The sequence below is a fragment of the Hyalella azteca genome, unplaced genomic scaffold (assembly GCF_000764305.2).
Source record: "Hyalella azteca isolate HAZT.00-mixed unplaced genomic scaffold, Hazt_2.0.2 contig12981, whole genome shotgun sequence".
Classification (NCBI taxonomy): Eukaryota; Metazoa; Arthropoda; class Malacostraca; order Amphipoda; family Hyalellidae; genus Hyalella; species Hyalella azteca.
This window is the reverse complement of record NW_025942920.1, coordinates 108,565-180,653: the sequence shown is the minus strand read 5'-3', so window position 1 is coordinate 180,653 and position 72,089 is coordinate 108,565. Positions and strand designations below refer to the sequence as shown.

Genomic DNA, 72,089 nt, shown 5'->3' with positions numbered 1-72,089 from the left:
TCCCATGTCATGAATAGGTTCCTAATTTTCGAGAAATATTGTGCGTGAAAGATTCTTTTAAGTATAATTACCGCTTTGTTTACATAATCAGTATTCAAATATTTTAATGTTGTTTTATATGCTCCACTGTTATAACTCTTATTTGCTTCCATTTTATCAGGAAATTATTTTACAAAAGTTTTTCCGTCTTCTGACAATTTCGTGGATAATTTCGTACTTCATACCGAATTGGATTTGCGCTGCATTTCGAAGTTTATGCATGCATTACGATATTATTTGTTGAAGTATAATTTAACTTTTTCTCATATTTTAGCGTCTCATGATTGCATCGGATCAGCTTCAGAGCGGCAGCAGTCAGAGCATCAGAGCGTCAGAGCATCAGAGCATCAGAGCATCAGAGCATCAGAGCATCAGAGCATCAGAGCATCAGAGCATCAGAGCATCAGAGCGTCAGAGCATCAGAGCATCAGAGTATCAGAGCATCAGAGCATCAGAGCATCAGAGCGTCAGAACATCAGAGCGTCAGAACATCAGAGCATCAGAGCATCAGGGCATCAGAGCAAGCCTCAGAGCGTCACATCAGAGCTTCAGAGCGTCAGAGCATCAGAGCGTCAGAGCATCAGAGCATCAGAGCATCAGAGCATCAGAGCGTCAGAGCATCAGAGCATCAGAGCATCAGAGCATCAGAGCATCAGAGCATCAGAGCGTCAGAGCATCAGAGCATCAGAGCATCAGGGCATCAGAGCAAGCCTCAGAGCGTCACATCAGAGCATCAGAGCGTCAGAGCATCAGAGCCGCGCGCATTGATGTCTGTACGCTTCGCGTTAGTGACAAATCGCGTTCGTGTTGATGATGCGTGTAATTAACGAACACACGGCACTGGGACGGGTAAGAGATAACTCTAGGGACGGGAAGGGACATGCAGAGATGCAGAAATTATCGTTGGAATTAACGGAAGCATGAATGTTTTAATTGAATATTGGTTTATTTAGTTACCCCGCCCCGGCGTAGTGAGGAGACATGGCTGATATGATTACCAGTTACCCCGATGATTACCAGTGACGATATCGTTGTCGAAGAGAATTGTGGTTTGTGGCTTGCTAATAACTCAGAGAAATGAGCGAAACTTTGTCCAAGAAGCGATACACTTTTAACCCTTGTGTGGGTTTTCCTGGCCCAATTCCATTCTCCATTCGTCCCTTCTCTTCTCGAGCTGTGAGGTCAAAACACATTATTTTCATTAATTTTTGTTACTGATAGGAACATTTTGAATACATAAAAAACTAAAAAATATATTTATTAACGTTTCTCTGAAATTACTCAATCGAACTCAGTTGAACTCAGTAGTGTAAATTTTACAATTCCCCCGCCACTAGAGTATAAGGTTGAGATTTTGCTGTGTGTTAAATCTACCTTCCTCGAGTGTTTCATAACTCAACCAACCGCAACTTTTTGGCACGAGTCTCGCTTTACGTGTTCCTCAAGTGCCATAAAGTTCAGGGCGACATCGTAGCTTTATTAATTGTTTAGTATCTCCTGAACGTCGTTGTTAACGATCTATGAAGCGATGCATTCGAGCGAGCCTCCACTCACTGAAATGAGTGAGTCTTTGTCCGAATGGCGATACACTTTTTGATATTGAGAAGGTCACCCGGATTCTGTGTAAATAGTATGTTTCAATTTTACATGTAGAATGTTAGTCACTATTTTGACAATAGGACTTTTTTCTGAGTGCATGTCGGCTTTGCGGTGCTGCGAAACCAACGGGGCTGTAAGCACCAGCATTACAGCTTCATGCTGGGATTAATGCTGTCATTCGATGAAATTTTTAATTCGGAAAAGTAGATCATTAAAAAGTAACAATTTTCTACTTTTTCGTAGTATTAGCGTTACACGTTTCTGGCGCCGGCAATTGGGGCTTGATTGTTATGCATTTTGGGTGCTCCAGTACACCGAAAAAAGTGACTGGGTCATGTTGTCCAAATAGTGACACACTTATACCTACCCACAGCATGAGCAGGCGTAGCACTGATACGCCCTCTTCCCTGGCCAGACTGGGTCAGGATGACTCACACAATGGCGAAAGGTGCATCAATATTTGGACAAATTCTTTTGTTTCGCTGAGTGTATGATTAGCATTATTATTGACCTTCAAATTACCATAATTATTAATATTTACATTACATAATAAATAATTATTAATAGTTACAATACATACACATTTACATAATTTGCAATACCATAATTGCGAGTCAATTAAGACAGTTATACTGTTGCTTGGCAAGTTAACTACGCGTCCTCACTGAGCAAATCTCTAGCTTGACGTGTTGTATTGTAGTGCACTGCAAGTATGAGAATAATATGTGTTATGCACCAAACTGTTGTAAAACAATGTGTTTTATTCCTTAGTGGGGTAATATGTATCAGGGTAATATGTATGATATGTATGATGTATGATGATATGTATCATCATCAGTATGATATGTATGATGTATGATGATATGTATGATGTATCATCATCATATGTATCATCATGTATGTATGATCAGGGTATGATATGTATCAGGGTAATAATACATTTCAGGGTAATATGTTCCGGTTTGTTCTATACATTTGTATATGTATATACCATGATGTTACATCACAGTGTGTTACATACTTAAGCTATATACAAATTTGATGTATACCGAATACCTACTCCTGTATTAATTAACAAGCATATTGTGTAATGCATGATCAGACTCATATATTAAGACAAATTTTTTTGTATCACTACTTATTAAAGGCAATATACTGTGATTTTGTTTTTTATACATGTGCATTCATCTTTATTCGAAATTGTTTCATGAAATTATGTTCGTAACATAAGTTCGATATATTATCGTCCAACTGCATGAGTCTCCTTTCAATGTTTCCCACGTGCTGAACAGCTGTAAGTATTTACCTCATATCAGCTGATCATTTACTGCGCTATTTTCCACCGTTAATTCTAGTGTTTTCTGCATCATTTGTTGCACTGTTTTATACCTGCCACCTCAAAATTTCGTTTCTTACCCTCTTATTAGCTGATCATTCACTGTACTTTTTTATGGTACATTTTTCTTTGTTCAGTACAAACTCTTAATTGTTTTAGCGTGTGAGTGAAGGCGGTGTTGTCCGCAGGGACGCGCCCGTGCCAAGCCTTCATTAGCGCCGCCGACGAATGAATGTTCTGCGCCGACGCAAACTTTGTTGTGTCGACCGCACGCTTAGCTGGTCTTGGCCAGCGCTGACACTTGGCTGAACTGGGACTTCAGCTGAACTGGGACTTGGGCTGAACTGCGTGCGATGAACTGAGACTTGGGCTGAACTGCGTGCGCTGAGCTGGGACTTGGGCAGCGTGCGCTGTAATGAGACTTGAGATTAAATACGTGCGCTGCACTGAGACTGGCTGAACTGCGTGCGCTGAACTGAGACTTGTTGGGCAGCGTGCGCTGAACTGAGACTTGGGCAGCGTGCGCTGAACTGAGACTTGGGCAGCGTGCGCTGAACTGGGATTTGGGCAGCGTGCGCTGAACTGGGACTTGGGCAGCGTGCGCTGAACTGAGACTTGNCGCTGAACTGAAACTTGGGCTTAACTGAGCGCGCTGAACTGAAACTTGGGCTGAACTGCGTGCGCTGAACTGAGACTTGGGCTGAACTGCGAGCGCTGAACTGAAACTTGAGCTGAACTGCGTGCGCTGAACTGAGACTTGGGCTGAACTGCGTGCGCTGAACTGAGACTTGGGCTTAAATACGTGCGCTGAACAGAGACTTGGGCTTAACTGCGTGAGTTGAACTGAGACTGGCTTAACTGCGAGCGCTGAACTGAGACTTGGGCTTAACTGCGTGCGCTGAACTGAGACTATCTTAACTGCGTGCGCTGAACTGCGACTTGGGCTGCGTGCGCTGAACTGACTGCGTTGGTTCAACTGAGCCCTGTACTGCGTCCACTGATCGGATAATTGGAGGCTAGCGCTTCCTGCTCTGCGTTTGGCAGACGCTGCAGATACAAAGTTTACTGCTGTGCAGACAAGGCGTGGTGAGAGGGGGTGTGGTCAGTGAACGCTTCTTAATATACAGTCTTGTAAGCGAAAGCCGAGGTAACTCAACAAGAGCTTTATTCAACAAGAACGCAACATCCTGGAACAAAATACCACTACTATAAAACAGGAAAACGAAAACGTAATGAGAATATATTTATATGTGAAGCTCTTACACATAACGAAACTATTTAAAGAATATTTACAAGGAGAACAGTATAGTCGTGAACAATAGGTCTTGAACGTACGAGAGCCGAGTCAATGCTAACAATGGTCATTAGTTCTAGAGCGAAGTAACTTACTCGTAGGAACTATAGTACGGAATACTAGGTACATGTGGACGCTGCAACAGAAATTTCATGACATAAAGTCGACTATCAGGCCTCTTACGTTTAAAATAACTTTTGATAATTAAACGTTGCTTAATCATCTAATAATCAAAGTTTTTTCAACAAAATCTAGCTCGTAATCAACGTTTATTTGACGAAATTGTCTCGTAATCGATGTTTTTCGATGAAATCGTGACTGCTTTTAACTTGGCGTTTTGCTTTATTTTTCTCCTATGCCGCATTATATTTTTCCTATTGCTAATAATTATTATAAGTAACGTACTGTATGCTCCATTATTCACGGATTCCAGTTATTATTTTAATTTCTTTGAATAAGTTACTATAAAATTATTTCATTTTAAAAACGGTTATTAGGAAATTTTTCGCTCTGGATTTTGTCGTTATATTGCGGAGATCTTCGGCCACTCACAATGAGTGACACGATGTCCAATTAACGATATACTTTTTTGCCACTCACAGTAACTCCTGTTAGCCTCTTGACTCACTACACAACAGCAGCAGTAAACNGAGTTACAATGAAAGTAATTTAACATGTTATTTTCAGGTTGCATTAGAAAATAATTAACCGCAATAATAAAAATGAAATAGTTTAGTTTTCGATTTTTACTTGTGAGATGTGTATAAGAGACAGTCGTTGCACAGTTCGTGATGAGCTCCAATCCCGTGACATGCAGCAACGTACAGCATCTCTATTCGTCAAAGGATCGAGAGCCAGTTTCTCACGTTTGATCGTGTTATCGCCTTTCAGCCTTACACGTTAAGAACAACATAGAATATTGATAATATGCAGGTTTAAATACGAGTACTTAACTGGTTTTGAATGTGAAAAATAATCTATCAATGAGAGTTGGAATTCCGCACCATTGCGTTTACATTTTATTCTTTCATGCTGTAAAAAAAAGTTTAACGATATTGATTGCTAGATGATGATTCTTGTATTCGAATTTTACGGTCATTCTATCCGCCATTTATTGGTGACTATAGATATATTTCGTGTTATAGCTGTCTCTTATACACATCTAGATGTGTATAAGAGACAGACTCTGTTGTTCTCACCACTCTTGTTCTCACCACTCTGTTGTTCTCACCACTCTGTTGTTCTCACCACTCTGTTGTTCTCACCACTCTGTTGTTCTCGCCACTCTGTTGTTCTCGTCACTCTGTTGTTCTCGTCATTCTGTTCTCGTCACTGTTATTATCGCCACTCTGTTACTGCAGTCACTATAATCACACTCTAATTTAACGTTGTATTTTTTTCTTCAGTGGATTTTGAATATTTATTGCGTGTTCATTCTTTATTTTACTTCCTATAAAACTCACATTCGGAAAATTTGATGGGTTATTTTATAGAAAAAGTTACACTCTTTTTTTCACTTAGCACTGATACGCACTTTTGCCGGGCCTAACTAATCCACACAAGGGCAAAAAGTACATCTATATTACGAAAGACTCACTCGTTTCTTTGAGTGTACTGTTTACATGGTCATTAGGAAGCAAGAAAAAGTCTCACTAATTGAGTGTCATTTTAATGGAGGAAAATATGGCTCCTGTGCCATACGAGGCGTGTCGTATCACCACCACTAAAATCTTTCTCTCTGCCAGAACGTTTCAACTTTCCTTATCCTGTTGAACTGCCGTCTAAATGAATAGCTGTTTCCCGCTGCCCCGACCAACAGGATGGGCGCTCGTTTAGCTACGAAGAAACCTCAGCGTTTCTCTACAAACTGTAACGCTGGGCTCCTTTGGGGCACAAAAAAATTGAGATTTTCCTTTGAAGTTCAGAAAGCTTTCGAGTTAACCGTAACGAGCGTTCACTCAAACAAATAAATACGACATATTGTCTAAATAGTGACACACTTTCTTGCCCGCAGCACAAGCAAAGTACAGCACCCGCCTTTTTGCACTCCCAAGCTGAGTCAAGATGACCCGCACAAGCTCACAAAAGTACGTCGATATTTGGACCAAGTCCGCCTCATTTCTTTGAGTGTTGCTATCGTTTGCACGTTGCAAGTACTTGAGTGTTTTGCGTGCACAGTTTTGCTGTGGCGCGCGTATAAGGTTAGCATTGTTTTAACTGGCGCTGCCGAGGCCTGGGGCTTGTCTTGTAAATACGTCGCGATGTTCAGGTCGAACATTCAATTCTTCTGAGTGCTCTTCTCGGGGGAATTTCTAGCGAAAAGTTCACAAAAAGTAAGAAGTTTCGCAAAAAAGTAAGAATTAAGAAAAGAAGTTCGCAAAAGAAGTAAGAAGTAAGAATAAAAGATAAAAGACACATTCAAAAATTTTTGTTGGTATGTGTTCAATACAAATGTGTCTTTATTGTATGTGATTACTGTTTTAATGTCACTATTCAGGTTTAATTTATTGTACGTCTTTCTATTATCAGGTGCAGCCTATTTTTCAAGACACCATTTTCCCCGATTGCACTTTATCTTCTCTCACTTTTCGTTCGGATTTTATCGCGTGATAGAATTCATTAGCACCGTAAATACCGTCGCAACTTGAATTGCAATTAAACTGCGTGTTTACGAAAAGATCTTCAATTTGCTTGAGAGCTTCGACGCATTTCTCCAGTACGCGTTCTATAAACTCACGTCTTCAAGAAAATGATTTTAAAAGAATTTTTGTCTACACTGTTAAAAAAAACGGTGAACAACGGTCCCACTGGCGTTCTAGTGGCCAGTCGCCCCGTGAAAATAAACTGTTTCGCCGTTTTATCAGGTGTTTTACGAATTTCTAGTGTTAAATTAGGATTAAAACGGTGACACGTTTTTTCTTTTTACGTGCCGACCGGCCACTGCAACGCCGGTAATACCGTTAACGGGAATTTTTCTAACAGTGTGCATCTTCGTTGGATTGCATCAGTACAACTATCTATACCTAAAGTCAGTACGATTATATCGTTGTTAAATTATGAAGTCTGACAAGTTTTAATTCGATTTTATTGATATTCAACTCTTAGTCCGAGAAGGAGGAGCGTTTGAGTTGCGACATGTCTTTTTGGGACAGACAATATAACTAATTAATTCTCAATAAATAACATTCAAAAATATTATGGAGATTGCTGAAAAGTAATTCTCAATAGATAATATTAAAAAATATTATAGAGATTGCTGAAAAGAATTCTCAATAGATTATATTAAAAAATATTATGGAAATTGCTGAAAAGTAATTCTCAATAATTAATATTCAAAAATATTATGGAGATTGCTGAAAATTATTTCTTAATAATTAATATTCAAAAATATTATGGAGATTGCAGAAAATTAATCCTCAATAAATATTAAAAAATATTATGGAGATTACTGAAAATTAATTCTCAATAAATATTAAAAAATATTATGGAGATTGCTATTGCTGAAAATTAATTCCCAATAATTAAAATTCAAAAATATTATGGAGAGTGCTGAAAATTAATTGTCAATCATTAATATTAAGAACGTGCTAGAACAGGTGATAGCGAAGCACTAGGCCCGTGACCAATTGTGTCGTTAAGAGCTTCGATTGCATCGTTTAGGTTTACAGCGCAACGAGACAGTCGAGTATACGACCGTGACACGATGTTGTAACCTGGCTTGTTGCGCTCTCCTGCTCTACGCTATGGCTTTGGTATCTTAGACGTCTCGTGGTGTTATCTTAGGCGTCTCGTGTTATGTTAGACGTCTCATGTTATCTTAGACGTCTCGGTTTATTTTAGACGTTTAGTGTTATCTTAGGCGTCTCGTGTTATGGTAGACGTTTAGTGTTATATTGAACGTTTAGTGTTATCTTAGGCGTCTCGTGTTATATTAGACGTCTCGTGTTATATTAGGCGTCTCGTGTTATATTAGACGTCTCGTGTTATATTAGACGTCTCGTGTTATATTGGACGTCTCGTGTTATATTAGACGTGTCTTGTTATATTAGACGTGTCTTGTTATATTAGACGTCTCGTGTTACTTTAGACTTTTAGTGTTATTTTGGGCGTCTCGTGTTATATTAGACGTTTCGTGTTATAGTAGACGTCTCGTGTTTTATTAGACGTTTCGTGTTATATTAGACGTCTCGTGTTATGTTAGACGTATCGTGTTATATTAGACGTATCGTGTTATATTAGACGTCTCGTGTTATATGAGACGTCGTGTTATCTTAGACGTCTCGTGTTTTATTAGACGTTTCGTGTTATGTTAGACGTCTCGTGTTATATGAGACGTCTCGTGTTAAATTAGACGTCTCGTGTTATATTAGACGTCTCGTGTTATCTTAGACGTCTCGTTACGTTACGACGTTATAGCCAACGTGCAACTGACCATCGAGACTTGGACGTCTCGCCGCGTCTAGCGCTGCACCGAAATAACGTTGGATTAAGAACTTCGGGTGTAAGTACCATCAGAAGCAATAATTTTCGGAACTAAGGACTATAGAAAGAACAATAAATTGAGAACAACAGATGAAAATGAAAAGTTGGAACTATGCTGAAAGTGCGTGCTAATACAGGCGAAGATCGGCAACGTTAGTGACGAATGAACTTTTCTATCGCGGTTGTTAACAATTTGCTTGGTGTAATTTAGAAAGGGTTAAATATTTCGAACAGGCACGCAACGCAATATATAACAAATAGAACAAATGAAACTTTTCTGGCAATGAAACGTATTGAGAGGTAGAAAAATAACTTGAAGCCTAAACAACTAACATGGGAGGAATTTTTAACGATTATCTGAACTTTTATTTTGAGGAAATGAGGCATTCACCATGCAATCCTGTTAATCGTTTATGGACGAGACTCGTTAACGATATGAATGTAATTCACTGACGTGAATATTGATCAATGTAGTGTAATTAATCCGTCTTTTTTTCGAATAACTCAGTTTCGAAACATCTGTCGTGTGATGTAATGTATTTTTTGTTCAAAGTAACACGCATAAAATTAGATGACGAAAACAAAGAAATTCCAGACCCAGGTCATGCTTTCCCTCTAAGTGCCTGAAAAATTGGTTGAAAAATTCAAAACAGTTTTCAGTTAGAAGTGGAACCAACTTACCTTGGCCCCAGGATAAAAAATGGAAACGTCTTCGAATACGTGACCACTCCTGGAGTAATCAACATATCTCTGTGCGTGTTTTCTTGTTTGTTTGCTACAAGCGGAGAATAATCAAGAGTATTTTTAACCGCGGTTATCTAGAGGTTTTATCTCGCCGGGACTGTATATCACCCTGGGATCAGGATGCAGTGGTCGCCGTAAATGGTTGTAACCGCAATAATGAATTCTTTGATGGCATCCTTAAAAAACTACCAGAGTGTAAATTTTTTATTTCTTGAACCTGATCAGTCATGGACGTCTAATTTGCATGCTTGCTTTTGACAACCTAAATTCAAATTTATAACCTAAATTTGACGAGAAAATTATGTTCAGAAATTTACATTCTAAAATGCTCTATTCATTTATTTCAAAATTCTTTATTATTCCAAAATATTTAGCATCGTGACGTTTATTTTAGTCTTCATTCCAAAATACTTTTTACGGTCTCCTCATAAAACGAACAGAAAATAAATTTTATGCGCGAATTTTACCATTACATTACGTGGTCTTTATTCTAAAATGCGCGGTACAAGTCTATTTTTCGATAAAATTTTGCTCGGGGATTTATGGCGTCAAATAAAGACTACATCGTATCAATCTACATCAAAGTACATCGTATTTTGATGTAATTTTTCACCCCCAAAGTTGAAGTTGAATTGTTCGCCAAGCTTCAGAATGACATACTAAGGCGACGTCTTGATTAATTTACTATTTCTTTCTGCAAAATGTTGGGATGAGAAATCGATGGCATGCTCACAAATTCATTGTTAATGATGCGTCTCTAATGAACATTCAGAGTAATAATGTTGACGTTCTTGGTACTGATGTTTATATAGCCAAGCGAAATACGTTATCTCTGTTGCTTGCTCATGCACAAATTCCAAGAGAAACTCGATTCGAAGTTTAATTGCACTTATATTTTATTGACACATGCCCGCAGCGTTAAAAATGTGAACTATTTCTGCAACAAACTATAAAATACCAAAGAATAGAGCGGTAACTTTGAAAACACAAGTCGTTGGGACACACGATACGTTATCAGTTCGGAATATACACGTTATTCCGTTTATCTTCGCGGTATCTCAGGATAAATGAGATCCAAGAGAGAGATAAGATGAACACTTTCCTCTCCTTACCTGATCTTGTGCACTCCAGTCTTGTACGAGTCAGCGTACGTGGTGGCCAGGGTAACTTAAAAGTATTGTGTTTACTTACAAGTCAATCAAGCATTTAAAAGCAAATTAAAAGTATTGTGTTTACTTACAAGTCAATCAAGCATTTAAGGGCAATTTAAAAGTATTGTGTTTACTTACAAGTCAATCAAGCATTTAAAGGCAAATTAAAAGTATTGTGTTTATTTACAAGTCAACCAAGTATTTAAAGACAAAAAAAACGCTATGCTACATTTACGATATAATCAATGATAATGTTTAGATTACTGATGCTTTTTTTAATATTTTGCTCTTTTTTAATTTTAGCGAACAAGCGATTTTAAGCAGACTAGCGACATGAATACTTCGAAGTCAAAAACAATTTTCACAAATTTCAGAAAAACGTTGAAGATAATTTGGATTCACACTATAATATTTCAATATCCACCAGTTTTTAATAATTGTGATATTTATTGTGGTGAAATTGATGTGCTTGGCTCATTGATTTCACCACGTTCATACTAGTCAAAATATATATTTTTTTATTTGTGTCTAAATGTTGAATGGAACGTCAGCTTTTATTTAGCAATAATTTTTACTTGTTCAAACAAGATGTCTCTCCATTGAAATTATCACCTGTAACTCCCAACTAATTTCACACACTTTTTTTCATCGACATTGAAATGTTTTCGCCTGGGACTTTCGCACACTTTTTATCAAACGAAATTTTTTGCAGAACTTGTTTTTTTCGTTGTCTTCTTTCTCGACTAGGACATGCAAATGGAATACTATTATTTCCCGCCACCTATGAACTGCTATGTCGGTCCTGCGGTGCCGGACTATGATCCTTCGTACCAGTATAGGTATCATGTATGAGTCACGTGTTCTTAGATGCATGCGTACGGAATAAGCTTCATGTATCAGTTGCGTATTAAAGAGCATGCATATGTACTATGTATCAAGAAGTATCTGCCAAGCGTTAAGGGGAATGCGTATGTACTATGTATCAAGTATCAGCTAAGTATTAAAGAGCATGTGTATGTACTATTGTACTATGTATCAAGAAGTATCTGCCAAGCGCTAAGGGGAATGCGTATTTACTATGTATCAAGTATCAGCTAAGTATTAAAGAGCATGCATATGTACTATGTATCAAGAAGCATCTGCCAAGTGTCAAGGGGAATGCGTATATGTACTATGTATCAAGTATCAGTCTCTTAATAAGGAGCATGCGTATTTATATATAATACTAGAAAATTGGTGCACATTTCATCATGATATTGAACTGTGAACGCCATATCGTTTGGCAAACATTCTGCCTCATACTCAAAATATTTATAATTTGATCTATATAGATATAGATTTTTTGTATATCAAACAATAGTTTTGCTTTATTTCATGATTTGCATTATTTTATTTCTTGCATGTGGATGTGTACTATGGAAACTTTGAAAAGACGGTAGATTTGTGAAGGGTAACTGATACTGACACATTATTTGGCTGGGTGTAAATTATATGTAGTTTGAACACAAAGCTAATTTACTAGCAATTTTCTTCTGGGCATATGCACGTAACTGTGACCAATAACTGAAATAACTTTAAATTGTAGATATCTGAACAAAATTTATTATAATATGCACGAACTGTGAAAACCTTGAGCCAAAGGAATATTGTTCAGTGTAACTTCTCACGGGGAACCTTCGATCCGTTTTTTTATACCCCTTGAAATTAATGAAATTAATTTTAAATAAAAACAATCCTGCATCGGATTATGATAGCACTCACAATTTTTATTTTAAACTTGAGCGATAAATTCTTCCATAGTCGTTAAGTAGTGAAAAGTTATAGTTACAAATTCTTCCATAGTCGTTAAGTAGAGCGAAGTTATGATTACGTTACTTAACAATTTCTTCCATAGTCGTTAAGTAGAGTAAAGTTATAGTTACGTTACTTAACGATTTCTTCCGTAGTCGTTAAGTAGTGAAAAGTTATAGTTACGTTACTTAACAAATGCTTCCATAGTCGTTAAGTAGAGCAAGTTATAGTTACGTTACATAACAATTTCTTCCGTAGTCGTTAAGTAGAGCGAAGTTATGATTACATTATTTAACAAATTCTTCCGTAGTCGTTAAGTAGAGCAAAGTTAAAGTTACGTTACATAACAAATTATTTTATAGTCGTCAAGTAGAGCAAAGTTAAAGTTACGTCACATAACAAATTCTTCTATAGTCGTTAAGTAGAGCGAAGTTATGATTGCGTTATTTAACAAATTCTTCCAAATTCGTTAATTAAGTAGAGCAAAGTTATAGTTACGGTACTTAACAAATTAGGAGTAAATGACCGCAGTTCGCATGTGATAGCTGGAAGCCGCGGAGTGAGGTAAACACTATGTATATTATCNCATAGTTACGTTACTTAACAAATTAGGAGTAAATGACCGCAGTTCGCATGTGATAGCTGGAAGCCGCGGAGTGAGGTAAACACTATGGACATTATCGTAGGAAAATACGCCTTGCGGTAGATTATGTGCTGTGGGGTCTCTCCATGGGGGAGGTCTACCAAAGCTAGACCAGATTTCCAGCTTTTAGGCCTCACTTTTTGTTATCATCAAGGCCGATCAAACTGCCTGCTAAAAGTTCCATTATTTCCCAGCCTCTCTAAGTCTCGAGGAAAAAATTACGACTTTTAATACGATTGAATGCTACTCTCGAGGTCGAATGTAGATTTAAATAATTTATTACGGGATTTAGGCCACAAGCGAATCTAAAACTAACAAGTCTAAAAATTTGTTTTTCATAGCTTAGGGATTGGCAAATGTTGTGAATGTCCCAAGTGTTTCTCATCTTGTAATAACCTATTAGTTTTTGTGTAGTTTGTAGAGCCAGTAGATAAATCGTTATTCTCCTTCACATCGAATTATACTCACCAATCTCGCCATTGGACTGCCACTGTCATGGACCAATTAGAAATATCGTAAGTGCTTGTCACGTCCTCGTGACACTCCATGTATTATGTAGACCTTATTAGGCTGCCTTATTTCCATGATTATTTCCATGTTTTGTCTGGAGAATAAATAGGAACACAAAGCTAGGGCTAAGCGTAGCTTAGGTGGAGCTGGCACAGAATAATGAATCTGTCTTATTGTCCAAATGGTGACGTACTTTTTTTGCCTAAAGCACGAGTAGAGAGCGGACGTAGCATTGATACGCCAGGTCAATTACTTGGTGAGAATGACCCAAACACGGCCAAAAAAAATATAACTCAGTACTCACTGCAGTGAGTGACAGAGAGCGCATTTTCTCGTCGACGAAAACGTGGTCACGGACGGACAGACAGACGGACAGACGGACATGGCGAGCACAATAGTGTATTTTTTTCATAAATGAGAAAATGCATCGCTTTTTCGCTTTCATTGCTAAAAAGGCATCGCTTTTTAGACAAAGTCTCACTGATTTTTTTATAATAAAAACAGATTAAATATAGCAGTTCATTGTCGCTCTCAAACAATCTATACAAAATGCGTAAATGGCGCTAAAACAACGTTGATTACGAGCTTATTTCATGGAAAAAAGTTTATTCAACATTATTCAAAGATTAGGTGACTTAATGGACAGACTTTATAGCGGTGCTCCATCATAGACCGGAAATAATGATGAAATTATACCAGAGGAAGCAACGATAAAACTCTTAGACAAGAAATTTTTTACCTATAATCAATTGGTTTGCAGTTGAGTTTTAGGGAATTTTCGTCCGTGAATGACGTATCTTTTCGGGTCTTGGTTTTATTATGGTTAGAACCTACAGTGAAATTTTCTTTATCTTCTGCATATATGTCGTGAATTTCATAGGCTTTCATACATGTAACATGAATTATTTTTTAACTGTTGTGAATTTTTACACTGAGCGTGTGCTATGAACTTCTAGATCTCCTATACACATGTGCCGTGAATTTCTTTTTCATCTATGATTGTGTTATGAATTTATGCATCTTCAATACGTTTGTCTTGAATTTCTTTATCTGCTACGCATGTGTCATAAATTATCGAATGATCATAAATTATCGAATTCTAACTAAAACGCGTCATGATTGTTGTAATATATTCAATTACTAGTTTGTTCTTAATTTCAACATCCAATAAAGAAGCGGATTTATATTCATCTTCTTATGCTTTTCGAGAGTATTCTTTTATTCATTCTGTGCAGTAAATTTTCTAACTCGCTGCAGCAACTGAAAAACAAGTTTTTATGCATGCATTTTTTGCGTCATGTCGACAAAACTGCTCGGATGACCATGAGAAAAAATGCCTGTTGTGTTTCTATATGCCAGGGCCAAAACAAACTAAGTCATTGTGTTACAGATTCTTACATTTTTTGAAACTCAAGACATTTGTTAACTTTCATACATTGATTGTTTGTCTGTAGAGTGTAGAGTGAAGAACATTCTAGCTAGGAAAATGTTCGAAGAGTTCGGTGACGTGTATCAAATCAACGTGCTTCGTGACAAGATGACCGGCACTAGTAAAGGTGATCATTTATTAGGGGAATTGGGTACCATATGAAAAGGCCACAATTGGGGGATTGCTGTGTGTAGTAGGAAATGTGTGGCAAGAAGAAGGAGAGAGAAAAAGAAAGGGTAAAAAATGAGTATGGCGGCTGATCTCCCTGCGGGTTCGAGCCCTCGATTCTCTGTTCTAATCTTGTTGATCTTAATCACTTCGCCACCTGCATATTCAGAGCACTATTATAGTAGATGGTTAGGTAATTTTCCAATTCTCCTTTGGGAACGGGGCTCTAAATGTCGTCTGAACCGAACTATTTATGCAAATCAGAGGCGTTCGTCACTGCCAGCATTTATCACATGTTTGGTTGAAGACAATCCATATCTTCCTTTACTTATCGTTGTGCGCATTTCATCTTTCGTGAAAAGTATCTAAAGAATAAGCTATAATTGTATTTCGGAGCCTGGACCTTTCCTTCAAAATATAATGTCATTCGACGGATCTAAAAGAACGTAATAGGCTTTATACAATTCCAAGGTCACGAAGTACTTCGTATTCAATAAGTGATACAAACCTCGTTCGTAGAATAAATTGAATCAGACTGGTATATTTTCTAGATAAAGCACGCTTGTCCATTTGAGGTTACACGTTCAACTTGGTAAATTTGAGGAAGCAAAATTTCAATTGTTCTGAATGTATGTTTGGATGTCAGTCTGGCATACTGTATTACCAAAGAATCAAATTTCGTTGAATTTATTGTTAGAATATGATAGAATTCGTGTAGCAATTTCTTAATTTGGCCAATATTTACCTTTCCTCGAAAATTTTAACCTTCTGATTTTAAACTGGTGAAATTGTGAAAGATGGGGTAACTATAGAAGTGATTGGGGTAAAATTTCTCGTGGCCGCCTATCAGTGGCATTCAGTGCCTCCTGCCCGCGAACATTATTGCGTGATGCAAGTGAGTTCCGTTTCCCTTGGTCTACTTATCTTTATGTTCGATATGAATTATCGTAAATGAACAGAGTTAAACTTGAATTAGTTGCCATAATATGTTTTGGTAATCCTCAGGTTGCTGTTTTGTGACGTTTTACACCCGCAAGTCTGCCCTGGAGGCCCAAAATCTTCTCCACAATATCAAAACTCTTCCTGGAGTGAGTACCTAACTATTTCGATTGAATGAATCGACAAATGACGTTTTTTATTGCATTTCTTCATGTGTCCCCACACTTTTATTAGAATATCTTGTTTGTCTTTATAATCTCAATGTTTTAGTGCTATTTGTAGAATCTTATTGTTCTCAAAGAAAGTGACTAAATTTGAATTTTAAACTTGATTCAGAAAAGTTATCAAGTCAAGTTACTGTTAAAAGTTTAAGTTACTGGATGCCACTATTGATAAATGAAATCAAAATTGATAGCTTCTCAAACTGAGCAATATTTTAGCATCATAAATCCAACTTTATGTGAAAAATGCAGCTTTGCAGTCAGAAAATTTTTATATATAGTTATGTAAGTACCTATGACTGTTTCAATCTAGGTAGGTAGTGCTGGTCTGCTGGAGTGGGCCTGCTGGTCAAAATTTAACTTTAAAAATTTTAGTTATTTATTTAGGCTAGGCCTATGAGATCATTGAGATGAGCCTATGACCTGATTTTTGAAGCCATAATAGCCTAAACATTGTTTGTACAGCTGTACCAAGTCACTACCAACTGAATTGCCAAGCTTTTAGCACAAATTTTGTAAAAGTTGAACTTTTTAATAAATAGGCTATGTAGGTTTCTTCATTTTTGAGTCATGCATTTTTGGTTTATTTAAAACTTTGTTCATGAAATTAGCTAGAAATGCTGTTAAATAAACAAGGGTGGATTTTGGTAGGGGTAATATATAAACATGTGCACCTATCATATTGGATCTTTTCATTTAAAAATGTTCTATTCAATTTTACTTTATACTAATATTTGGAACTGATTATTATGCAACTAGGCTGAAACGGCTGAATTGATCTTGAATATGTGAACCCACGTCCCATCATCCCATGTTCCCAGAATTCCACCTTGATTAATTTATTCTAGCAGTCTTGATCTAGCAGAATAATCTTGCAGTCTGGTAGATCATATAAATGAATATTTCAGTTTCATTCATAACTATTTTTAATTTTATTCATCAATCATAAATGTAAATCTTGCCTGTTATGATCACAGTCCAATTTGTAAAATTTTCTGCAAGTTTCCAAAAATCACTGGTAAACTGATCATTTTATCAGCAATTTTCAAAAAATATTAGGTAGAAACTGGCTATTGTTTGTACTTTTATAAAAAAAAAACAATTGGGAAGGGCCATAGGAATAGTTTAAATTTGACCTATTCATGGGCATTTATGTCCAATTCATGAGTGGCTGCTGCCCAATCTTCTTCTTTTGATCCCAGAACTATTTGCTCTGTTCCAATATAAGGTTCCCACATGTTGCTAAAATACTGCAGCTTCAAAGTCACCCATTGTTAAAATCTTGGAATCTTGTGGCCCAATCCAATTTGGTAAAATTTGGCAGAAGCCACCTATAAATGACTCAGAAATGCCCCTGTTTTCAGTCAATTTCATTATGCCAATTTTTAGGGCCCTTGCCAAATTTCTTTCAGAAAGAACTTGAAAAGATGGAAGATGGCACATGTCACCTATCATTTTTAATATTAAAGATTGACCTCATTGTGCACTTTTGTTAACAATTACATAGGAGACAATTCATATGGCAGGAATCTTGTCACTTCAAAAATGGTGGGAGAGCTGTAGTTACAGCTGAGACTGGAGAGACTTTCTGAGAATTTGGACAAAAGCCAGGCATGAATGAGATTAAAACGCCTATGCTTATGCTTGTGTTCAATTTCATCCTTTCATATGGCCCATGCATAATTTCTTTCATTGAAAACATGGATAAAAAGAAACATTTTCACTTGGGCACCTGAAGGAAGGAGGAAGAGAGGACGCCCAAAAACAACTTGGAGGCGAATGGTGGAAGAGGAGAGAAACCAAGCAGGCTGGAACTCGTGGAACATAGCACAGCAGGCAGCTGCAAACCGGACCCAGTGGAGGAGTGACGTCCAAGCCTTGTGCGCCTTATGGCGCGGAGAGAACTAAACTAAACTAATAGAGTGTTCAAATTCTGACTCCCATGTGCTCTGTTAAGTGACAAATACCACTTTCCAGCCACAATTTTGTGGTTGAACCCTGCACTACATGCCCCCTACTTGTCTTAGATATTTTTATGAACATCACTCAATTTTGCACAAGTTAAGCTGATTTTTCCATAATTGAGTACCTAAATATAGAGTACCATAATAGAGTACCTAAATCTCAATCATCACTTTTGATCTTATCTACATACAAACTCAAATCTTGATTTGTTAAAAGAATATTTGTATCTTGTTGGCCAAGTACTAAGTATTTGAAACACTTTCCAGCTACAATTCTATGAATTCAAACTTTTACTGATATTTTCTTCAACAAGTATCAACTAATTATTTGCAATAAGTATCTAAATACTTCTTATTATCAGTTATCAATCTATGGCATGAATGGTTGGCTTGTGATATTTGCTTCCTGTTAACCCTATAAATGATGTATTTTTTTAATCCCACTATCATAACCCACTCATCATAATTTTAGTTGGTTGGAAAACTTTTCAGAATTGTAACTTTCTTTTTTCAGATGCATCATCCAATTCAAATGAAGCCTGCTGATACTGAAAACAGATTGGGTGAGTCATGACTGAACAATTTAGTATTGTTATTTGCAAAAATAAGCTACCCACTTACATTTTTGTGAAGCTTCTTTTTAATCCTACTCATTTATTAGACTGATGTGTGACTGATGTATGCATTTTTAGGAAATTGTATGATATATCCTTCACTCTACAGTTTTTAAATCCTACTCATTCATCAGACTTATACTATACATGTGTGACTTATGTAAAAAATTTTTCTGGAAGTTGTATGATGTATCCTTCACTCTACAGATCGCAAGCTGTTTTTGGGGATGCTGTCCAAGCGCTACACAGAGCAGGAAGTGCGCTTGATGTTCTCTCAGTTTGGCACCATCGAGGACTGCTCAGTGTTACGAGACAGCAACGGTCAGAGCAAAGGCTGTGCCTTTGTCACATTCAGTACAAGATCCAGTGCCATCAACGCTATTAAGAAGCTCCATCATTCTACCACCATGGAGGTCTGCATGCAGCTTCACTGCTTTTTATATTTTCTTCATACTCACAATGTTGCTATAGTTATAGATATGCTCATATAGTAGCACTGTTTGATAATTTGATTATCAATAATTTAATAGTGGTATGTACATAACTCTATCATTCTGTTTATCCTGTACATCTTTTATCCTTTTTCTTTCACTGCTCCATATTTATTTTATCAGTAGTAAATGCCTAAGAGGCTAAGTTTTTGTCACTGCACTTAATCCTTTAACAAAAAAGTCAATATCTTGTGTCACCTTAATACATCTCCTTGGTGCCACTTCTTTATGTCTGGCTTCAACAAAAAGCTTTTCTAATCTCAAATGAAACTTGATTATTCATTAGGATCATCTAGCAAGTACATTAATTAAGCCTAAAGTATGTGTTCTCCCAATGGCTTACTTTATTCTGAACACAGTGCTGCAACCTTCTACTGGTTGTAAAGTTTGCTGGTAATAATAATTAGATGTATGTTTTTTTCCCATTAGTTCATTTTACTGACAGCCCCAACATTCCGCTGGTTGTAAATTTTGCCAGAAATAACAATTAGGCATTGCATGATATGTTTGTTCTCCCATTAGTTTATTTTACTGACAGGGCCGCAACCTTCCGCTGGTCGTAAAGTTTGTCAGAAATAAGAATTAGGTGTTGCGTAATATGTTTGTTCTCCCATTCGTTTATTTTATTGACAGGGCCGCAACCTTCCACTGGTTGTACAGTTTGCCAGCTATAAGAATTAGGTATAGCATAATATGTTTGTTCTCCCATTCGTTTATTTTACTGACAGGGCCGCAACCTTCCGCTGGTTGTAAAGTTTGCCAGCAATAACAATTAGGTATTGCGTAATATGTTTGTTCTCCCATCAGTTTATTTTACTGACAGGGCTGCAACCTTCCGCTGGTTGTAAAGTTTGCTGACACTCCCAAGGAGAAAGACCAGAAAAAGATGCAACAACACTCGCACAATTTCTGGAATGCAGCCTCAACCAACACTCTGGCTGCTTTAGGACCCCATTACCTATCAGTGAGTTCACAAGTTAGCCTAAGAGGTTTGTCAGGAATTTATTTCTCACAAGCTTTATGGCGAGTAAATACGGCCGTACTATCAAAAATATCACAGAACTCTATGGTAGGACAACATCAAGTTTATGATACCAGTATTTTTGTATGTAATGGCGAGTAAATACGGCCGTACTATCAAAAAATATAACTCAGTACTCACTGCAGTGAGTGACAGAGAGCACATTTTGTCGTCGACGAAAACATGAAGTCACGGACGGACAGACAGACGGACATGGCGAGCACAATAGTGCATTTATTTCATAAATGATAAAATGCGCTAAGTAGTTTTGTGTTTATTACTCCATCAGACAAGCACTGCTGGATTTACGTATAAGCCAAACCTGCAGATGACGCAACAAACTAGCCCATACATGATCTTAAGCCGCTATGCTTATATAGAGTGTTACATGTAGATTTGATGGTACGGTTACTGGTTACTACCATTACTAATATATGTGGGTGGTTATTCAGGCCAGTATATTATGGTGTTGGATGTAAGTTATGGCATTGAAGTAAGATGAAAGATTGTGATGTCATGTTGGGAAAATTTCTGTAATATTTCCATGTTATGTTGGATTACAATTTCTAATTTCAATATTGTAATATAGTTGGGTGACAATTTCTCTCGTCTGTGTATGTGGATGTCGAAAGTTGTAGAATGGCAAATAGAAATGTTGGTCAAATCCTGTATTCAAGATTAACATCATATGATCTATAAAGCAAGATGTTTCTCATAAGATTAAAGATCAGTTTTGAGCCTTCTATGATACGTGAAAGTCAAACATGGAGTTTTTTTTTGCTGGTGAAACAGATCAATGATAACCTCTTGAGATACGTTTTGATGCCAAGCCTTCAGATAGGCTTATAGTCCAACTAATGTGGGTGTCTTGCATTTTATTTACTTCTCTTACTAGTTTTTTTTTTCTATTTGTGTTTATGAACTTTATCTATTTCAATCCTGAATTGTGGGAGTTGATTGCATTAATTCTGTCATCGTGAGTGAAAGATATTTTAGTTGTAGCAACTTGACCATATTTGCATGTGACTGAAAAATGTTATATGTCTGGTGGCAAACCAGGAACTTTTTAGTTGCCAGTTCATTTTTAATTTATTTCATAGGGTCCGTCAGTAAAAAAGGAGTCAGAGCTCATAAATCCGCAAGCCAATCATTAATGGCTTGTTTAAATTAAACACAATAATCACAGACGAGAAATCGGCGACGCGCGAGTTTTGATTCTACTGGCTTTGATCTCTGCAATATTTTCTACAATATGCTATGGTATTGAAGCACAATGATGGAGAATATGACCCATTAATTTAAATGGTGTTTTCTCCTTAATGATAATGTACGATAATTTATGTACGATAATGCATGCAGCCGTTGTACTTTTCTGGTCCATTTATAGGACTCGAAAGAGAAGAGCAACTAAAAAGTCCCCCGTTTGTCTGTATTTATTAAATTAAATGAACACTAAGATCGACATCGTGGGTTAGAGCGTTGTGTAGTGTGTGTGGGTTGGTGACGTTATGTAGTGTATGTGGGTTGGTGATGTTATGTAGTGTATGTGGGCTGGTGACGTTATGTAGTGTACGGTATGTGGCTTAGTGTGGCATGGTGTTGTTGGGTGTGTAGGTGGCGGTGGCTTGCTTGGTGGTGGCAACGGCGGCGGTGGCGGGGGAGGCTCGGCTGGATCTGGTCAGGACACTTCATCTCTGCAGTCTCTGCTAGCCAGCCTTACCTCCCAGCACTCTGGTGAGTGTCTCTGCAACCTCACACTTGAGTGTCTCTGCAACCTCACACTTGTGTGTCTCTGCAACCTCACACTTGAGTGTCTCTGCAACCTCACACTTGTGTGTCTCTGCAACCTCNGATGTTATTATCACATTTGTTGTGATCCTAAAATGATATTATTCTCAGGTTTAGCCAAGTGATGTTATTATCACGATTTGTTGTGATCCTAAAATGATATTATTCGCAGGTTTAACCAAGTGATGTTATTATCACGATTTGTTATGATCCTAAAATGATATTATTCTCAGGTTTAGCCAAGTGATGTTATTATCACATTTGTTGTGATCCTAAAATGATATTATTCTCAGGTTTAGCCAAGTGATGTTATTATCACGATTTGTTGTGATCCTAAAATGATATTATTCGCAGGTTTAACCAAGTGATGTTATCACAATTGTTGTGATCCTAAAATGATATTATTCGCCAGGTTTAACCAAGTGATGTTATCACAATTTGTTGTGATCCTAAAATGATATTATTCACCAGGTTCAACCAAGTGATGTTATCACAATTGTTGTGATCCTAAAATGATATTATTCGCCAGGTTTAACCAAGTGATGTTATCACAATTGTTGTGATCCTAAAATGATATTATTCGCCAGGTTTGACCAACTTGACGAATGTGACGAACTTAGCAGCGCTTGCAGCTTTGGCTGCTGGCAACCACACAGGACTGCAGGCCCTCACACAGCCCGGTCAGTGCACTCACACAAATAAGTAAGACTTTGTCACAATTAAGATGCACTTTTTGCCTTTGCATGGGTTTTCATTTCCTAGTTTGGCCCGGCGTATCAGTGCTACGTACAGAGTGTGTGTTATTGTTTGGAAAATTTGACCCATTAATTTATCTGAGTGGCATTAACTTCCGCTTTGATGCAGTAGGTTCTTAAATTTGTCTTTGATAAAACATCTCTTTACCAGTTAAAAAAATATTGTTTTTAAGTAAAGTTTTCACAAAACCTTCCATGTTATAACACTTAGCAGATTTTTTTCAGCTCGCATTGGTTTGAAGTGAGATTTTATAGCCTAAATTTCCCAAAAATTCATGACTCAAAATTTGTTGATTATAATTTAATGAGGATTGTTCATATCTTAAGCTTCCATTACCCATGTTTATTAAGCTCGCCCAATAGAACTTATACATGCTGATGCCTTCGTGGTAGTGTTTTGATGTGCAAGTTGTTCAACTTGTAATGCCGTGTGCTTCTGACTTTCTTATTAAACCTTATAAGCAAGTTAGTGTCTTGATTGTGACCTATGATGAATGCTAATAAATGATTATTATTCATACTACTGAAGAATGTATCTCTATTCGTCATGGAAATGAAGATTTATTATGTGCTTCGTGACAAGATGACCGGCACTAGTAAAGGTGATCATTTATTAGGGGACTTAGTTATAGTTTGACTTGAATTATTATTTTGTATGTCATTTATTGATGTCACCTTTGATTAGACCATGTTTACCTACAGCGGATTTGTAATCACCTTGCTGATTTCGATCAAATTTTTACCACTCTTTGAAGGGTTCGAGCCCTCGATTCTCTGCTTCAATCTTGTTGATCTTAATTACTTCGCCGCCTGCATATTCAGAGCACTATTATAGTTGATGGTTAGGGAATTTTCTATTCTCCATTGGGAACGGGGCTCTAAATGTCGTCTGAACTAAACTATTTATACAAGACCGAGGCGTTCGTCACTGCAGCACTTATAATATAATAGCGGTTTCAGCGTTTATTAGGCCATAGGCCTGTCGCCGATTCTTAACATCGCAGAACGTTCACAGCTTGATGCGGTCTCGAACTCGCAACTCCCTGCTCCCATCCTGCTGTATTTAACCGCCCGGCCTCCTCGCCGATTCTGACCAGAAACTGGCGCACAGGTAGCTGGGATCGAACCCGCGCCTCTCTGCGCCAATCTTGATACTCTGAACTTTAACCACTGGGCCACCCTGCCCAGTACCACTGGGCCACCCTACCCAGTACACCCTGCCCCTGGGCCCTTATCACATGTTTGGTTGAAGCCAATCCATAATTTCCTTTACTTATAGTTTGTGCGTATTTCATATTTAGTGGAATATAGCTAAAGAATAAACTATAATTGTATTTTGGAGTCTGGGCATTTCCTTTGAAAGATAAGGTCATTCTATGTATTTCTATGAACGTAAGATGCTCTCTACAATTCCAAGGTCACAAAGTACTTCGAATTCAATACGTGTAACAAACCTCGTTCATAGAATAAAATGAATTAGATTGCAATATTTCTCAGATAAAACATGTTTTCCCATTTGAGGTCATACGTTGAACTTGATTATTTGCTGAAGCAAAATTTGAATTGTTTGAATGTATGGATGTCAGGCTGGCACACTCTATTACCAAAGAATCAAGTTTCGTCGAGTTGATTGTTAGAATATCATAGAATTAGTTTAGCAATTTCTAAATTTGAACAATATTTGCCTTTTTCAAAAATTTTTACTGTCAGATTTTAAACGGATGAAATTTTGGAAGATGGGGTAACTATAGAACTGATTGGGGTAAAATTTCTCGTGGCCGCCTATCAGTGGCATTCAGTGCCTCCTGCCCGCGAACATTATTGCGTGTGCCCTCAACCCCAACCCTTCCAACCCTGCTGGTCAGAACTGTCGCCTCGTTCCTCCTTACAACAATTATACCTATGTTCCTTATGTGTTGATATTTACAGCTTTTTATTCTGTGATACGTTGATTGGCGTCGATGCTGTTTGTTCCTTAAGGAACTGACGCCTCGTCCCTCATCATACATTTATTATGTATAAAGTTGAATTGAAAATTTGTAGTGGAAGAATATTTCGACTGAATGTATTTTTTATGCGGACATCGAACGGCTTCCATCGACAGTCAGCTCATTCTATTGTACAGATGACGCTAGACCTTATTAAAATGTATTATTTCGAGGTGAACAAGTAGAATGTAACAATGTTATATTAGCAACGAGTTATTTCTAGGTGATCAACCATAATATAGCTGTTATAATAATGGATTATTCCCACGTAAGTAAGCACAAAAAATTTTACTACGTTATAGTGACAATGTATTCCTGGATAAGCAAGTAGAATATCAGAATATTATAAGAAGTGTAATTTGCAGGTAAGCAAGTGGAAGGCCCCCCGGGAGCAAACTTGTTCATCTATCACTTGCCTCAAGACTTCGGCGACTCCGATCTTGCCCAGTGTAGCGGACCAACCTCTCCAAGTGTTTCGGTGAGTCTTCATTGATAAGCGGACCAACCTCTCCAAGTGTTTCGGTGAGTCTTCATTGATAAGCAGACTAACCTGTCCAAGTGTTTCGGTGAGTCTTCATTGATAAGCGGACCAACCTTTCCAAGTGTTTCGGTGAGTCTTCATTGATAAGCAGACTAACCTGTCCAAGTGTGTTGGTGAGTCTTCATTGATAAGGGCACCAACCTGTCCAAGTGTTTCGGTGAGTCTTCATTGATAAGCAGACCAAGCTCTCCAAGTGTTTTGGTACGTCTTTATTGATAAGCTAAAGTCTTTGAAAAAAGACTCTTTGAAAGTATGCTTTGATAACTTGCTGGGAGTTCCAGAAAGTATGAATAGATAGTACTATCAACACTGGAAATGATATGTATTATTTGTGATACTCGGAGTTGTAAGTGGACATAATTTTTATTCATCAGTTATACACCAACACTGTTATTTGTGCAGGGTTTGTTTCGTATGAAACAGCAGCAGAGGCCCAGAACGCCATCACGAGCATGAACGGCCAGCAGGTCGGCAACAAGAGGTTGAAAGTTCAGTTGAAGCGGCCTAAGGACGGCCGCCCTTACTAGCGCGCTTCCTGCGCCGGTCGCTCCCATAGACACGGTTTGTTATGCCAGGTTTCTTGACAATTTAAAAGCAAATATAAAGCCAAGCAAGTTCGCCATATCTTCAATAAAAACGTTTCGGAGACCAGCTCATTGAGCTCGTTTCGGAGACCAGCTCAAAAACGTTTCGGAGACCAGCACTTATTCATTGAAGATATGGTGAGCTTGCTTGTCTTTGTCTTCAAGTTCTTTGGTGAACATTGCGATTTAAGGAACCTAATGATATAACACACATGTGTTGATGCGACTTCGTCGTGCCCTCAGCTGTGATGAAAAATAAAGGTATGTCCTGTAATAATTTGTTACGAAATACATAATCGCGTGTATTTCGTGGATAATTTTAGTCGCACTAGTTAGGATGACCAACATGTACATTTCCTGTGATTTCTCTTTCCCTCGCTATTTGCAATTGAGAAATTTCAAAATCAATTCATTCATCCGGCAAGTCACGCTGGCTACTCTCGTGTGGCAAGTGCTTAGCCTGCTCATTACTTTAAATACATGTTATTATATATATGGTGGCATCACAAGATTTTCAGAACAACTTATATACTTCACAATGTTTCAATTCCTCAATTCTCTATTCAGGACAAGTAACACTCACAGGCTTTAGTTAAGATTGCATTGAACGGTTTTCCTGAACGTCAGCTCGTGTGTGTGGAGGGCGACCAGAGCGCTTCTGTTGCTGTCCCTTTAGGCAATCCAGGTACTGCGTTATGTCAACTTGCTCATAGTGGCTAACCCAAAACAGAGATTTTTTAGAATCATTTCATTTTTAACTTCTCATCTACTTAATATTTTATCAAGTTCTTATGTCTGATGATGCATGTATCCTAGATACTCAATAGTGTATGTGTACTTAAACTTATAGGACTGACCGACTGAGGGACTCAAAAATGAACTTTAGGAAGGGCAAAAAAAAAAAAAATGTTCTCCTTTACCACTATGAACTTGCTTCATGTCTAATTACGTCATGTAAAATTATATCTAAGTTTTTTATTTTGGTAATCGTCATAAGCCTTGAAGCTGTAGCATCTAAGGTTTTTATTCTAGTTTGGTTTTTCCAAAAGCCTTGAAGTAGATCATGTAGTCCGTACTTCGTATAAAAATTGAGGTCGAATTTGTTGTTTATTGCTGTGATTTAGTCCCGGGTTTAGAGTTTAGGACGATGACATTCTTTTTCAAGCATTGAAAAAATATATATTGTAAAACCTGTGCAACTTCAGTGAATGGTTTTCTTGTGCTCAAACTTCGTGAAAATCCAAACGATTATTAAAGCTGTCACACCTGATGCAGGATCCTGTTAGCTCCTACCGTCTTGAAGCCATATGCATGACGTACGGTACCAATCATATAATAAGCATTACTTTTATCGCACTTCTTGTGACTTGTCAACTTACATTGTTATATCGAATCGTCACGTGTTGGTTAATCTAGGAATGTAGCGTCTCGCTCAATCGAAAGGTTGGAATTCTGCAGGTAGTGTGCATCACACTCGCTTCTTCTCGTTGACGTCGTCGCGATCGTACGTTTGTTTCTTATATAATGAAAGAGCGCGTGCAAGTTTATGTTCAGTATCATTTATAATCATCAAACGTTATTGAACAGAACTACCTACCAATCCTGTGTTGTATTGAGTAGTATTTATTACCTGTCATTGGAATCAAGGAATCTCGAGCCATTCATAGTTAGTTAGGGAATATTAGGTACTTAATTCTCGAGTAATTCTTCTAAAATTACCAAACGCTGTTTTAACTGTTTGATGTATTGCTTATTCATGGCTTCAATTGTGAGTTTACCTTACCTACATATGCGATGTCATTGCCGCAAGACTTTCAATGCGCTGTAGTATACGTCTTTAAATCTAGAATAACGCTGTAAATCGAGAATCTTCTGTATATCGCTTGTATCAAGAATCACATTGTTCCTATCGCTTATCATAAGAGTTACGCCAGGGTATCCAGATTCTTCATTTACCTCAAGTGTTAAACACGCCAGAGTATCCTTATACTTTGCCAGAAGATGACCTGCAATGGCATGACGCACTTTCCTGAATCCAATCTTCTATTATTCTGTGCTAATTTCTAGTTCTAATCCCAGAATATCCACTCTCTAAAACGCTGTTGTATTTGGTTGTATGCGCTTGCAACTCTTTTTGTACCGACGAGCTTTCCTATTCATTAGAATTAAAGCGTTATTTCATCGTACAGTACAATGGGTAATCAATTTATGAATACTGTCATGCAAGTGACTTCTGAAGTTGACTTTCGTTACACTCATGTGTAGTGATGCTATTTTCAGTGTAGAAAGTATGAAATGAGAATGATTGCTCCCACTTTTAAATAGATGTATAGTTTCACCCCGGTTAAAGTTATTGAAAATTTCAGTTGGGAAATTTTTAACTTTAACGCTCAGTATCCAAGAGGCGAACGTTGTTGCTCGGTTATTCACATAAATGGTGGAACCTATCAGTATTCTGTTAACAAGGCTTTATGTTATGTTTGTGTTGGTACATAGTGTTGTTAAGTATATAGTGGATGTTGTTTATAAAAATGAAACATTTTCGGCTGTGCATTGCTTCTAGGTCGCTCAAATAGTTTAAGGTCAGTTTGTCTCCAGTAGTTATTCATAGACATCGTTACTTTCACTATTGTTCTCGTTGTTACATATATTTACTTAATCAATGATATGTTCTATTGTGTGAATTATGAAGGTTGATGTTTGTTAATTCAGTTATTCACTCTTAAGTTCCTGAAAATTTCTTCACTTTCTTTCTAATTAGAAATTTCCGTAACAGCAATCACATTTTCTGGTTACGACGTTCTCATATATCGTTATTATGAGTGACTCCGTTCCTTCACGCTTGACTGCACCAAAAAGATCCTGTTTTTTGTATTCTATTTCGTTGTCATTTATTGATTCAGATTTCATTGTAGGCTTTTGAACTTAACATGATAGCCTTCTGAAACTCACATTAGTATAGAATACTCTCGATGGAGGTAGCGACCTAGATCGTTTACTAAACGTTTGACTAGATATTATCTTCTCATTCTCACGTCTCGTAAGCATCTGATGGTTCTTCGTTGTTGCAAATACTCAACTGGAATTATCAAAGAAACATAAACAGATAATATCAGCTACTCTTACAATAATGATAATAATAATAAGATAATTAAAGTTAACTATTACGTAAACATCCAACATCCTGAGACTGTACCAATAATTTTATGTAATATAAGTTCTCGTCTGGCATCAAGTCGGTGCATTTCCCAGCATGGCCAGTTTCAGGTACAGCTTTATCCATCACTTCCATTGCAGAATCTTCTCACGTGAAGGTGTAACTGTTATCTTTTAACGTGCATAGCTACGTGGTTATTACAGGATTTTCTTATCATGTGAACTTTTTCAGTGTTCTCTTTGAACGTTATGTTACCTCATGTAATTTATATTTGTGTAGGATGTTACGTTTCTTCGTAAATGTATTTACCCCGTTATGCTAGTGAGTGATGTTGATGTGTTGTCTTTTCTTCTTTTGATGCTCGTGGTGGCTGACATCCTCGTTATCTGCATCGTCTTGTGCCCCGTCATGTTCTGCTTCGTCCGTCTCGTGTGCATCGATTCATCGTCACCCTTTCCATGTGCTTCACACGTCACTGCTTCGTGCCTGGTATGTACCTCGTCATGACCCGTGCCTGGTATGATGTACCTCGTCATGACCCGTGCCTGGTATGTACCTCGTCATGACCCGTGCCTGGTATGATGTACCTCGTCATGACCCGTGCCTGGTATGTACCTCGTCATGACCCGTGCCTGGTATGATGTACCTCGTCATGACCCGTGCCTGGTGCCTGCACTCAGCTGTTCCTGCAGAGCTTCAACGTCCACTGTTCGTAGGTTTTTACAATAAACTTTTCCGTTTTCTTTAGGTCCATTAAAAGTATTAAAAGTACTGACCATAAACCTGGTAATTCCGTTGTGATCAATCTGCTCCATTTCTAGTGAATTCTGTGCAACAATTGGAATTATTCAGTACAAGAATTGATAGAAGTTCCGCTCTAAAGCTTTCGATATCCATTACACCTGTAGTTCACTCACGTTTTCTAATTCAATGTCGTCGATCAATTCATGTTCTAATTTGAAGCTCTGGCGATCTACGAGCATAAAATCGGTTATCTTACATAAGGGTGCCTCTTCAGTGTTCCCACATGCGCTTTTCAGAGATCCCTTGGGGTATTTGGTTCAAAAGTATATATACATACCCCAGTTTATTAATACGCAGACGAAATTCACGTGTTAGCGGATGATACCTTAATAGTTTGTTTTGATCGTCTGTTGAGGTCAATGAGTCGCAACTTCTACCTACACTTTAGACACCTCATCATGACTGCATGTAAGTTGTAACACATGTCACGTACGTTGTCTGTGAATTCTAAGACTCCCTTTCCCTTTGTTCCATTAACATTGTGTTGGAAGCTCTATTGGATTGTGTATGGAAGCTGCCATCGTCCAAGCTCTATTTGAAATTATCTACTCTTTTTTGTAATTCATAGATTGGTTTAAATTGTCAATCCTGCAGACAGACCTTGCTTTTCATTTGTCAAACCTTCATCAAATTGTAAGTGGGATATCCACTAGTCTAATAATAATAATAATAATAATAATCCTTCAGAACATCCTCTTGAATCCTACGGAGTAGGAGTAGGAGTCTCCACCGTCATTACATAGTTAATTATGTGAATACTAGTGCGTGTGCTGCACACTGCCGGATGGAGTCATTTATGTAAATTCTGTGAGCCGTTATCGTTGAAGTATTACCTTACCTAATTGCAGTCATTTCTTGTTGTCAGTCCGTATAATTTATATCAGAACTAATGAATAGTTTGGTTGTTACGTAGCTCTGTTACGTTACCATACGGCTTATGCCTGCAGTCTAGTAATTTTAACTGTCTCGTGACTTGCCTACAGTCTGTTATAAGTGCTTGTATACGAGGTCACTAGTGACGGCTAGTGCAATTTTCAACTACTACCGCTGCAAATCATCTTGTTACTGGCCTCGTGTTCAGGGTTACTAGCGCCTTCTGGAGCGCGGTGTCGCCTATACACGGGGCCAATAGCGCGATCAATAATGACGGGTAGTAACGAAAGTTTTACTGGCTGCCACTACTGTCTCAGTAATGCAAACCGCTACAACCAAATGTGTATTTCCTTTAGTCTGGTGCTGGTTTACCCTAGTTTACTGAGAGCAGTCCTGGTCAAGCCTAGTCTAAACGTCCTTAACTTCATGTCCGCAAATACCTCATTTAAGTCCCTCTAATTTGTCCAGTTTTTCTCCTCCATCGTTAAGTTTGTGATCGAGGAGTTCCTGTCGTGTAATTCGATAAATTCATTATGTTGGATTGTCCCTGATTTGAATGTAATTTAACCCCCGGAGTTAGACCTTGATCGGTCCGTGCTTGTTTGCATGTCCTACATATTTTTTGAGTGCATTCATCGCCTAATCCATGGCTGACCGTCCGTCTTAAGCTTCTTTACCGTAGATTTCACTAATGACTGTTCGGTCTCTAAGCTGTTGACGAAACGTACGCTGATGCATGTATTGTTCTGCGTTTCGTACTTCGCGAAAGTTAGCATAAAACTGACTCTTTGTGGCAGTGTATTACTATTAACTTTGTGTAGTTCATCACGCTCGATATTTTGTCATTATTATTTGCGACTGTTATATCTCCTCGATGGTTCTGTCAGGACGTCCCGCGAGCCCAAAGCTTTAGTTAGGAGCCTGGTTACTACATTCTAATGCGGTCATTATCTCAATTATTTTCTTATTGTCTTATTCTCATTTCCTGAAGCTGGAGCTCGTTCTCGTTCTCACAAGTGTTTGCCCATTCAAGCGAATAATAATAATTCTGGAAATAATTCCCAAGTTGCTTTGCGCCATACTACTAGTCGGCGTTGCGTGCGTTACTGTTTAAGTTTTCTTGCCTTCTTCCAAAACAAGATGTTAAATCCGGGAATTTGTTTGCCTTGCTGTTATTCTCTGTTAGTTCGTACTGTTGTACTTAATTAATTAATCTCGCATTGTTCTAATTGCGGCGGTTTGCTCGGTGTTGTGACGTCGGTACAATTTGACTCCTTCAGTTATCCTCTTCAACTTGTGTCGATCAGTTTGTTAATTCCTTGATGAATTACAGTACATACCTAAGCCCGTGTTACGCTTTTTTTCTCAAAAATTGTTCTCAAAATAAATGCATATCCAATTATGTTTGGGTAAAATACCACATAGATTTTCGTCTTGCGGTGTGACGGATGCGGTCGACTCGATTACAAGGAGTATTTTCGATTTTTTATTGCAACTTGATTGCTTGGTCGCCGTCATAGCTTTTTTCGAGAATTATTGCCAGCTGTGCAAACTGGAATTTTTTTTTTTTTGTGGGGGAGAGGATCGGTGCTATTCAAGGAAGAATCTGTGCCCCTAGAATTCATCGGTGGGTCGCTGGTGCTGTGGCCTACGATCGTATTTGTGCGGAAAAAGGTTCGTTGTTTAGGTTTGCTGAAACTTAGGTTACGTTATGTGGTTCTATATTTAGAACGGATTATACCTGTTTTTGATGAGTTTAGTGTTAAGTGTTTCTCTAACAACTATTAATGGAGATATATTATGTTGAGTGTACCATGTATTACAAGTATTTCTAATCGTGCTCTTGTTTGGCTGTCGTGCGAACTTTCTAAAACCTAAAATTCTACCATTTTCTTTTCTCTCGTTATTTTAATGCCATATTTGATTGCGTACCCATCTCCAAGTCGAGTTTTGAATTTAATGTCGTCTAAACCAAGTTTGAAGTGATATTTTTTTCTGGTCCGGTATGCTGTTGATCTTTGGCTCAAATTTAGTTTATTTTGTTCACTTAGTTCATCTCTGAAATTTTCTTACTGTTCAATAAATTTTACGGCATTGATAGAGTGTTACGTAATTTTGTTATCATATCTTCAGTCTTCCCGAGTCCCAAAACTTGTCGTTACACACAAGCAATTTTTTTTATTGCAATTCTGACTTGTATTGAAGTTCTCGTCTCTATCTCCCGCCATCACTCGATGATTACTTTCGTAATGCATGAACTGAGGCGCTGCTGCGCCCATGACAAAACATTGCACGTTACTTTCAAGTATTTCTTCTTCTTTAGTCTTTTTTTCATTTTGTGGGATGTATGGATATTAGACAACCTATCGTGTGCGTTCTCGTTGCCATTTGCGTGCCATCCTATGTTTTTTTGGTGCTTGTATTAGTGAAGGATTTTAGGTTTACGTTAGTTGTTGTAGAATATTCAGCGTTCCCGAAATGGGACACTTTATGCGTTTAAGTGAGCACACCACCAGCTTGCATGAAGCGGTCGAAATTGATGTTAAATATTTACATTACAACATGTCTTACCGTAGTCAGGAATTTAATACTTGTATGTAGCCTCCTGTGCTGTGAGAGTTTATTGGTCACTAATCACTGACACTCATCGTGAATTTCGTTGTATGCTGCCCAGTTAATTATTTTCGTACAAAGGTTTGACTTTTTGCGAAGTATGTATATTTTTGATCTGTTCCTTCTGAAGTTTTTTCGTGATGCGCCATAAAATTTGTTCTTGATTTTTTTGTTACATTTTGTTGATTTTCTCACTCAATTGTTTGGATTTGAAGACTGCTTTGCCGTACGAGAGAATCTTTTCCGCGTAGTCATTGATGTTCTTCGTTTTAAAACTTAAGGCTTGTTCTTGTTTTAAAAAAAAGAGCTGTGATTAATGGATTATATTCAATGTTCTTCCCGTTGATCGTCGCATTAGTCGATGTGTGTTTCATCTCTAGCAGAGGTGGTCCTCAACATCGGGCTAACCTCTCGACTCTTTCATGGTAACTCCGCGAGGTTGAGATTCTATTCGGTTTATTCCTCGACTCATTTTCCGTATTGTCATAATTGTAGTTATTGGTGAAACGAGTCCAATTATGAACTGTTCTGGTTCTGCTCGTATTGTGTTATTTTTCTCTTATTCCTGTGGGGAAAAAAGTTAACCAGCTTGTTCACACTCGGAACTCTCGTGTTGGAAATTTCTGGTTAATTGCTGAATGATCATGGCAGTCTTTTTTATAAGATAATCCACTTATGATTTCTCGTCCTCTAAATTTGTCTCAGCCTCTGTCCTGTCATTTGAAGAGATGTTATTCCACTTGCTTTGTACACGGAATCATTGATGTTTTACTCCGTAGTTTTGCTGGAAATCCTCCCTACTAAAATTTCGTGTAGCATTCCCACGGTGATTTGCACTATGTGGAATTTCAATAGTATATTCTAGTCCATAGAAGTTACTTTTCTCCCGCCTTGTTAACTGCTGACAAAGCGTTGTGATCTTGGATGAGACTAGCGATTTATTGTTGTTTCACTTCATCAATTCAGTGTTTGCCAGCTCCAAACTTGCTTCTTTAAATATTTTGGTGTTTGTGGAAAGACCCGCTAGTGGAAGTGTTTGACGGTTTCCTAATGCGTGTGTTGCGTGGTTCTAAACTTATTATAGTTCGTCGCTATTTGAGTCCCCATGTACTTCGTTCGTTGTGTACTGATCTGCGAGAAGCAGGATAATTTCTTTAAATAGAGAAAGGCAAGACATTTACGCGCAAATTGGATCGTATTCTCTCACTTTCATTTTCCATTGGTTGCGACCCGTTTCGATTGAAGTCAATGTTCTCGTCTGAAGAGAGATATCCTATTCGGTCAACTCTTAATTGATAATAATTTTGCTGGCTCCGTGATTGATTTTTTCTTCAATCTTATTTCCTGACAACGTTAACGACACTCCTTATAATGCTTTGTCGCATGCCTTGAGTGTATTGTTGGTGGTTGGCTGCTTGTGCTTCTTGTTATAGTTAGTGACGAATATTATTTTAGTTATCATAAGGAGTTGTAACGGCGGTGTTATATTTCTGTAGTATTTGGGGCAATGAGTTTGTATTTTTTGATTGTTTCTTTATGTAACTATATTTGATTTCTGTGTGCCATGTTTTTTGTTCACTTCGGCTTCAGTCGCCTGAAAGCTCAAGAACATTTTTGCAAGTAATCAAGTTCCATTGGTAGGCGAATATTGTGTCTCACGATCCGTATCACGATACTTTAAATGGTGAATGCAATTATTCATATTGAATGTGCGCTTGTTCGGGCCGACTTTTATGTACTGTCAATTAATTGTGGACATATTAAGTATTACCTCAGTTACTGGTTTCATTTTGGGGGGAATATCTTTTAAGTTGCCCTCGTGTTTATTTGCCCTGAATTTGTTCGACGTTTGCCACTTGTTTTTTTTTTTTTAGTTTCTGCCATTTCAGTTACCTGCAATAATTACTTTATGAGAAATTAGAATAATTTTGTAGCCTCTTATCCGTTTTCTGTTTTGAATATCCGTTTTAATTTGTATGTATTGAAGTTCTACATAAAGTTGATAAACTTCATACTTTTTTTATTTTGTTCCTTAACTGCACCATTTTGACGTCATTTACGTTTTTCGTCACTTCATTTTTAATTGTTGTTCTGTTACGTTTCGTGGGAAAACGTGAAATTTAAAGCAATTCTATGAACGCCCAGGTTTACTTACGCGGAGCCTCAAAACTTCTGCATTACGTTCTTTAGCAAAAAAAGTTGTCTTATTGAAGGTTAAATTTTGTGTGCTACACCAGAAATTTTTTATTTGTTCGAGTAATACTTTATCATATCGAAAACATAACCGGCTTTCCTTAAATCTTCATTTATGTTCTTATTAATTTTTTTCGGTGTGATATGTAACTAGAGAACTAATTCCATTTCGATGATTTCTCGCTTGGTCAACTAGGACAAAAGCACCTCGGTTTGGGTTCCATAGTTCTAGGAACTTTCATCAATGACTTAGGCTTGAGACGGTGAAGCCTTCTCATAAATTCCGGCAACCCAGGAGGAATGTTGCAATGGTTACAAATGGACTGTCAGCACCTGTGTTGCGTTTGAAGTCCACTTCACTTCACTCTCCGCTTTCGACACTCGGAAGGCCTGCAAAGTTTGTGTGAACGGAGGATCGATCGTCGCGCGAGAAAGTGATCGTTGTTTAATAGGCGTCCGTAGAGCAACTTGAAGCCTTAAAACCTGTATAACTCTTAAGGATTTTCGGAGTCCTTAAGGATTTCCGTCGTGTACTCGTAGAGTGTGTTGGCTATTGGTCTGTGTGTTTAGTGGTACCTAGTTGTTTGTGGTCATATATATTACTACTTTATATAAGAGATATCTACTCCCTATTCCAGTGACCGACGCCGGTGGGAGTCGCTTCAATGTCAGTTGTTGTTTGGGTGATACACATTTTAGACGAGCCCTGTAAAAATGCCTTTCCTTTAGAATTTCATTAAAACAATATTTCCGCCGTAGTTCTTCAGCTCATTGTTGCGATTGCCATCGGCGCCGGAGCATTTACTTTGTTCATCGTTGACGTCCGTGTGCATTGATATTGTTGCATCAATAATGCGCCTGTTCATTCTTCCCTCTCGTCTTTACTGCAACGTTGTTTCTTGCGTATCCTACAGCAGTTACTCTTTCTTCATAGTTATTGCTACTACTGTTACTCCTGTAATTAACCTTTGTATGCTTCTTCACCTCTTTCAACGCAGCGTTAATGGCTGACCGATAAGTCACGGCCATCGTAGAAGTGCTCATGCTTTCGAGCATGAAGCTGTTTTGCTGTGGAGTTTTTCACGCAGATTCCTTGTTTGGAAGGTTACTGCTCTCAGGAAGCCGATGGCTTTGCTTTTACAATATGACTCTTGTGACTGTTGACGATAGTACATATAATTTAGTACATCATCTGACTACGTTTTTTTTCTAGAAAAAATGAAATCTATGGTTTAAAATCGTTCATTTCATTATTAAATGTGTTTTCCAATACCGTTTTGAGAATGGCTAGCGAGATATTATTTTGAAATCGGCATGTTCTATTTTGAATTGTATACGTGAATGTCGACAAACTTTCTTAGATTTTCTTGATGTCGTTTGTTTTCAAGCATAATTATTTCAAAGCATTTGACTTTCAAATGCCTCCTTTATGTCAGTGATGCCATTCATATCGATATTTTTGTTCCTTCACTTTACATCTAAATCTTACTGTATTTAAGTAGGCTAAGCAGTTTAACTGTTCCAGTTGATGTTGTTCTTTATGCTGCTGTAGCCGGTTACTTTTATACGTGCTATTCATTATATATCAGACTCGTGCCAAAGCCTAAATCCACCCAAAGTAGGAGTCTGAAGAAATGATAGGCTAACTAATAACCTATTAAACGCTAAGGTTTCCATTTCTCTAATTATACTCGCCAACAGCTCATGTGTTAGTGCATTTGATAGCGCGATGCATTTCAACTCGTGTCATCATTTCGCTCGGTTACAAACCGAAACGTGATCGAATGTCGGGTATTTTAGAGGCGCCGTTACGGGCTGTTTAAGGCACCATTACGTCCTTCGCAGTAGGTAAGTGTCACGTTCTGTTTAACTTTTCCATATGGTCCTTGTCGGCAGGGCAGAAGTTTAATATCCATTACTTCTTGAATCCTGAATATGAGAAGCTTTATCCTAAAATGACATGTTCAAGTGATCGTCTCAGTTTTTGTTCAAAGGTTGGGGACAGATCGATTAGGGAACTATTACGGCTCCTCAATTTGTAGTAATTAAATATATCATATGGAATAGTTAGTCGTAATGATCATATACTTTCGCACCAAATTAGTTCTTTGCTGAACATCTCTGAAATTTAGTAGAAAGACCCGTTCTAGTCGGGAGCACAAATGTGATGTCTTTCTTGCCATCGGCCCCAAATTCAGAAGAAGGAAATAGCTTGGTTATTCGTATTATTAAGTTTTCCTGGTTGGTGTGTTCTCGTTTTAGCCGTGTTATTGTTGCGTCGTGCTTGTGTAATTGCTTCAATACCTTAGAGAGTGGATATAAATTTTCTTTTTATGCAAGTTGACAAATTTGCATACTTTCGAATATGATTACTTGTATAATATATGGGCAAGCTGATTAACAATCTGACATTGTTGAAAATATATCACATTTTCATATATATCACAATATCATTTCAAAGAATTAGGTAATTTGTTCAGTTGGTGTAAGTCGACGAAGAAAGATTATCTGTCGAAAAACGGTATATCTTGAATGCTTTCGCCTTCAAAGATAATATAATTTGCTACACATGCTCCAACACTTTTTATTTATTGATAGCCGTTGCATAAGAGGTTGTTAATGGCATTGACTGGATGTTGTGTTTCAAGGTAAATATTAGGAACAAAATTTTGAAAATTTATTCAATTTGTTGATGAAATAGTCGATTCTAAAAGTCGCATTTCGCATGCCTGTTACTAATCCTAAATACTCTATGTATCAATTAGTCTTTATCATCGTACGTAATCGTCATGTTTGTGCGAGAAGTGCTGCTTTCAGGTGACCTCGCAAAACGGAATAGAGTTCCAATCGCATTTAATTTTCATTTCAAAATTGTCATGTCATTTTCAAATCGATTTTTGTAATATTTTCTGCTGCAAATATGCTGAAAAATGCCGTATCGCCACTAGAAGTCTAGATGGCATTCTCTTATTTGTTGCCCAGCGAGTTGCTAAATGTCGCATCTCCGCGAATTGTTTCAACAAATTTCCCGGCTTATGTATACTTCACAGCCATCGGATGTTACTTCGTTACAAGGTTACAAGTACGTTATCAGCATTAGAATTGAACCGCAAGCGCGGCGTCAGGAAGGTAAGTTCGACATGTTACATGTTAACAGGATAGTTCCTCTGATGTTTGAAAATGTCACCCGTAATCTTCAAGTGCCATCGTCATTAGTCGTGCATTAAGATGTAATTATTGTCATCGCAGCAACAATGCCAGTAGGAAAATGTGATAGCAGAAAGTAAATACCGTAATGTGACAGAAGGCATTAGTCCACCAATAATGTTAGGCAAAGCACGCGTAGTTTGTCACGATAACATCCTCAGTCGTTTTCTACCATGAATGTTGCACGCTGTCGTCTCATGAAATGTTTTATAAATGATGTTGCATAAAGAGTAATGAAGAGTATTTTCAAATGATCGCAAATGTTTCTCTTTTTCTTATCCCTCATTTCTTAATTCGTGTTGTACCCCTTCACTCTTTCTAAGTTGACATTTGAATGAGTGAAGTTCGCAACAGGCAATGGTAGTATTTTAAATGCAGGAGGAACTACGCATTATGGGGCTCAGAACTGATTCAGGTTGATACTGACTGAACACATGGCATGCAGTTCAGGGGTAACTGTTCAAGGGTGACTGCGCTTTGTGGGGATGTACTGGTTTAAGTTGATACTGACTGAACACAACATGCAGTTCAGGGGTAACTGCGCTATGTGAGGCTTGTTGAATTAGGCTCCTATGCAGTTCAAGGGTGACTGAGCTATGGGGCTCAGAACTGATTCAGGTTGATACTGACTGAACACATGGCATGCAGTTCAGGGGTAACTGAGCTATATGGTGTTCGGTGCTGATTTAGGTTGCTATTGACTGTACACATGGCATGCAATTTAGGAGTAACTGGGCACCATGTGGCTCGGTACTGGTTTAGGTTGCTGCTGACTGAACACATGGCATTCTGTTCAGGGGTCACTGGGCTATGTGGGGTGCTCTGCTGATTTAGGTTCCTATTGACTGAACACATGGCATGCAGTTCAGGGGTGACTGCGCTATGTAAGGCTCTGTGCCGATTGAGGATTTAGGTTCCTATTGACTGAACACATGGCATGCAGTTCAGGGGTGACTGCGCTATGTAAGGCTCTGTGCCGATTGAGGTTACTATTGACTGAACACATCGCATGCAGTTCAAGGATGACTGCGCTTTGTGGGGATGTACTGGTTTAGGTTGATACTGACTGAACACAGCATGCAGTTCAGGGGTAACTGCGCTATGTGAGGCTTGTTGAATTAGGCTCCTATGCAGTTCAAGGGTGACTGAGCTGTGTGGATCTGTACTGGTTTAGGTTGATACTGACTGAACACATGGCATGAAGTTTAGGGATAACTACGCAGTACCTGGATCAGTGTACTAATTTTGTTGTTACTGACTGAACACATAGCTTATTTATTTTATAACTTCACAAAAACTTCAGAGTGATCATTATTACAAGTAGATCATTATTTATGATTGAAATATTCAAAATAAGTTTGCAGCCTATAAGGATAATGAAATCTGTGAAGCACGTTGAAGATGATTTACTACTAATCAATTTAAGCTACTACAATTGAAATTGTATGAGAAGTGGATTGCGTCGAATATTTTTGAATTTTCTATGGCTTCTTCGTGGCCGATTTATTAATAATCGCAGTTTTGATGTTGTTCCAGGGTGGAACAAAATCTGCACCACGATTATGATGCCACAGCAGCATGTAACGCGTACGCGAGACCTACAACTGCATGCGTTTGTTACGCCACCGGGAATAATTTTAAATTCTACAGCCAGTGATATACTTACAAACTTTGGCCACATAAGTCCAGCAAAATATTCCTCATCATAATTCATGCGGGAATTTAATATTTGAATCGTAAAATAGTCGAATGTTAAGTCTTTGCTCGTGTTATTGTCGAGTTGAACAAATTTGCCGAAACGGCTGCATAGCAACATTGATTGATCACTGGTAAATAACAAGTAAAACTTACAACGCATATAGGGTTATTCTAAATGATGGACCAATTTAATAACTTTGTATTTAAGTATAAATTCATTATGAATACTATACTATACACACAAATGGAAAGAAAGATTCACAATTTTTAATTCATTATGAATAATATACACACGAATGGAAAGAAAGATTCACAATTTTTGTACGTATTTATAAATATATTCAATATGTTCCCTTGTGCTGCACGGTAAACATGTAAACGGCAGCATTTCGATTCAGTCACTTCCTGAGCGTTGGGTAGGACGCATAAGAAATGAAGATCTTGCTCTGCACTTCTGGCCACCGAGATCACCTGATCTCATGTGACTATTTCTTGTGGGATTACGTCAAGGAAGCTGTTTACTCTGCCTCTACCAGTTGACTCTACCAGCAACTCTGGTTGCTCTGAAGAACCGTACTCACTGCTACAGTTCACTCAAGATATGCTTTCTCGTGTGTAGGACGAGTTTGGGTACCGTTAAGATGTCAACCATGCAGCACAAGGGACACATATTGAACATTTATAAATATTAAAAAATGGAATCTTTCTTTCCATTGGTGTAAAAATTATTCATTTTGACTTTATACCTTAATAAATACGAATAAATTGAATTGGGTCCATAATTTAGAATAATATCTACTCAACATACATTACCTTCGTTCATAATAGCAATTATATAATTCAGGGACCAAGCGATCGTTCTAACTTATCCGACCTAGAGCTGCTTTCGTTTCAATAGAGGATGGAGTCGCTCTTTTCAAAAAGACTGGAAACATTATTAGCGAAATTTTTCAGTGGGAGGCTGCGGACGAAATTATTCGCCATAATTCCATACGAGAAACAAGTTTGAAATAATGACTCGATAGTTACCTTAAATCAATGTCCAGTGACTCAAGCGCGTAAAACTGAGAAGACATTGTTAAAATTTTAGACAATACATCGTTAATTCATCGTTTGCTTTTACATTCACAAACTGGGCTATAATTAATTGCTGTGCCTGAAAACCTATACAAGGGCACGGGTACACACGATTATAATACAAGAAAAAAAGAGTGAGACTCGGATTTTCAAGAGAAAGTATTGACGAAAGTTGTGACATCAGGAATTAAGTTTTCAGCAAAGGAGTGAAGGTAACAGAAGAGAAAACTTTTTATACGTCATGGGGAGGCTAATAGTTGGGCAAAACAAGGTTGATTAAGCAAATTGGAAGGTACAAGAAGCTAGTTACACTAATAACTAAAATAAGAGTCGAATAAAACTAAAAAAAAATAAAATAAGAAGATTGACAGATTGAGTCATGAACATCAACAATAAGCTGATGGAATCGGATTTCAAAAATTAGTAAAATATTAATAGTCATCGACAAATTGCTTATTANGTAGTAGGTACACTGAAGCGGAACGATCAAAATATATTATTTAGGCTTTCGGAAGTGAGTAAATAAGTACTTATGAAAAATAATGGGGGTAGTAACGTGGTTTGCTCTAGTGCAGAGATGCCTATTAAACGTTAAGGTTTACACGACCAAGCAATAAATGAAATAACACGTCTTCTAAATCTCATAAATTTTGGATAGCTCTGAAGGGATTAAACCGTGAAGGAAATATACAATGCAGGAGTTGGTTCCAAATGACGGAAAAGTAAACATCAGCGAAATGACGGAATATTGAAAAATCGTAATCAATAGGAGCAAAACCTGTAGCCAAAAATATTGTAATACCATTTGGTCATGCAGACTTAGCGTCGATGTATTAATAACTACAAACAATACTAGGAACCTATATCATAGATAGTCTTTATCACAGCTTCACATCTCATATTCTAAGTAAGCAGAAACAGCACAAAAACGGCGTAAGCTTTCATTTCATTTAGAATTGAAATTTGTCCTCTATGAAAATTAAGTACCAATAAATGTTTGAAATTAAACATTTTAGCTCTTCTCCCATACCATTTTAATCTGAGCAATAGTCAAGTCTAGAAAGGCGAATTGTACAACAGAATTTTAAAAGTGATGATGCCAGAATATATGCAAAAAAATTACAGGAGTTCGTTGTATAGTATATAAGCTCCACGTACGATATTTGTACTACGAGAGTTCTACAAGCAATATTACAAAATATACATATTCACAAACTAAAAACAAAATAAACATTCCATTCAAAGTCAGTTCTGTCCAAAGCTGGTACGTCATTAAGATATTTCGATGATGCAATCAAAACATGCGCGGAAAAATGAACCAAGTTTTTTCTTGCCAGAAATTCCTCTCAAAAGTAATCAGCCGAAAAGGAGATTCGAAGTGTTTCAATTCAAAATGCCGTTTTCATACAGCATACTTCTTACAACATCTGCCGAGGGTAGAAAATGTTTTGCTTGAAAATTTTCGAGGGCAGAGGATTAAGGCTAGAAAAATAGCACAGCATTTGCAATAAGATAAATCTTAATAGAGAGATTGCTACTATCAGGTATAGAACAGGCATACGCGGTGGAATTCAAAGGATTTGGACGGAAGGGTGTTCGCGTAGGTTTTAGTTCCATTTTGGGCGCTTCTTCATAATTTATACACTGCTTTAGCATAAATTTCGTTGACTTAGACACATGAAATTACCGAAACAGTTGTCCTTAGTTTACTTCAGATCAAAACTTTTACTAGCTCATTTAAATAAGAAGTGCACCTAATTGCAGCGTAAGTATTTGCTGCATCAATCTAAAAACACGTTTTTATTCCACATATATCACCGAGAGCATAATTTAATTTTCAGAAGCGAGTTCAATCTTATTATAATAAGTCTGTACACTAAGACGGATTCTGAGAAGTTCTTCCAGGTGCGGTCATTTAAAATAATAATATAAGACTTTAACCCTTTGTCTAAGGTAAGACGGACGGTCGACAATGCTAATCTTTCCTCAATGTTTGGCATTGAGAGTTAATCTTAGTAATTAGAGGGCTAAAATTGAACTAAGATGAGTCGATTAAGAGGCTTGGATGGAGAATTACCGTCAGTGGACAGGTTAGGTAAACGAACTGTCGTCAATGTCATTCATACATGAAGCTCTGTACTGAAACTTATCGTCCGTAGAGAACAAGGCTTTAAGAATAAACTGCGGTGAGGAGAGTAAGAGGCACGTATCGAGAGTCACCGTCGGTAGACAAAGGGTTGAAGAATAATATACTGCTATTAGATTAAGAGGACGTGTCGAGTGTACACTAAGACGGATTCTGAGAAGTTCTTCCAGGTGCGGTCATTTAAAATAATAATATAAGACTTTAACCCTTTGTCTAAGGTAAGACGGACGATCGACAATGCTATTCTTTCCTAAATATTTGGCATTGAGAGTTACTGTTAGTAAGTAGAGGGCTAAAATTGAACTAAGAAGAGTCGATTAAGAGGCCTGGATGGAGAATTACCGTCAGTGGACAGGTTAGGTAAACTGTCGACTGTCGTCAACTGTGATGAGGAGAGTAAGAGGCACGTATCGAGAGTCACCGTCAGTAGACAAAGGGTTAAAGAATAATATACTGCGATTAGATTAAGAGGACGTGTCGAGAGTAACCCAACAGTTCTCGTCAATAAACAAAGGATTAAAGAATAATATAACTATAATAGATAACAGCTTAGGAGGAATGCGCGACGGGTTTCTCTACTACTGCGAGCCCCGCGTACGACCGCCCAATAGAGAGGCTGGCAGCGAGGAGCGTCCACGTGTCGGAGGATGGGTCGTAGACTTCAACTGAGGTGAGGTTACATGTGCCATCGTCACCCCCAACTACGTACAGCAGCCCGTCCACGGCGATCACACCTGCGACATGCATAGATTGAGTACGAAGTGTGCCCAGTACTAATACGAACTACTAAAGGAGTTGGGAGAGTGTGAACAGTAAGGGACGAACCGTGCATGTATAGGAGTGGCACGAGTACGAGACGAGACATGTTCGTTTTCAATATCAGTTTGATAGAAAATAATATTAGTAAACAATGTATTGTAGGCATGACACCGCTCAAAATGTACAGTTGTTGTTGTTGTAGCAACGTCAACCACTAGTCAGTGATCGTTAATACCGACGATAAGAAGACTATTTATTCCGGAAAAATAATCCGTTAGGTACTTTATAAGCGAGAACCAGTTAAATGGCTGGAAGCTTTCCATCTTAAATGGAAATGATGTCAGGTAGTGTTAGAGTTAGTTAAGTGTGTGGGCAATTGTGAATAGCTTATAACGTAGGTAGGATTTTGTGACGATTTTTAACAATAAAAAGCAGATAAATTGGACAAAACTGGACCCACCAGCGTTTCTCCTGCATAGGTTCATGTCAGCGACCAACCGCCACTTGTTGGTGTCTGGATTGAAGACCTCGACGCTGTTGCGCACGAGGGGACCGTCATGCCCTCCAACGGCATACAGCTCGTTGTCTATCACACCTGCAGCGTCAAATTAATAAGTAAATGTTTTATTTATTAATTAAACATTTTAAGCTTCCCTAGATAGCAGTACCTCACCAGATGCATATAACAAAGTAACCTCAAATAACTGTTATGTAATACACAAGCACTCAATATATCTTACTAGATAAAAAACGAACATTAACTTATTGAATGAACAAATTAACCCTCAATCAATTGACAGTAACTTTCGTAACCCAGCCCATAAATACGGAAAGCATTGACAATGTGCCAGCATTTAGAAAAATGAATGATTGATATTGTCGAAATATCATACACTTTCTAACAGAAGAAGCAAAAAGAGCGGACTCGATACTGATCAACCCCGGCCAAATTATGTCAGGATGACCCAAACGAGGGCAAATAGTGCATGGCTATTTTGACTAAGTCTCATTCATTTCTCCGAATGCGTTGATAAATGCTTAGATATAAATGCTTATAAGACAAGATCAGGATGTTTAAAGATCGTACCAATGCCGGCACCGCTTCGTCTCGCTATCATTTGAGCGACGGGGGTCCATACGTCCGTCTCAGGACAGTATCTCTCAACGCCAGACAGGCACTGTCTTGAGGCGCCATCGTACCCGCCAACCTGTCAACACAAGTCATGAGTAATGTGAACAAAACTGATGAGTAATGTAAATAATAGTAATGCGTAATGTTTACACTATTTAGGCGCCATCATATCCTCCAACATGTGAAAAAAACAGTGATGTATAAATGTATTGAGGTACAGTCGGGCTTGCTTTCCAAGAAAAAAATATGTAAACAAAAGCATTAACAAAAAGTAAACACAAACAGCTGATCGTAAATAATGATAGAGATAACAATGAAAATTCAAACTAGGTTGTGGCTACTGGCTCTTTCTTGAATCGCCTTAACTGACTTGTAAAATCTTTTAGGGAGCTGTATTGATAAAATTTGTTAAACGCAGAATAAGGGGAACCCCAATTTTCATGATGCTGAATTTGCGAGATTCTGATAGTAATGATAGAAATTGGCAACAAATCCTGTCCCTATCATAATTTAATATTCACAATAAAAACTGTTAGAACCATCACTTACCGCATAAAGCTTGCCCTGCAGGACGCCGACGCCCACAGAAGAGCGTCGTGTCGTCATGGGTGCAATCATTCGCCATTCGGACTTCTTTGGGTCGTAGACCTCAGCGCTGTTCAGCCCTGTTGAGCCATCAAAACCTCCCACCTGTTGAAAGTGTGTTCATCATAGAGGATATCATAAATATATCATCAGAGATGTTGGGAAGCATACACATTGGAAATGTTTATGCTTCAGGAAGAAATGTGTATGCTTCAGGAAAATTCAGGAAGCAGTAAACAGATTCAGGACCATTTAAAATAATATACTTAAAAGCAAGCGATATTGATTGGATGTGATTCAGCATTATTACAGTAGCCAGGCTCTATAGGGGACATTAACTTTTCATCAACTGACAGAAACTGTAATTGCAAGGCCTTAAGGTACAAGTAGCATTAAAGTTGGTTAGTGTTTTCACGCCGAATGTTCAAGAACGCTGTGAACGCACCACACTACATTTGTTTTCTATCGATGGTGGCGATAGCAAAGGCGATGCGCCAGGTATATTGTTGGTGCAGTGTATTCAACATCATAAACAGAGGAAGCAACCGCAACACAAAACTATCCGTAATCATAGGAATCAAAGGCAGTACATCAGCGTGACCATGGATGAAGACATCCGTAACTTGACATGAAAATATTTGTATTAGATACATATAGTAGATGAAGCACACCTACATCCTTTATTTTGCCTTTTATTATGGTTATAACGAGGGTGCTGGGTTCAGTCTCTATACTGGAGCAGTCAGTCCACGTATATCCAAAATCATATGAGTAACTATAATAAAGTTGGCACACTAACAGCATATATTTTGCCGCTGATGGTAGCAACGCCCAAGGTGCTGCGTCGAGCCTCCATGTTGGCACAGCCTGACCAAGTGTTGGACGCGGGGTCGTAGACGTCGACGGTGCGCACGCGCAAGGACCCGTTGAAGCCGCCCACGGCGTACACGCGGCCCTCTACTACCGCCAGCCCGCATCTGTAAACACCATGGGTTTATAATGGTATTTATCAACACAATTGGTCTTAGCTTCCAAACACAATGGTTATTCCGAGAGACAAAAATCAACACAACTGATGTTGAACACAAACGCATATATATGTATAAATACATACATTTGTAGAAAATACATGCGATAGTTATAAGTATAACAAACCGGCATCGCCTTGTCGGCATCTCCGCCACGGGCGACCACTTCTCTGTTTTGAAGTCGTAGCACTCAACGCTGCGCACCGCCTTCGGTGACTGCCCTCCAACCACCAGCAGCACCTGAACCAATTGAAGAATATTAATACATCAATAAAAGAACAAGTTTGTCCATTCAAATTATATACTAATTAATAAAAAACGTTTGTCCATTAAAATGACCGACATGGCCATAAAAAAACGTTTGTCAGCCTTGGACGGTTGCCAATTTCGACCAGAATTTTCAGCTAGTTGTGGGTTGCAAGTAAGACTGAAGCATATTGCTACTTCAATCTTGCTGAACTCAACCACTTTGATTGGATACTTAATGAAAGTCAAATCTAGAAATGGAATAACTTGGTCCAAGAACTTGAAACAAGCGCTACCATTACAAGATGTTGATCAATTCAGAACAGCAAGAAATTTAGTTACTAATAGAGCAATGATTATGGACACTAAAGACAGAGTCACATCTAAGATGAAGCACCTCAGTCGAACCAAGACTTGAAAAATTGGTCTAGCTGGCCGCCGAAAGTATTTCAGGGAAAATACCAACACATCATCTTTTCTTCCAGATAACCTGATCATCATTGTCAGAACGACGTAACTGCAGCGAAAATTCAATAATGTAGATTTTCTCTATCGTAAATTACAAAATCTACCAAGAATTCCATTTGAGGAATCAAATGGTAATATCTTAGTGCAAAACAACTCATAGTAACAAACTCTAAGGAATTTAATGCTAATATCATAATGCCAAAAAACATACTTTTGGAACACCAACAGGTTGTCTGGGTTTTGTCCTAGGAGTCTTGAACTGCAAGCGTTGTTCAGAGCTCAGCAGGTGATACTTCAGCGCCTCAATGAGGTAATCCTTGCCTGAAACCAAAAATCTATATTTATCAATTAAATCAGAACAAATTGAAAGTTTTCAAAGTATAATGCACAATATTGAAGCGTTTATCATACGTTGATGACATCATTGCACATTCACTTATAATTGAACGCCAGTGATTATAAGCAAAGTAGTACCACTTTGCTCAAGGAAAGAAAGGTATATTTCCCATAACTTATCGAATATTCCCTTCACTACAACAATAATTCAAGTCATTACAAATGTAAGTTAGTTTTGCTACCATCAAAAGGGGCGAGTTTAATAAAATAACGACAAATTAAAGTTTGTTCTTCCTAAACTCTAATTTAAATCGTCCCAAATCCAAGTTAGTTTTTCCGCACAACAAAAGCAAGAAGTTTTTCACCATAACTATTACCTATTCAATTTTTTCACATTACAACATTAACAACTGAAAACCGTTCCACAACCAGATAAGTATTACCACTCAACAAAAATGGCAATTTCAGCCACAACTGACACTTTATGTTGCTGTTAAGCAGTGGTTCACGCTCCACCCTCTGCACGAGGTAGTCCTGCTGCAGCAGCGGTAGACGCACAAACGCCATCAGCTCCGCGACGTGTTGGTGACGTGTTGCTACGTCGTGTTGCACCCACGCCATCACGCACTCAAACACCTGAAAACAAACAAGTTTATCACATCCTTGGAATAGCATTCTTCATTTCATTTTTAGCAACATTATTGTAGCTCAACATAATTGTTAATAAATGTCATCAACGTGAACCAAATTGAAGAAACTGCTGGTACAGTTTTACTAGCCAGGATTAGCAATGATTTTCCAGAGAGCTTTTGAAATTGAATTCATCAATTTACTCACAATTCAGTTAAGTACTTAGTTCATTTAACATATTGACTTGCCACAATTGAGTGCCGCATCATATTAAGTTGGCGGACTCATTAACCCCAATCAAATGGTGCTTTTTCTTATTATTATGCCCATTCGTCCATTGAACATCACATCAGAATGATTGACTCGCCTTCTCTTCAGCAGGAGTCTGCAGTCGGTCGCTGGATATGAGGCGTACAACTTGGTCGTGGGAGAGGCTGAGGAACTCTTCACAGTCCACCACCTCCCTGCAAATGCTTCAATTATCAGTAAGAGATACCTAAGATAGGTACCGTACATGAGTGACGCAAGGGTAAAACAACTTTTTTATGAAATAAAATAAATAATGCAATAAATAATGTAATGAAACAACTACGATTACAATTCAATTCTTATTATTATTCGCCAGTTTACAGCCAATGTAACAATAATTTGAAAATACTGAGTGCTGGGTCACTTGTATATTATTATATCATTATTCTATCAGCATAAATTATAAATGAATATAATTATATCTTCTTGATAGTAATCATTACAACGCTCACATAGCTCCAGGCAGCCGTGGAGGTCGGCAAAGGCGCGTATGCCGAGGCAGTTTGTGGGGTGCAGTTGGGACATCAGGAACTCGCAGCAAGAGTCCCGCACAAACGTTAGCTGCAGGATGTTGGCAGCAGGCAGCAAAACCTGCGCATATATTCATGCATGTAGTATAAATCATGTATAATGTATGAATTATGTTCAAGGTATATTCATGAAATTCCACTATTTTTCTTCACTGTTATAGGTAACATTAATGGGAGCAATTCTAACGTTTTGAAGAGAAAATAATCAACATTTTGTAAGTATTTGTAAGACTTTGAAGAGTGAAAAATTTTATTTTTTATTCACAAGTAAAATAGATTGATACCAATGATAGATTTATTATCATTTACTCAGTATCAAAAGCATTCAAGCCCATTGTAGAGAAAATCAGAGATTAGTAATTGCCACATATTCAGTAAGACCATGAACCATTACTATGCAAAATCATCACATTTGCAGACCTGGACATTATCCTCGGTGACGGAGATGTCAGCCGAGTAGATATAATCTATGACAAGCTCAAGAGCTGCACCGTCAATTTCTTGCAAGACTATTCGTTCTTTCCGACTCTCCTCGAAACCTGAGAAAAAATTAAACAAGAGAATTCAAAGCTCCTCAAAAAGGCAGAAAAAACTTTGTGAATATGCTATATTATTAATGGAGATTGAAAATGTTATATTATCAATAGATATTTTTGAGGATTATGACTACTAAATATTTGTGACTAATTTTGTCAGCATAATTAGTTAAACAAATAAATTTCAATAGCAGTAAAAATACCTATAGGAGAACAATTGCAGACATTTTGTACAAAAATAAGCACAAAATACAAACAAGCATCCATGTCTAAAAATACTCACTATGGACACTAACGATGTATTCATGGACAAGTATGCTGATAAAAAATACGGTTAGGTTTTTAATATTCATAGAAGCACAATTAGTGCATCAATACTTACTAGTAAACATGGCCATAAAGTATGGACTGCATGCAGCCAGTACTGTCTTGTGAGCTGAAACCTCAACGTCTCCAGCAATCAGCACCACGTCACACAAGGTCTTCCCACTGCAGAGTTCACACACTTAATAACATATAGAAGTAAATTATGTATAAGATGGTGCGTGCAGTGTTTGTATCCTATTCATCGTATGGCAACATTTTGGACAGTGACTAGAGAGTTGATAGCACATTAGGAGCAGAAAGAATAGAAATGGGCTAAGTAGAAATCTGAAATGTAGAAGCAATATTGTAAACTCGTGAGGGCAAACTTTTACCTAGTGAGATTCATGAAAATCTTCCATTACAAAAGTATCAGGGGCCATACTTTCAAAATTTGGGCTAAGTGAACGTAAGTACTTACGCTCTATTTTCTTGTCTATGATTGGTGGATACTTTCAAAGCTCGCTATGTGAACGTAAGTACTTACGCTCTATTTTCTTGTCTATGATTGGTGGATTTTGCCTGAAAGGCCGTCAATGATTGGCTGATGAACTTACGATCTCTTAACTTTTTTTGAAAGTATAGGCCCAGATCAGCTTCTAGAGCATCTCAAAAATCAAACTGATTGACTCATATGAAGTGGGCCTTGACTAATGAGTTTATGATCATATCACACATATATACCTTCTCATAACATTAAAAACATCAAAAGCTCTTTGAAAATGCTGTCCATTGGTGAAGGGAGGATTGGAGTGGCTTCCATCATTACGAGGAAGGTTGCGCTGAGAACTCTCATCCAAGCTGTTTTGGCTTGCATGTCGCAGAAGCAAACGTCCCTGGCCATTACCCAGTGAAAGCCTGCACATAGAAAAAACATCAAAAACTACCATCATGCAATACATTCTTGGAAATATTGGTTTTTCAACCCATTACTAGAAATTTATCACATGCCTCTGGAGAAAATCATTCAGAACATGCATGGATTATTAACTTGGAAATATTTATTATGTACCTCATTACATTCAAACCTAGACACAAATTTTTCATGCATTCTTACATAATTGTATGAACCGGGCTGTTACAGCAGCAATGATTTACAATATTTGTACCTCAGATTAAAAAACTACTGATCAATAGCCATGACACTACAAATTTCCCTGAACTTACACTGGCCCAGGATTGTTGTCTCGTGCCAAAGGCGCTGGATGAGGGCGGTCAGCATCAACCAGGTCGTGGAATAGGATGTGTTGCTCAATCTGATCAGCTAGACCATCATCATCATCATCATCTTCAGTATCATTTTCCTCCACAATATCAGGGTCATCATCAATGTCATCATTTGCACCAATGAAATTATGATCATCAATGACCATCACATCATTGGCACGAGCAGCAGCAGCAGGAGCGTCACCCATATCCTCATCAGCACCAACATTGTTCCCAAGATGCTCTGGATTGTTCATTCTGGAAATATGTATAACCATTCCATTCATATATTGTATTGATTTGTTTTTAAGCCAGTGAGATTGTTTTTATTGAATCCTTTCTTGCACAATACAATAATTTTTTTATTACTGCCACCTGAATTTATAAGTGGTTTCATAAATTAAAGTAAACTCATATATTACTCTCATCAATAAATTTGAAAAAAAAAACTATTTATTATCTTTTAAATAGAAGTACTTATAGATGTAAGCTAATTTTAAAAATTCAGTTTTGATCTAATTCTTAAATTAAATTGCTGCAAAAAGGCAATGACAACCCAAGACCTACACCAGTGGTTGCCAAACTTTTGCAGGCTGGCACCCCCTTGGCTCCCGAGTGAATTACCTACTTAAGCCATACATCTTTCTGCCGCCCTAAGGGGGACAGCACTGCCCACTTTGGGAACCACTGACCTACAGTCCAACACCATACTAAAATATATTTTTTTGATTTCTCAGTCATTTTCCTTGTTTAGTCTAACCCCTGTATGTCTTAATAAAATCATGCTAAGGAATAAAATTTTCAGGTCCAGGTTATAATATATCTCAACACCTTACACATCATATAGATAGTATATGCATCCAAACAGCCCTAATATATTTGCAGAGCCAAGCTTTGAAAACATACATAAACCTGAACATACTTTAAAAAACATACTTCAGACTAATCATGAAATCAATATTCCATATTGTATCTTGCTCAACTAACCTGACATTCTGTGCTTCATTCCCAGGAGGAACATCATGTTGACCATCATCCATTGCAGTGACTTATATATTGAAAAGAAAAATATGATGAAGCTGATGGACACAAAAAAAGGTTACATTAAAATCACATAATTTATTCTACTTCAGTATTAGACTAAGTATCCATTAAATCACATTGAAATACATTTTGGCAAGAAAGTAGCCCTCTATAAAATGGCAACTTTATATCTGTACCCAAATAGCCCAACCATGTTCTCTGATTTGTATTTGAGGATGTGTTATCTTGCCTAAGCCATTCTAATCATCAGTCACTCTCATGAATAGCATTACCGGTACCTCTGTTATGCTAGAAAGTACCTAGGTATATTTATCCTGAGCATTTAACCCACTAGCACTCTAGCAGTCAAGTTACTATACATGGAAACTCAAAATCTCACTTCAAAAAGCTGAATTTCTGTGTGATTCTCAGATATGAATAGGTGATTGAGAAGAGCTCCCATTTGACTCATTTTAAAATATGAAAAAAACTATTTTGCATCTTCTAAAAAAATTATTTCATACAAATGATACAAACCAGCTGGCATTGAATGTAAATATGATCACTATTACAGGTACTGATGCACATGTTGACATGTGTATAGTTGTGCAACATGTGTGCGAGTGCATCTATGCAACAGTGTATCCATTTTGAAACTAATTTTTGGCAAATAGTGTTATTTTTTAACATATTTTGATGCACTTTGCAGATAGATAAAAAGACAATAGAAATTTCCATGATCCTGACACATTTTTCTGACCATGAGATTGTATGTATGCTTCTGCCTATTGGTAATTAGAGGAGTGGAAATTAGCATTAATTCCTAGCCCCTAGTGGCTAGTTCCTACGCCATCAGGCATGGAATATATCTACCATCAAACAGGGTAATAGGGGATGGGTGGGGTAAATCGGGCAACACGTCCCACATTTTGTAGAAATGCCGTCGAACAGGGCTACTCACAGGGCTACTCGGGACACTTGCAATAAAACTTCATTTTAAAATATTTGAAGCATGCAGAGTGTACTCATCCATTACTAACAGTACTCTGAAGTCCTCCTCTTTCATTGTAGATGATGTAGAGGTAGAATAAATGATATTTTCAGTTATTTTTTACTTGTTTTTCATTTATTGATATTACCATAAACATTAAGTACCATCAACTGGGGTGACTTCAGCTGTGTTTTCGATTTTGTTTTGCAAACAAAAACAGGGTCATAAATGCCGGGGTCATAAACGCCAAGGTAGTAAACAAAGTCATAAACACAGGAGTGACTTTGGCCATCGTTTTATGACCCCGCTTTTGTTTGCAAAACAAATTCAAAAACAGGGCCGAAGTTACCCCAGTTGACAGTACCCTATTATTGATATTATTGATGTGATATTACTGACTGTATTATTGATGTGATATTACCATATCTATGAACATGCCATCAAGCATTTACAACAACCTTGTCCACTGCAAGCTTCATATCAGCAGCCTTATAGCATTTTTTCTGTATCTGTAAGCTCACAGGAGGGCTTGTAATTTCACACCATTTTAATTGGGTTGAGTGAATTTACTATAAAAAATATAACTCAGTATCTACTCACTGCAGTGAGTGACAGAGAGCGCATTTTCTCGTCGACGACAACTTGAGGTCACAGACGAACGGACAGACGGACGGACAGACAGACGGACATGGCAAGCACAATAGTGCTCGTTTATGCGCCATGCGCTTGTTTATGCGCCATTTCAACTGGGTAAGGCGAATTTACTATAAAAAAAAGATTGTGAAAAACATACCTGAAACAGAAACGAATGTTTTAGTGACAACCATCATATATTTTTTAGAAATAAATCATAGTTTAGGTCAATTACTTTTCATTCTATGATGCCCGGTGTACAATTATATATATAGCATTCTATGTACAATTTTGTGACGACCAATGATGCACTAATTTTTTGATAAGTGAAATTTTTTTCACCAAGCGAGGTAAATGTAATCAATATTCTTTGTTTTTAATCAATTTTTTCCTTAACTGGAGCCTTTGCTTACTGAGGTTCTACTGTAAATGCGTTTTTGAGGGTGTCCCGAATAGCCCCAGGGGGGGGGGCTATTCGGTGTGGTGTGCTGAGTAGCCCCGCCATGCGGAAATGGGCGCCATTTTTTTTAACGAGATAGGACAATTCCGTCAATTACGTTTCCAAGCCGACACCTGGGTGCATCTTTTATGTAAGTAACATTTTTTAATACGGCGAATATTTTTTTGGCTACAGACCTCAGCAGAAGTAACTTTTCAAAATAGCATTTTTCACCATTTTTTTCAGGAATTTTTCAAAGCTAGTAAATGTGGTATTTTTTGACTTCCTTTATACTACATAGATAGGAAAAATGTTGATGTTTATGCCACTATATTTAGTTTTGCAATATTCCAATTAGTTTTGCTACTATAACAGTTTTACGCAGTGTTGGAGGACTGTCCCTAGTAGCCCCGCCCATCCCGAGTAGCCCCGGTTGACGGTATACTTGAAAGATTCCTAGTACCGTATATTCACAGATTCATTTAAAAGTCTCAAACCATAATATTCTTTCTACACAAACAGTTTATCACTATTTAGTAAAGCAAGGTCAACTATCAACTTTCTTACGTATTTTGATGTTCTCACTAGTTGACTTGGACTTTTGCTCTGCGGATCTTAACATTTGAAATGTAATCAACCTAAACTATGATTTATTTCTCCAAAACGTATGATGGTTGTTTCTAAAACATTCCTTTCTGTTTCACTGTTTCAGGTATATACAGCAATCCCTTGATTAACGCGGTTAATAAATCCCCGAGTTTTACCGTGTTAAAGCAAAACCGCGCTAATCAAACTTAAGAATATATGGGAATAATTATAATGAATCCTCAAAAATAGCAAAGTTACATAATAATAATTGATAAAAGTGAGCATTAGATATGGCAGCGATCTTGACCAGTTGAAGGCTAACGAGTAACTAGAGCACCGGCATGGCGCTTGGCGCACTTACCGGCGAACGTTGCCGAACTCGACCATTCGAGTTATGAACGAGACAAGGCGCGGTTAATTAAACCGACTATGTAGTCAGCACGAGTGCCAACGGAACGGGACCTTATTTAAAGAATTATTGGCTGAAATTCATGAAGTAACAACATTTGGCGAATTTTTCCAAAAGTCGTAACAAAAGTAACAACATAAGATCTAATAAGCAAAAAGTTACTTCTACCGGTTCTACAGGCATGGAATATGTCTACTTGGCAAGCCGCGACTGAATTTTTCAAGCCGTGGTTCTATGGATTTGCCAGCCGTGATTCCATTTCTTCGAGCCGTGATTCCATTTCACCAAGCCGTGAATTCCATATCTCGGCCATGAAAAGCAATTTACAATGCGCAAATTTATTTACAAAGTCCATGCACGTGTTACCTCAAATCTCTAATTTTACCCTAAAACAGTCGAATGGCAACAATAAAATTTGTTTTTACTGTAAGTTGAGCACGTGAGTCTGAACTCTGACCGCTTTGACATGACCACAAGTCCACAACTATGCGCGATCTTCAACAAAACGTTTAGTTGATTTGTTTACATTACGATGTTTAGGTTTTTTCTGCAGGATATTTTGGCAGGAACCGTGAAGCAATGCAGATTGCGGAAGTCGAAAATTTTATGAAGTGACATGTTTGTGAAGTGCAAACCGTGATTTTTCAATCAAACAAAAAATTATGACATTTGAGCCACGAGATTTCATACCTACTGATATTATTATTATATGATATTAGAGCCGTGATATTTCAGACAAAAATAGGACTTTTCCAGCCCTGCGGTAAGTGCGGTTCTACCTAGGTACCTACCTGTCCTGAGTTGTCCAATCGATCTGAAATTTTGCACACTTGCGTAAAGTCAGAGACGGAGACAATGCAGTGAGGTATCAACCGTATCAATTGACAGAATAGGCTTAATAGGCTAATTTTGAAAAATTTTATATTTTTATTAATTTTAAAAATAAAATTTAAAAATTAGACTTTTAATATTTCATAATGAAATTAGGAATTCATTGTGGTACATGTGTAACACCAGAGAGCCTTGAGAGAGGCAGAGAGCAAGGAGCAGAGACACTGGATTCTTTAAGTTTAGAAGTGTTGTCTTTAAAAAGTAATTTTTAAATGCATATTATTGCGTCCTTTTTATAGCCTAGTGAATTCACACAACCCAATTCAAATAGTGTGAAATTACAAGTCATCATGCAAGCTAACAGCTGGCTTTCAGACTACAAAACTCAACAAAAGAAATGCTAGGTCTAGGTATCCTACCTGTAACCTACTATGGCTGCTGATAGCCTGATATGAAGATTGAAGTGGACAAGGTCATTGTAATTTGTAAATGTTCAAATCTCAATGGCATGTTTATGTATATTGGTAAATGGTAATATCACATTCAGTCATGAGTCATCTGACATCTGTCATTCACCATCAATAATCAATATGGTAACCTAAATAAATATGGTGATATCAAATCAAATTAATCAATGAAGGATAAACAAGTTATTACAAGTAAAAACCACAGAAAATGCCATTTATTCTACATCTACATCATCTACAGACTACAATGAAAGGAGGACTTCTGAGTAGGTAGGCTACTTTTGTAAAAATTGTATTGGCTAATTGGCATAGCCTATGCCACACACATTCACACAACTGACACAAGAGGCCAAAACCGCCAAATCACTCCTCACGAGACTCGAGATTAATCTACTAGCTATCCTTCTTAGTTCTTACCCATGTTACAAGGAATTTTATTGTTTGTTCGTGGAGATCATATATATATCTTCACAAAACATTCTAGGTGGTCGGCACTGGTTGCAGACTCGCAGAGTGCAGACCATAGGCATAGAGTTTACTGATCAGCGAGCACAATCAATTTGGAACACCAATCAGCCCTGAATGAAACGCAGAACAGCAACAGTAACATCGACTAGTATTTACCCATATTCTACTAGTCTAGTAATGCCAAAAATATTAATCACAATTCACAATCAATATTCCCGTAGTACTGAAATCAGAAAAACATTGCCGCATCATGCTTTATAGGTACGAATAAGTTCATATGTATTCCAACGTATTTCACCGAGTGAAATAGTGAATGCCGAGAGGCACTAACTAGCCCAAGACTGAGAGGGCAAGTACCGAAAATAATTACGGATCCAGTGCTCACAACTCAAGCCTCATCCTCGGCCGAATTTGTAGACCTGCAAAATTTTAGCATGCATTAATTAACTCACTTCTGTAGAATTTATAGTGCTGTTGTCAAAGCATCAATGCAAGTATTTAATAATCAGCCAGATGCATTGAGAGTTATGTCGAAAAATCCCAGGCCAATGTTTTGTTCATTTTTAGGATGTGTAACTCATAAGATAATCTAACATATTTATTTATATGTTTAATTCGAAATCAAACGATCGCGAGAATTTGTGCTGAACTACGAACAATTTTTAATCAGTTCCCTTTCATTAGGACATTAACATGAACATGTAATTCATTTCTACTCTTTTAATGATTGAGTGGTTGAGATCTTGAAAAAGGAATAGGATTAAAATACTGAACTAGAGGCAAAAATTCTGGTCGAAATCAGCAAGGTAGCTTGGTAATAAATTGACAACAGGCTAAGGCTAACATGCCCTAATCGAACGGTGCTCGGTGTTGATTTAGGTTGTTTGTGACTGAACACATGGCATGAGTCTGAGGAGGATTCCAAGAGTAACTATGCCGTGTGGGGATCGGTACTGATGAAAGTAGCTACTGCCTAAGCACATGAATTGCAGTCAGGAGATAACTAAGCATTATGAGGCTAGGTCTTGATTCAGGTTGCTGCTGACTGAACACAAAGCATGCAGTCCAGAGGTAACTACGCAATTACAAGAATCGGTGTTGATCAAGGATTCTACTGACTACACACTTAGCATGCAGCCCAGGGGTCACTACGCAGTACAGAACTCCCTGCTGATTATAATAGCGGTTTCAGCGTTATTAGGCCGTGGGCCTGTCGCCGATTCTTAACATTGCAGAACATTCACAGCATTTTGCGGTCTCGAACTCGCAACTCACTGCTACAATTCTGCTATGCTTAACCGCCCGGCTTCCTTGCCGATTCTGACCAGAAACTGGCGCACATAGCTGGGTTCGAACCCGCGCCTCTCTGCGTCAATCTTGGTACTCTGAACTTTATCCACTGGGCCGATTAAGGTTGTTCCTTACAGAACATACGGCATGCAGACGCACCGCGGCACCATGTAGTCCGGTACTGATCTAGGTTGCTGCTGACTGAACATACGGCATGCAGAACAATTGAGTAGTCACTCCTAGTCCTAGACAGTACTGCATGGCATGTGTCCGGTTAGGAGCAACATAAATCGGCACGAGCACTCTACTGCGTAGTTAGCCATGGGCTGCGTATCATGTGTTCAGTCACTAGTAACCTAAATCCACACCGACCCTCGTACCGCGTACTTACCCCTAGACTGCGTATTATGGGTTTAGTCACTACCAACCAAAATCCGCACCGACTTCCGTGCTGCATACTGTAGTTGCTCCTTGGCCGTGTGTCATGTACTCGGTCACTAGTAACCTAAATCCGCACCGACCCACTAACTGCGTAGAAACCCCTCGACTGTTTTATGTGTTCAGTCAGTTGCAACTCAATTGCTCATCGGCCAAGTACTGCATACTTAGCATTGGACTGCGTATGACGTTTTTAGTAACTAGCAATCTAATTCAGCTTCGAGCCCTGTACTGCGTACTGTTTAGTATTCTGTTCCGTAATATCTTGTACTGTACTGTAGTATTATGTACTAGACTATACTACTATCGATCTCCGCACTGTACTTTTCATCATGGGCTACGCGAAATGTGTTCAGTCTCTAGCAGTCTAAATCCTTGTTGGGCAGTGCAAAGACTCGCGTCATACGCCGTCGAAGTGTTTGGTAGGTCAAACGTCGTAATTTAGGGATTGTTCTTGATTCTGAGGTGTGTGGGAAGGTTGTGCACTGTGCGGTTCAGGGTGGCTTATACATGTTATGTTGGAAGCTTAATGCGAGAATATGCTGTTTTTAAAATTGTAGGACTATCGTCTCAAATTGAGGCCTGCCAGATGTCCCCGAAAAGACAATAAGTGCGAATCATGTATCTAATATCATATTTCATGATTTGATATTCTAAACTCTTTGTTTTCCACCTAATATCGCTTGAAAAAAAAACGATTAATTAATCTCCATCAGAACATTTAATCTGTTCTTAAAATCAACATGTGTCTTGTTTCCTTAAGATTTCCAGAATACTATAATTTCCGAATATAACTTAGGGATACAGGAAATGTTTCATAATCAGCATACTCCTACTCCATCTGACTCCGGTCAACAATGTTAGGTTCTCATTCAGATTATTAGGTCAATAATATCAGGACACTCTAACCAATATTAGGTTAGCGTAAATATCTCCCTCATAAATATTATTTAGACGTCAATATTTGTCATCAATAATATTAGGTCCCTCTCACCAATATTAGGTAGGCGTCAAGACGGACGAGAGGTCATCTGGATTCTACACCAGCAGTGCGGCCGATGAACGCATCACGATCGACGGTCGTATTACTGTATTCCAGACCCTGCGCCTGACGCGCTCGGGACGCTATAAGAAGGCAGCAGCCAGTCTAGGGAGAAGTCGTATGTAGCCTGTAGGCCACATGCAAGGGTCCGTACTATTAAAAATATATAACTAAGTACTCACTGCAGTGAGTGACAGAGAGCGCATTTTGTCGTCGACGAAAACTTGAGGTCACGGACGGACGGACAGACAGACAGACGGACATGGCGAGCACAATAGTGCATTTTTTCCATTAATGAGAAAATGCGCTAAAAAGTTACGCGTATGCAACTCCGCCAGCCATTCACTGTAGGCTGTTCAAGTTAAACCAATCAATCACAGGTCGGAAATGTCCGCTTCATGTTCTTGAGCAAGTTTTGATAGTACGGCCACAGATCAATTCAGCGTTTCAACATTTATACGAAATGTATTAGATCAGTATTGAAAAATTTATATAATTCGCGTTATATAGGGGTGTCGCTTTTCAACTGGCTGAGAACTCAGCGTTAGTTTTGTTCGTTAACCATCGGGGTTCTTATCCGCATCTAAAAAGCGTGCCCAGCTTTCTAATATTACACTGACAAACTGAAAGGATCGTTTTGTCCAAATAGTGATAAAATTTCAAGCCAACCGAACAAGCAGTGAACTGGAGTAGCACTGATAAGCAGCTTTGTCGGCCCAAGTGGTTCAGGGTGACCCACATTAGGGCGTAAAGTGCATCTCTATTTTGATTATTTTTCGAAAATGATAATATATGTATATACACTCATAAAGATCATATTTACTATTTCACTGAGTATATAGGGCCTTTAGCAAGGCTTTTAGCTATACGGAGAATAACACCTCAGTTCAAGCACATACCACCGGAGAGTAGGTACGGGCAATCAGCTAATGCTTCAGGGCTTTATCAACCACGCAAAGGCGTCAAGTTTCCGTGGAGTTTTATTCCGTTGAGTTTGTGCGGCCGGAGAATTTTAGCTGTTGTAAGGATCCCTTTTTACTCTTGTTTAATGTGGGTTGCTTTTCCTCCATTTTTTAAATAAGGTACTCTCGAATTAATGGAGTTGTTCGGACTCGTGGTGAGTATATTCTTAAAAGAAACTTATTTCAGAGAGACCGCCTTCTGCTAAGAAAATCGACCTTACTATCAAGGAAAAATATATTTTTTCGACGTTACTCGGTTCTAAAAAATTTATTCTTCCGGTAAAAAAACGTTAGCGAATAGTTTTTGCATGCACGTGTTGTACTTCCGTTTATTATGTTATAGATTAATCCGATTTCAATGACAAGTTTAAAATATTAAAGAGTTTGTTGCAGTCCCAATATTCTGCTCCCTAAACGCTTCGAAACTTATACTGAGTGGAGCGTGTTCACAGACCTGCAATTTGGTGCTCCGGAAATTACAGCTTTAGTTTTATTGATGGATTGCTATATTGCTTCAATATGATGAATGGAAAAGTCTGTTGGAAAAAATCAACCAGCTTACATTTTCGCAAAGCTCCGCTAGACATATTTTCTTGGGGAGTTTTCTATTTTAAGTTCTGCACATCGGAATGACAATTTGAGTTTTATAACGGACAGCCAAGTTATAATATTTATAAATAACGTTATATCAATAATTGGTTCCCATAATAATAGCATTTATTATTATAATACCTACTATAGAGCTCTATTAGGTACGTAATATAACGGAGATTTTAGTATAACTCAACGTTTAGTGTGTTGCTGTTGAAAATCGTAAATTACTAACATTGACGTTAAATTTTTTTTTCATGCAAGATCTTTTTCCATAGTTGTAGAAACATTGAAATTAAAGATTCTAAATTCTAAAAAAATGTGTTTTGAGATTACATGTGCTACAGTGATCTGCTGTCAAGTGTTAAAGGTTTTTTTATAAATTATTTATTTGTAATGCTATTTTGATAACACTGATAAAATAGAAGATGCTTTAGTTAAACCTTTAGATTGAATAACATGTTGCCCATTAATTTGCGGAAAGTTTGTGAGCGTTACCAAAAGCTTGGTCACGTTGTTGTTAATATTTTATATCTATTTCTTATCTATGTTTGGGACTTTAAAGCGCTTAGTATCGAAATAATGCGCTATGCACGCATCAAACGCTGCATACGCACAGTTCCACAAAATGCAGTGAATTACACACCGTCACCGCACTCAGAGAAATTAATGGGACTTTGTTCGCAAAGCGATGTACTTTCAGCCCTTGCGTGACCCAGTGCCTGTGTCCAGTTGAGCCATCCTGACTCAGTTTTGTCCGGCAAAGGGTGTTTGAGTGTTCCGTCTGTTCGCTGCTCGTGCAGTGAATGAGGAAGTGTCTCACTATTTTGGACAACATGGTACCTTTATTTTTCTGAGTGCAGCAATCGCTCGCACAACGTTTTTTGTTGACATTTACAGGCTGAGGCGGCATTTGAAGCCTTATATTGAAGGTAAGCCAAATGAATATGTTCTGTTATGGACATTCCGTGCCTCCACACGGCATCTTCCAATTTCCAAGCTCATGAACAATTTGCTCATCGATCACTCACAGAAATAACCAGTCGCTTTAACTTTATTGTCCTTTCGCAAAAGCTCGCTCGAACAACTCGACTTATGCTATCATTTGCGACAAAGTTTTAAGTATCCGGTGCTGCTGTGAACCGATATGGTGAAATATGGCCATATAGAGGTTAAGATTTGTAAAAGATTTTTAGTAATGTATAAAACTAATCTATGTTTTTGAATAAGACGATAAACTTGACTCCAAAAATATCTAGTGCTAAATTAATAGATATCAACATGTAAAGCGACGCTAATTTAAGCATATATCAACACGTAAAGCATCGCTGATTTAAACATGTCCACATGTAACGCAATGTTAAATAAAACATGTGTCCATGTAAAACAATGCCAATGTTAACATGTATATCAGTATGTATAACAGAATTCATTACAACAAATATGAACGTCTAAAAGAACACTGATTACAACACACATCAACTTGTATAGAAACAGTAATAAGCTGCAATCCAATTACGGCGCCATGTAAAATATTGCTCAGAGTTTGCAGTGAAACCTCAGCGGTTTTCTTGTCCCAGTATTAAATTCTCCGTAAGAAAAACGAGACAAGATTTGCCAAGGGGCTATTTAGGCTCCCCCAGCTATTAGGCCTAATTTATGGCTCCTGAGCCGTATTAAATATAATGAGACTTGCACAAAACCCACCAAATAAGCTTCCCGAAAGCTGCGAGTATTGAAATAGCCATTTTTCTTCGACTAACGAAGCATTTCCGCAATGGCGGGTCATTAAAAACGTCTGAGGGCCAAAAATATAAATACTCTAAATAACAAAACAAATTACTTTCAGGTAGTACCCGAATATCCCGCTCTATATAGAACAGAGGATGTTCCTAAAACTATCAAATACCCTTCATTGACTCTGACTCTGTCGGTGCTCAATTCTAAACACCATTAACTTACCTCCATTATATATTGACTCTGTCAGTGCCCAATACTTAACACTATCAACTTACATTCATTAAGTTGTCACGCGGGTAATTTTGTCACTATCAACTTACATCCATCTTGTCACGGGTAATTTTCCTTTCGATTTACTTTATTGTCTAGAAACGTCTCGGCCGAGCGTTCAATTTCAGAAATGGGCTGCGGGTGATTTTTTCTCATTTTCAACTTATGACATCAAGTTTCAAAGCGAGATTGGCCCTTTACCAACGACCAAGTTAAAAACAAACACAGTTCGTTCGGTCTCAATTTCAAACATTTTTTCAACACGTCAGGAATTTTCATTGCATTTCGTGTTTACTGCACCGTGACATTGTGGCTTTTCAGCGGGATTCAAATGGCCGTTTGAAATGAAGCCTTGTCAAAACCAAGCCCAATTACAGCTTGACTTGACAGCAATATCGTCCAAGATGAGTTTTCATTGCACGCTACGATGAGTTCAAATTAAAACTTTGTGGAGCAAATCATGTCCAGACAACGACGAAATATTATCTCGTACCTTCACAAGATCATACTAATATAGATTTTTAATTTTAAAACCACGAGATAAGAAAGAATAGTAGTTTCAATAAACTTCAGCCGAGGCGGTATAGCCATTGATTCAAAATTCGCGAGGAAGCTTGGATATTCTGAATAATAAGTTATTGCTCGATGGATTTTCATTAGCATAGCTTATTTTCATGAAAACATTTTCTAGTTTACGCAGCGAGACATAGTTCAGTATGTCGCAAACATGGATATGCGATATGTTCTGAAATAAGGAAGACTTGCCAATCCAAGCTTTATTCGAACAAATGTGTAGTTACCTGATATAAGTGTGACCTATATTAAATACTAATTAACACAACATAGGTCAGCAATGTACGTGGCAAAGAACTTACATTACATATGGCTGTGGTTAGAACGTTTCAGCTCGACGTGTACCTACATTGAGACTCATACGGTGTTGAAGCCAGACCATCTAACGACTCATGGTCATCTTAATATGAACTTAAGATGACTCATGGTCATCTTAATTCATTTTAAGGACTATATTAAAACACGCTGTAATATATACACTGAATGCATAACATTGAAATGTGCCTCCATTTTCTTTGCAGAACTGAGTTCGCTTAGTGCCCGAAGTAATCTAGTGCAAAGAGGTCGATCATCAGTAAAGGAAGTTGTTAAAGCAATAACAGGAAAGCTCCGGCATTTTTATAAACGCTTCACTCTTCCTAACCTAGGTATATCAGTAGATAAAAAAACATTCATAAACCAGACGCTTATGTTCAAATGAAAGTTTGCTAGTGAAGGTATGAGCGAACATATTTATAACCAATGTTCTAATTTTTAATGAGCATGAGGACATGGAAGACGAAATATTGCTTTTCATTTGGAAAACTCCCAACACGAAAGCATTACTTACAGTTACAGAATTGGAGATTTTTGAGTCCTAAAATACTTTTACATGTTGTACAGCAACAACAAGTAGAGTCGTAAACCGAGAATTTCTGTTGCATTCCGGCGGGCGGATACATTTTATTAAATGGCCACTAAAAGCATCTGCTGTTTAGATGTACGAAAAAAGGGACGTTTTTCGCGGACACTTTGTTAGGTTTTTATTGGTGACGACCGTCTTACACGAGGCTGCTGGCAGGAAGCCATATGCTGTGGAGTTGACACACTAGCCTTCTTCGATGGAAATAACGATGCCATTACGTTATCTCTTTCAATCGAAAGCCAAGACAGGAAACATTATTTGTAGAGATGTCAAAACTCGATAGCATTGAAAATCACGAGCTGGCCATTTCATTGGACGGATCGAGTGAAACTACATAAATATTTTCACAAGTGCTTCAAGGCGAGTTTTTCATAGAAAGACCATTTTTTCGTTACGCTTTGGCAATTTTGAGTCAATAACCCATGGGCTGTAGCCAAAAAGAACCTAAATTGAAACTCCCTTCCATAGGCCCAGCGTGTATTGTTGCGTGCAAACTCGATCACACAAACAAGGTTCGCTCATCGAATATTGGATCGCCATTTCTTGCCATGAATAAGAAATGGCCTACGGGCGTCTGGACGGCTTAGCTCTGTGATTCCATCGAGGCAAAATGAGCGCACGCCGCGGGGATTCATTCGATGCTGTAGAAAAAGGTAATTTTTTTTGATCGAGACAATCGGAAAAGTTATTTAATAGGAAGCTAGAAATATGCGGAATATGCGAATAATACGCGATTTCACTGGCAAACGTTTTTTTATCAAGACATTCTGAAAAGTTATTTAATGGTGACCTAGTAATAGATGGAGCATTAGTATGCTCCATCTATTCCGTAATGAGTATGTTCACTATCAAACGTTTTTTTGGGGGAATCGAGATATTCTGAACCGTTATTACATGAGTGAGTGAATTACTCGAACTGAATGTGGGATATGGTTGATTGATCTTCAACAAGAAATTGATTTTCATATTAGGTATGTACGTTTTTTTAGCACATTTTCTCATTTGTAGAAAAAAGGCGCTATTGTGCTCGTCATGTCCGTCCGTCCGTCCGTCTGTCTGTCTGTCTGTCTGTCTGTCCGTCTGTCCTTGACTTCATGTTTTCGTCGATGAGAAAATGCAATCTCTGTCACTCACTGCAGTGAGTACTGAGTTATATTTTTAAATATATACCATGATGAAAATCCAGAACTACTGAGCAAGAAGGAAGAGGTTCAGTTAGAGTGCAGGTTTACTTTCTAGAATATTATGGAAAACGGAACAAAATTTGCAATGTGAAGTTCGAATCAATGTATTTATCCTAAATCTCATCTCGAATATATATGCGAATAATACGCGATTTCACTGGCAAACGTTTTTTTTTTCAAGATATTCTGAAAAGTTATTTAATGGAGAGCTGGTAATAGATGGAGCATTAATGTGCTCCATCGTTATTACATGAGTGAGTGAATTACTCGAACTGAATGTGGGATATGGTTGATTGATCTTCAACAAGAAATTGATTTTCATATTAGGTATGTACGTTTTTTTAGCACATTTTCTCATTTGTAGAAAAAAGGCACTATTGTGCTCGTCATGTCCGTCCGTCTGTCCGTCTGTCTGTCCGTGACTTCATGTTTTCGTCGACGGGAAAATGCGCTCTCTGTCACTCACTGCAGTGAGTACTGAGTTATATTTATAAATATATACTATGATGAAAATCCAGAACTAGTGAGCAAGAAGGAAAAGGTTCAGTTATATTGCAGGTTTACTTTCTAGAATATTATGGAAAACGGAACAAAATTTGCAATGTGAAGTTCGAATCTATGTATTTATCCAAAATCTCATCTCGAATATTTGAATATCAAATTGTCAGGTATTGTGGGTCACGACTGCTCCTTTATTTTATCTAAAATGTCAAACCGCCGAGCCAATGTGCGACATTGAACAATTAGTTTTCGAATAAATTTGATAATTTATGGTGAAAATGAGTAAGATAGTATAAAAAGAATTTATCGAAATATTCATATCATAAGAACTTGAAACTCTACAAAATTATCAATAAATTTCCTGATAGCAATGATATGAATTTTTACCCGCAGTTTACCACGCTTCTCACAATGAATGCTGGAGAGAGCACGTCATATATTTACGCGCATGCAAACGCATATTAAAATTTTCCTCATGCACTCGCGAAACCTCGTAAAATTCTCTTATGCAAGACCGTCCTAAAATGATTTGGTGGTGGGAGACACAAATCCCGCCAGGCTTCGCATTTTTCCAGGCTCGTGAACAAGCCCCAGCTTTTAGTGAAAACTTATTTTACGGATCAGCGGATAGCTGACGTTCAGATTTCATGGGGAGTAACGTACAAGATCATAGGCACTACGCGGTCGCTGCGAAGACGTGTTATGCTCGTCTGCATTCGATCGGTAATTTCGTGACTTTAGAGCTGCATTTTAAGTCGAAGGTTTGAGCGACCATCACCCAAACAAAGTTTGATCACAAAGACGAACGCCAGAGCTGCTCTCGCATGCAAACATACTGGAAAGTCCTTTGCATGATGAGAGTTTTTTTTCTTTTCTAGATACGGAAAATAATCGAGCTGTGCACTCAGAAAAATAATTGGATCATTTATTGTTCATATAGAGGCACGCTTTTAAATGTGCGAGGGCGTAGCATTGATACGCCTTATTAACAGGCCAAAGAACTTTTTTCAAGTTTACGTGTTTTTTTAGAATCGATCTATTTTCACTCACCGTATTTTCCACGTGTTTCACACACGCATTTCCACGTATTTTCTCGACAATATAAGTGGGTGTTTGGTAAGTTTCTTCACATTTACGATGCTATGCTTCAGGAACATAATTTAGTAACTTTAATAAGTACGTATTAGATTATTTAGTGATACGGTACAAGATTAGTTTACCATGCTTCTCAAAACATCCACAAATGAGTCCCAAACTGCAAACACGACACGAGCGGCTCCCCTTGCCAATTATGATTTTCATGCCGGCATTGTTCAGAAGCAGCAGTCATTGTTCGGACACGGCTGGCCTTTGAAGCCGAAACATTCCTTGAAGCTGATGAATTTTTTCCGACAGCGCAGGCATTTCCGAGGCGAGTTCTTGCCACCGAAAGCTGTAACACTTTTATGGGGCTGTAAGGTTTCGGGCAAAACGTCTCTCATTGATGGCGGGCAGCGACCGTAGAGTTGGAAGCGTTTTATCGACCTTCGGCCGCTGCTCATTAGACGAAACGGCGACATAAGCATGACAATAAAAACGGGTGACCGGGATTGTTATTGTGTCGGCTGCCATCGATTGTTAATGTGTCGGCTGCCATCAATTGTTATAGTGATGATTGCCATAGATTGCTATTCTGATGGTTACGGTACCATCGATTGTTATTGTGTCAGCTGCCATCGATTGTTATTGTATCGGCTGCCATCGATTGTTAGTGTGACGCTGCCATCGTATCGATTGTTATTCTGATGGTTGCCATCGATTGTTATTGTGTCGGCTGCCATCGATTGTTATTGTGTCGGCTGCCATCGATTGTTATTGTGTCGGCTGCCATCGATTGTTAATGTGACGGCTGCCATCGATTGTTAATGTGTCGGCTGCCATCGATTGTTATAGTGATGGCTGCCATCGATTGTTATAGTGATGGTTGCCATAGATTGTTAATGTGACGGTTTCCATCGATTGTTAGTGTGACGGCAGCCATCGATTGTTAATATGACGGTTGCCATCGAATGTTAGTGTGACGGCTGCCATCGATTGTTAATATGACGGTTGCCATCGATTGTTAGTGTGACGGGTGCCATCGATTGTTTTTGTAATGGTTGCCACCGATTATTATTGTGTCGGCTGCCATCGCTTATTACTGAAGTGCATCTTTCCGACTGATATTGAGCTCATTGAAGCTATTTAGGTTGAGTTTAATATCAGTTAATAAAACGACTTTGTTTGAATCTAATGACAATGATTTATTATATCTCTGAAACTGTAAGACGAAGCTTTATCGTTTCTCCTTATTGCAAAGCGTTTCTTTCGATCAAAGTGGAAATTCAATGGCAAAATGAAATTTTTTATTGAAAGCTTGCCTCATATTTACTGATGTTCACGAATAATTTTGTTATTATGCTGAATTACGAACGATTTTACGTATTTTTTAGTATGTTAATTTTGATCCTCATAGAAAAATTAACCTAAAATATAGATACCAGTTTCTATTTGAAAAAATCATAAATTACCTCAATTATATGTCAATATAAACGAAGGCCAGTAAAGACTTCCAAAAATTCCACTTCCCTAAAAATAATGAAATTTATACCCCCCCTTCCCCCACAAAAAAATTAATCTTCGCTAAAAAAAAAATAAATTTCATAAGTAGTATTTCGGAAGATAAAATAAAACTTGATATAAAATATGATTATCCCATAAAAAGTTTTGAGGGCTACCTACTCACAAGTCCTTCAGTATTGCGTCCTCGAAAAACTTGCAATTCTCGAGCTAATTACAAGGGGCTAACGAGAGACCAAGATGAGCTTTATAATCACCAGGCTTCAGTTTCAAAAGACGCTTCAATTTTGTAATGAAGCGACTTTCAGGATAAGGGCGCTAACTGCGCACCGAAATAAGGACTATTATGAAAGCCATTGCAGCTGTAGGAACTCCCTGAACGGCTGCACGAAAATGAGATGCCTCTTCCCAAAACGTCTCTTAGGACCTCTTGCTCCTGAAGGTCCGATTAACGTAACGACTTTGGTGTACTCCCGAGGCCTTCTGCTTCAGCATTTGGATTAAATATTCCTGATTAGCTTCGAGGACTTGAGCCACAAGCCTTGCATTTTACACGCAAACTTTGCTCGGACGCATGGAGCGAGAAAAGGCTGAGGCGTTGCGCTTTACAGTTGCTTTGTTTGTGCTAAGCTTTCTCTCGTTTGTCAACACACCGTCCAGAGTTATTATTATTATTATTTCTATTTTTATTTTGTTTTAACACAATCAAATATATTTTTTTGGAATAAGTTAGTGACAGTAAAGAACAAAGGAACTTACCATCGATTTGTTACATCAGATATATGCCATAAATTCGAACGTCTATTGTTTTCACCTCAGAATATACCAATAAATTTTATTAAACTAAACAGGAATGCTGAAAAATTCCATTCGAAGAAATAATTTTGCTTGACCACTTTAAGCGACATTGAATTAAAAATTTAGGCCAGGAAATATTTTATCTTCATTCCGAAAATCGCGAGGGTGACGCTGAGGGCGGGCCAAAAATATAAAAATATTTCATCCATCAGAGTTGAGCCACAGACGCCAGTTTTGCTTGTGCTGAGTTTTATTTCAGGAATATTTGCGGACGAAAATACGATCGCGTCTAAATTTGGATACATAACATGACTCCCTCCCGTCAAGACGAAAGTTGATGTTATTCTTGTGCTGTTTTTTTGGCTGGCTAGAACATAAAAGCTACGGGCTGCATTACTGGTTTTAGGACACGAGTGTTATGATTCTTAATTTATTTGTGTAAACCACAGGAACATTTTATTAGGCAGGATACGTGGAACCATGCAAGGCCACTTGCAGCATTGCAGGTCCGAATTACGCCAAGAATAGGGTAATTCTTCTTAAATTTCTCCCTGAAGTCACGTCGTACGGTGGCAGTGCAAATTAGTAATGACACGGTCGGCTGCTTTCTACTCCACCTCGCACCAGATTTCCTTCAGGAATTGTTAGCAGGCTTCTCCCTGTAAATGCCACGCAGGGGCTTCAGTACAAACGCTCAGCGGTCTTGCTGGGACAGTTTAACGTCTGTTCAGGAAACCTGCGTAATGATACGCATTCATTCCTGGCAGTTAGTGGAGGAATGTACGCTCTACTCCAATAAATTGTGATTTTAATATTTAATATTATTATTCAATAAATCGAATCTAGTATAACCGGATTTTGCGGGGGCGTTATAAATTGAGCGAGCCATGAATATTTGTGTGGTTACATGCTCAGCTGAACATACAAAATTTTAATGCAAAGCAGAAATAAAAACAAATCTGGAGCTAACCAAATCATTTAGTAGAAGTAATAATAAGATTGTATACAGAGGTCTATAGAGGATATGTACTTCAAATAATTTATGTTTTCGGATATAATCCTAAGTAGCACGTATTAGCTGATTAAGCACCATTACGCAATATCGATAAAATACTTTTAGTTCCTTGCTTTTTCAAATAAAGCAATTGCATGAGACCAGCATGACCGAGACTGTAACAAAGATGTTAGGTTAACAGCATGTGTATTTTTCATGGTAGTTACTGATGGTTATCACGGTATTAAGGGACAGTTATGTTCAGTATGAGCGATACGTCTTACGTACGCCGTAATTTGACGACCACTCACTCATTTCATTGCACGCAACTCTTCGTACAGCTGAAATCATGATCAGGTAGTCTATG

At 38.0% G+C, this 72,089-nt stretch overlaps 2 protein-coding genes and 1 long non-coding RNA gene across 4 annotated transcripts; 2 read left to right on the top strand and 1 right to left on the bottom strand.

The window, feature by feature from the left end:
* The first annotated feature begins 15,060 nt into the window (after positions 1-15,060).
* LOC108680589 (CUGBP Elav-like family member 1) lies at positions 15,061-26,064 on the top strand. The gene is given in 10 exon segments (XM_047883471.1): positions 15,061-15,145; positions 16,192-16,274; positions 18,825-18,873; positions 19,132-19,337; positions 20,239-20,512; positions 22,051-22,170; positions 22,812-22,926; positions 24,769-24,839; positions 25,333-25,533; positions 25,911-26,064. Coding segments are annotated over 10 exon segments (1,314 nt in total). The 5' UTR covers positions 15,061-15,075; the 3' UTR covers positions 26,036-26,064.
* A 652-nt stretch (positions 26,065-26,716) lies between these two features.
* LOC108680590 lies at positions 26,717-35,551 on the top strand. 2 transcript variants are annotated; one of them, XR_001931433.2, is made up of 2 exons: positions 26,717-26,777; positions 29,942-35,551. It is a non-coding gene; the product is annotated as an uncharacterized LOC108680590 (long non-coding RNA). The 2 variants fall into 2 exon arrangements; XR_001931434.2 differs by having other exon boundaries at positions 29,930-35,551.
* Positions 35,552-44,002: 8,451 nt separating this feature from the next.
* LOC108680592 (kelch-like protein 3) lies at positions 44,003-57,805 on the bottom strand. Its single transcript, XM_018169465.2, has 16 exons — positions 57,787-57,805; positions 52,976-53,067; positions 51,950-52,246; positions 51,467-51,640; positions 50,802-50,908; positions 50,304-50,422; positions 49,772-49,944; positions 49,412-49,511; positions 48,894-49,050; positions 48,290-48,399; positions 47,492-47,604; positions 47,136-47,313; positions 46,301-46,441; positions 45,707-45,827; positions 45,080-45,214; positions 44,003-44,594 (listed from the first exon to the last, which is right to left on the bottom strand). The coding sequence occupies exons 2-16, from the start codon at positions 53,026-53,028 to the stop codon at positions 44,410-44,412; spliced, it is 2,163 nt and encodes a 720-aa protein (XP_018024954.1). The 5' UTR covers positions 53,029-53,067; positions 57,787-57,805; the 3' UTR covers positions 44,003-44,409.
* Positions 57,806-72,089: the final 14,284 nt, after the last annotated feature.

Bases quoted from the DNA above. Each gene is read 5' to 3' on its own strand.
- LOC108680592 (XM_018169465.2), bottom strand. From the start codon at position 53,028: ATGGATGATGGTCAACATGATGTTCCTCCTGGGAATGAAGCACAGAAT. The intron at 49,051-49,411 runs GCGAGTCAATCA...GTTTGTTTTCAG, and splicing joins AGACTCCTGCTGAAGAGAAG to GTGTTTGAGTGCGTGATGGC. The intron at 44,595-45,079 runs GTGGGTCCAGTT...TGCATGTCGCAG, and splicing joins CCTATGCAGGAGAAACGCTG to GTGTGATCGCCGTGGACGGG.